This window comes from Phasianus colchicus, chromosome 2 (assembly GCF_987193195.1).
Source record: "Phasianus colchicus chromosome 2, bPhaCol1.hap1.1, whole genome shotgun sequence".
Lineage (NCBI taxonomy): Eukaryota > Metazoa > Chordata > Aves > Galliformes > Phasianidae > Phasianus > Phasianus colchicus.
The window spans coordinates 80984091-81047186 of record NC_143437.1 but is presented as its reverse complement, the minus strand read 5'-3'; the positions used below and the strand labels follow the sequence as shown (position 1 = coordinate 81047186).

The following is a 63096-nucleotide window of genomic DNA, read 5'->3' as shown; positions in this document are numbered from 1 at the left end:
CATGAACTAATAGCTCACAGAAAGAAGTGATTATGGCTGGCAGGTCAAACCTAAATCAATATTCCTTGTTTTTTCAGTGAGACTGGTACAAATCTTTGAAGAGACTTCAAGGATGATCTATGCAAGAACGACAGCTGTTAAGTCCATACAACTTTGAAAAAAAATCATTGCTTAAAAACATTGCTAAAATCCTTAATGCTCCACTATCCATGAGAAAACTGTGAAATGAAGTCCTCTGAATTCTGACATTAAGACTTTTGTAGCAGAGATTTTGAAGATGTAAGTAGGGATAATGTATAGACAACACAACTTCACTGTAAAGTCATACAGAGGGATATCTTCACCAAGAAAAATGAGCTGCTCACAGTCTTCACTGGGCAAAACACGGAAGACATTGATTTTCAGTGGATTTGAACTCCAATTAAAAAATTTCTGAGATTGTTTCTGTGACAGATTGTTCTCCTGTCTAAGACTGCTCAATGACAAGTTGCAGCTCTGAGCAACTGTCAGGTATTCAACTGCTGTGATTTTCAGAATACAAGGCTTGTGATGGTACACGTGATTTATATTTGCATACTTCAACACCTTCTGTAGAATTGTACATACATACATGGTGTGTGGATATTGTCAATAGCTGGGCTTAGTTACTGGGCTGTATGCTGTCTTGGAGATGGGGCTGGGTGTTATTCATCTATTACTGATCTTCTGCACTCCTTCCCATGTCCATGGAGCTTTTTATCAAAGAAGCTGACACATGTAGTGCAGAATTAAAAATTATCAGCATCAGAATACTAAGGAGCAGTGGCACAAACACACATTTGAAGAAATTGATAGAAATCCAAAGACAATATCTGCTGTAATATATTTAATAGTCAATCTTGAGCAAGTGTTAAATGCTAACTGGTAGCAGATAAGCCATGAGGGTAGTGTTCCTCTTCAAGATGAAATAAAAGTGCCCAACAAGATCTACTTGTTTTCATCTTAGCAAACCCAATGTTTTCTTTGGTTTTCAGCTGAGAAATTATGTAGTTCTGAATGTCCATTTGTCTGTCATCTTGCATCACAACACTTTGGTTTATAAGGCGCTTCAGATTTCAGACATTCTGAGTTGGAAATTCTCATAAAACAAAATAAATTGTAAACCTTTACACAGGCATCGTACAAAAAAATTGAAGTTCAGCAAAATTACACCTGCAGATTTTATCTCCTTGTTTCCTATTCTGAATGCTGCAGATGTAATAAGAAATAATACTCATAATAATAACAATGGTAATAACCTAGTATGTAGTATATGATGAAATAGCCATAGTCAGGCAGAATGGTGGCTTCCCAAATGCTTTTCCAGCAGGGATGAATCCTTGGATAATGCTTGGCAGTGCTTTTCACTGCTTCCCACATAGAGATTTGCTGTTTCCCATGGAGATGAAGAGTTATTTAGAGATGTGAAAATAAAAGGAATTCAATTAAACTTCACAGAATTTTTCACTTACATCCAACAGATGCAATGTGAAAGTTCAATGCATGCAACTGACGTTTGCTAATTCTGAAAAAGATGACTTTCCAGGACCTCCATGCTTTTGGGCTCAGGAATACATTCATAAGCAATGGAAGGTCACAGCTGACACCGAGCAGCTGGACCTGTTTTGAAAACTTTTGGTCACGGAGCAGTAAGATGAACAGCAGCTCAGCAGAGTCCTATGAAAAAATAAATAGAGCATATTATCCCCAACTTTTAAACAATTAGGAAAAGTTTTCGCATTTAGCATGGGCTTTATAGTTCTTAAAAAAGTATCCAGAAGGGCCCTGATTTGTGGGAATTTGCTTGTATTCTGGAGGAGAAAAATAATATAGAATAATGCTGCAGCAGATAGTTCAAGTACCCCTGTGATCTTTGTGAAAATATGAGACCGCTTTTCACTTTAATCAGTAATACCCAAAGCCCTTTGCCAGTCTGTGTCAGCTGTCCTGGCTGTGTCCCCATCCAGCTCCTTGTGCAACCCTGTCTCCTTGCTGGCAGGACAGCATGAGTAGAAAAATCCTTGGCTCTGTGTAAGCACTCCTCTGCAACAACTAAATATCAATGTATTATCTGTGCTATTTTCATTAACAATCCAAAAAACAGCAACATACAAGCCTCCATCGCCTCTATTCCATCTGACACCATGACACAGTCTAAGCTAGCATGGCTGCCGAAAGGCAACATTAGAGAATGAGTTCAAAGGTGGGTGAAGAAAGAGGGGGCTCTACTCGTTCCATTGGTAGCAGGATTTTGGATGTTCTTAAACCAACTGTGGAACCACCCCCTGACAGCACCAGAGCATATAGGAAAGGGTGTAGGGAGTCCAATGTTTAAAATCCAATTGCAGAACGGGTTGCTATTAATGTAGACAGAACATCATCTTCAGACTAGGAATATTTTGTGTAAGTATTGTAATTTCCATCTCTCTTCTTGCATTTCAACCTACTAGAAATTATTAGATTGATTCCAGACAGTTGGGAGTTAGAACTGATTTACAACTCTGTTGTACAATATATTGAGTGGAAGAGTTACATGAAGTTAATTCAAAGCTGTAGTCATTTTTCATTTGTCTTTGTAAGTTTTGGTTTGTTTTACTTTCAATATGTTTAATGATATATATTTGCTCAATATATTGCGAATATGATTGACGAGATATTTCTGATATGGAATAGCTTCTGGAAAAGTAACCTTGTTATTTTCCATAATATTTTTTATTGTACTGTTCTCTTGCGGTATTCTTGAAGTAGTTCTCAGAAGGGAAACCATCACTTAAGTTATTTGTCCAATCTGGCTATAAATCAGTGGAGGAAATATTCCTTCATTGGCAGGCACTTGGATGGGATGACCTAATCACTTTTTCCATCTCTAGAATGGAGGTGTCTAAGATTTATTGCAATCTTAATATAAATTCAAGACTATGGATCGTTTTTTTATGGCTTATTGTCAAGACAATGACAAAAAAAGGCCAACATCAGTGCAAGATAACTTTATAGTGTCAGGATATTAAAATATGTCAGTCCAAGTTTTGGGTAAAGTATAAGTAGATTTAGAAGCATCTAAGTATGAGGTATTTTCTCATCTCTGTTCTTTTCTAGTATTATAAACTAATTAATTCTATTACAGAGAAACAATACTTTTCCAATCAATATAAAACATGACTTACTGAGAAAACTGCAATTTCAAAATGATGTCAAAACAATGTAATTGCTGATCTTTCTGGATCATATTGCAGATAACCATGGCCTCTTTGTGACAAAGGATTAGAGAAGGAGCCAGAAAAAGGACAGAACAAAATAAAAATATACAGGTGGACTTCTGTTGCCTTGTTCAAAGATGTAGTCTGACTGTTCTTAATTTAATGGCTTTCTCATCCCAAGGTTTTTAAACCTCAGTAATAGCTACTTTTTCAACCTGAAAACTCCCAACTTTACTTTAATGACTAGACATCTACTTTTCACCTAAATCTCCCTGGAATTCAAAAATAAGGCAGGTACAAATTTAATATCCTGAAAGACTTTTCTGATATTACTAGGCAAAGTAAACGACATTCTTAGTTGAACAGTACAGCACTGTTAAAGGCATAAACAAAAGTGAGGGAAGCACATATACAGATACACACAACTCTGAAAAGACTTTCTGAAATGCAGGTGCTAGGGTAGCAGGAAATATTACTGATAGGTTATTAAGATGCTTAGTGAACACCTATGGAATAATAAAGGAACAGTAAAGGAGTAAGGGGAACCTCTCAGGGCAAGAATGGTCAAAAGAATGTTCTGTAGGAGTGAGAAAGAATATTGGGAAGGACTGCAGACAAGTGTTATACCAGACAATGAAGAAAAAAAAAAAAAAGGAATCTGGAAGCTGGCCAGCCAAAACAGGATTAGCAACATAATCTGTATTCTACAGATTCATCTAAAGATGTAGAAAGGGAAACAGCACCAGAGAAACACAGTTGCTATTTATGGACCCAGCTGTAGGTTCTCAAGGCGGTAGAAGAAGACACAGTCTGTGGGCACAAACAGATGTCTGCTGTGTCCTTGGCTCAACTTAGCTCCTACTGTAAATATAAGCTGTGCACTGTGTATGAGTCAGTACTGATGTGGCCTTTTTGGAATGCAGATCTTTTCAGTGTCTGATGGATGAGACCACTGAAGTTATCCAGGCTGTCTACAGGATGCTCGATCAATTCCTGAGGTCATAACTTGTCACTCTGACTTAATCACATTTCCTGTTGGCTCTGCCCTGCCACAGGGAAATACATTTTATTGTCATTTTGCCTTACTCTTCTGAATAATGAGATCTCAAGAAGCACCTTCTCATTGAAAAGCCAAAGGAGACTGTACCCCCTCTGATAAATGAGGAAGAGGCCGTAAGGCGCTTGCTTCCACTGATTGTGAGTTTTGGACTGCAAGATCGAAGACAACTGGGAATAATACCAGGGAATATCAAACCTTTGGGATGACCTGGCACAGCTGTAGTGTCAACATTGTTGACAAAAAGGATTTGGAGTTAGGAGGAGATGGTTTGTAGGAACGACCTGCGAGGAAGGGTGGTATCAGATATATTCTATCAGAAAGACAGAATTATTGTCCCTGACCAAACTGGGAGAATAGTGGAACTGGAATGTATGCTTTTCCAGATGGCTGGAGTGTCAGAGAGAAATGGGAGCATGAAAAGCAGAAAAGGGTAAGGGAGAAGAATGTAGTTGAAGGAGCTGTGTATGAAGACAAATAGGAAAGATGAAGGAAAAGTAGAATGGAAGCAGTAGGTTATTGAGTTGTGTGGGGAAGGGAGGTGTATGAGTGTGAAAGGAGCTCATGGTGAAGTGTGATCCCTGTAAAGGCAATGATGAAGAAAAGTATATCTCTAAAACTGTTGTATTTTCAAGTTTAAACACAATTATTTCTAATAAATAACATACATTAATAACTTCCAGATAAATATATATAAATAAAGGCCAAACTCATATATCAGTGAAATCAATGGCAAAATTTTAGATCAAATCAGTCAAAAGAGGATACAAACAGACTGTAAAACACTGCTAAAGGAGAAAAAATTCTCATTTTGACTTAATATAAATAGCAAAAAAAAAAAGTAAATTAGCTATAGGATAAGTATTTTTCCAACATTCACCCTTGTACTTTCCACTATTATTCAGATGCCCACATCACTTAAAGACAGAATTGGCTATCCATTGGTGAATGCCTCATTAACTATTCATCACAGTCTTAAGTGTTGACCAAATGTTTTTCTTGAACTACAAGTGTGCAATAGTCTTTTTTTTTTAATGCAGTTGTTGCTTCCATTATGTTATTTCCTCACGGTTGGCTGCTGTTCTAAGATTCAGTCTTTTTGATTGTGATGATTTGTTTGAGGTCACAGTGTCCATCGGCTTTGCTTCTTTGGAAGACCAAGTATTAGGAAGATATACAGATATGTTCACTGGCATGAAAAATGGAAGAGAGAGAACTGCAGAGGAAAATGTTCCACAGATTCATAGCATGGGGAACTGCTTAATGTGGGTATTTTCTGAATGCACTTTCTTGGTGTTTCATAGTGAAAAAGTGAGAATGTGAGCTCCATAAACTGAAAGAAGTCGACTCTCCACTCATAGTTCACAAGTGATTGTTCAATTGAAGCAATTTTTTTTGTTTTCTTTTTTCTCATATATGACGTATGTTACAATTGTAGCAGGATCTCCACTTTTAAGGTAGTGGTAGAAATACTGCTCTGTGCTCATACATCAAAGATTGTATCCATCTTTTCATGCCTTGGTAGTGTTGTTATTGCTATGTTTCAGACCAGGAAAAATTATTTTATTTTCTATAATTTCCTGCTAAGACTTGAAGATATGTATGTTTCTGTGAAGCTATTGCAGAACCTGGGGAGTGCTGAAGTTGGTAGGCTGCAGAGCAGGAGGTACTCACTCTAGTTGCCCTCCAGTCTTTTCTATGAGATTCTGTGGAACTGGTTTACATTCAGGTGAAGAATTCAGCATCTCTATGTCTGCAGTCACATAATGATAGTGATTGAAGGACTCTGGAGTCTCCACAGGCTCAGACTTAAAGTTCCACATCTTCCTTAATTCAATCTGAATCCTCAGAATGAAAGTGACAATGCAAGTTATTTCACTGAGGGATACATCTGTTTCCTCACCCTGATGCACTGGGTATATAGCTAGCAGTGCTGCCAACTCTAACACTATAATTAAATCATTAGTCTTTTTTAATTGTACTTACTATGCCTCACAGGATAAGTGTGTTTTCTTAAAGCATGTTTATAAGCAAAGACTTTTTTAGTGATGATACTGTTAAGGACTGAGCTGATTTAAAAAAAAAAAAATCAACATTATGGAATATTCTTTCTCCTTACAAGAGTTCCTACTTCAGAAAAGGATTCAATCCCTGCTTGGATAACACAGCTCTGAATTCCACCATCACATTCATCTGTAAGACAAAGTCTTTTTGGAAGACATTCTTTTAGGATTTTTAGACTTTTTTTTCCTCTCATCCAGCTTAACTTCCTGTGAGTTGAATCATTCATAAAATCTGTTAAGTATAGTAAGAAGATGGTTTATGAAGTTGAATATAACTTTCAACACTTGCAAATGACTAGTCATCAAAATGGATAGTACTGTATTTTTTCAAAAGCCTCTGTTAATACTCTTTTGATAATGGGTGCTAGAACATAACTAGAGGGATAAAGTACTCATCCAATACCACAAAATGGTAAGTTTGTTTGAACTCTTGAGTAAGAGAAACTATGTGAGTTAAGTAAAAAGATGGTGAGATCTTGTATTTTGAGTGTTGGACATTTCCTCCACAACACAGCAGTTTTTAACTAGGATTGGATGATACTTGTGAAACTAAGAGATGTCACAGACTAACCTGAAGTAACCATGTTTAAAAAGAGGCTAAGTGCAGTACATGAATTAGATTTACATCTGATACCACAGAATGATAGAATGATAAAAGGCCTTAAAAATTGGACTCTTATATGAAATGGCTTGCATATTTATGTAGTGTATGCATAAGGATTAATATAGGTTTACTGTAAAAATCTTTTTAACTCCAGAATTCCAGATGTTGTCTGTCTTTGTTACACCTTATAGGCCTACCAGCTTCCAGAATTTCCATGTAGAACAAATGATGTTCCTCTTACATGTAATTAAGTTGAAACCTTGATGTAAATATGCAACCATTCCAACTTTGTTGTGCGTTCTGTTTATCTTATGGCCAGAGAACTGACATAGAGAAAGACCTACAGCCCCTTAGAACAGCCAGTCTGGCTACATTTTGCAACAAATTGTTTGAAATAAAATAGTTGGAATGTACCTTGGGGAACAGAAGTTCTAATTCTTGCAGATAAATGAAAATATTTTGGGGCTATACTTGAGATTTATGAGCGAACTGTAGCCTTAACAGACTTCTTAATACAATTAGTACTGCAACTATATTCATTTACACATAATTAGTCTTTACTTTGTGGTAAAGATACCTGAGGGCATGAAAGGACAAACAAAGGTTATGAGAATCTTCTGAGGGACCTGTTTCCTATATTTCAAACGTTAAATATTTTAGGTTAGAAAGATGAGGGACAGAGGAAAGGCTAAACTGCTATCCAGAGAGGAATATACAAACCTCTCAGATGTGAAGAAGGCTTTTTTGTTGTTGTTGGATGACAATAATGCCGATTCTGATCTGTTACACCCAAGTAGCTGTGTTTGGGTTCATAGGGGACATGAACAGCCTATGTGAATATCTTAGTTAAATGTTCAGTGCAGCCAACACTTTGTTCAGATAAAATGAAACTGTCAGCTAAATCACTCACTTGGACGGACAGGTAAAAGTTGTGGTGGAATTTTACAGTTTCTGAGACAACAAACAAATCATGTGAATCAATAAGATATCCTGAGCTTTAGCTGGTTGTCGTATAAATGCCATTTCTGTTAGATAAATGGAGAAATTTATTTGAACAAACAGTTTTGTTACTGTAAAGAGGTTGAAGCAGTTGATCACGAAACTCTCTAAGACTCAAGCTGTAGTGTTAGCAAGCAGGCATTCTTTATTATCAGAGAGGGTACAGTTAGGTTAGCTATTAGGAGGAAAGTTTTAAGTCAAAGGGTAGTGAGGCCCTGGAACAGCTGCTCAGGGAACTATGCGTGTCCTATCCCTGGAAGAGTTCCAGGCTGGTTGGATGGGGCCTTGGCCAGCCTGATCTGGTGGGTGGCAGTCTGCCCACAGAAGGAGGGCTGGAACAGGATAGGCTTTAAGGTCTCTTCCAACCAAAGCCATTCTGTGATTCTGTAATTCTGTCTCTTATTTACACTTCATCCTCGGGTTGGAGCTCAATGATCCCTTCCAACGCAAGCCATTCTGTGGTCCTATGGTTCTATGGTTAAGGTGTGAAGGTATTGACCAGTACCTGAACCACATAATAATTCCTCTCAATACATGCTTTTGCTTTGATATTGAATCTTCTGCCTGAATACTGTTTTCAAACAAACTTTGCAACACCCTGTAATGGTTTAATCCAGGCCAAGTTGCCTTATTTCACTTCCAAGACTACTCCCCTAACTCACTTCAGGAAGGAAATCTTGAAAGTCTTACTAAAGCTGGGATATATGATATATATTGCTTTCTCCTATCCCCTGTGTCACTTAGAGAAATGTACTGCCTGACTGAAACACAAAAACCCCATGTTCCTCATACAAATAATATATGAAGACAATCTGCTAGAATGACAGACAGTGATTAATGCTACTTAAAATGATCTCTGTGTGACCTCCTTTGATCATGCTAACACAGTGCTGATTCTGCTTAAATATGGCTGTGAATTTTGGCTCTGGAATGTGCTTTCCTATGAATACTATTTTTGGTTATGCGTTTCTCATGAATTCTTCTTACTAAAGAAAGATATAGAAAAGTATTCCCTGTACAGAGGAAACTTTTACCTCCCACTCATTTTTTGTGACATTCCCATATCCATCTGACTTAGGGAGCTACTTAGAAAATTAATCTTTCTCTCCTGTCAGAAGAACAATGCAAACTACTAAACAATTAGACCACCAGGTTAGTCTCTACTGGCCCTTATTTCTGAAGGATTTGTCTATAAATCGGTGAATGGCAAAGATGTATTGTACTTGGCACATGCAGAGACAATGGGAAAACATTTCCTTAATAGTAGCTTCCCTGCACTTCTGTACAATCTTTGTTTCAGCTGATTTGAAGGGCCATACAGCGACAACTTAAGAAAAAGATAAAGCAAAAACAAACACAACAGTAACGATTGCTGAAATATCCCTGCAAAAAAGCAAGAGTTCATGAAAATAAACTTGAAGAACCTGAAGAGGGAAACTTTGATGTTCACGTTATATGTTGCAATAGTTTTGTTGCCATATAATTTTAGTTTTGTTTGCAAACCATTTTGGGAGACATTTTATGAACATTTCTGAAAAAAATTAAGCTGTTCTGAAGTGCAGTGGAATTGTACATTTATTTTGGGCTTTTGAAAAAGATAATGATCAAATAAATGAACCCTGGGAGTAAAACAGACAGAACTCTTACAACAATTCTTGAAACATCTGGAATTTCTGATTAAGACATGTGGATGTTGGTGGTACGTCTTCGAGAAAAAGCATAGAATATTCCTCCATATACGAAAAAACACAATCTTGGCTGATTTCCTCTTGCAGAACTTACTTGCTTCTTTCCTAGGACTATTGTAATAGTATGACAGGTGGTAGCTATGTTCAAACACTACATAAAAGATATTTTCCTATGTGCTGAGGGACAGTGAGGGCATGCTGCCATGGTAAGCAGAAAGGGTATATGTTTGTAAGTCTGCTGTGAGGTATTAAACCTGCTCTGATTTATTATAACTATATTAGGGTTCCTGAAATTCCATCTACAAGAAAGAGAATCTCCTCCTGAAACCTAATTTCTCCAGTGTTAGTAATTCATAGCTTATATATGTATATATTTATCCATATGAAAAGGATACATAAGTGTATTTGAAAAATATTCTGTCTGAAGTGAGACAGAGGAAGAAACATTGGATTTGATCGTGTCTGAATGTAAGGTTGTTTGTCCTGTTTTTCAAAGCACAGTCCTTTCCTCTGTGATAATTTGTCTAAATTCCTTCTACAACACATCACACATGGACACTTCTCTGTTAGGAAAGTTGCCTGCAAAGTGTGGTGTAGACTAATTGCAATTTCTTTGTTTCCTGACAAAAATCCAGCATTTCTATTAAAATGGTCTTGCTGTATAGGTTAACCACTGATAACATTCAAGAAGGATTGGCTAAACCTATGCTAGTAAGCTAGCAGTAGCCAAGGACAGTCCTCTGCCACAGTCTGGCCAAGTCCCTCCTCTTTAACTTTCTTACCCTATGAAACAGGTGGCTGTGTCCAGGTGTTTGCTGAGCAAGAACTGTACCCAAGCCAGCTCCCAGTCTGTGCCCAACACTCATGTGGGAGAGCTGTGGGTTGTCTGGCCAAAACCTGCCTGGAACCATGCAGGAGATCAAGTTCTTATGTTTGGAAGCGTTCCCTGGCACTGCACTTTTCACTTGTGTAAACCTAGCCATAGTGTCTAACTTGAGAACACTGGTAAATGAGGCCACCAGAACAGCAAAATTATGTTGTTTAAACTAGATTCTTTTAAAAATTATTTTTAGAGGATAGTGATTTATAAACATATAAAAATTGTGATTCAATTTATTTGAATCAACTCTCTGAAAGGGTAGAGAACTGCAGGGGAAATGGTTTTAAGTTGAGGGAGGGAAGATTTAGGTTGAATGTCAGGGGAAGATTCTTTACAGAGAGAGTGGTGAGGTGCTGGAACAGGCTGCCCAGAGAGGTTGAGGATGCCCCTCCCTGAGGGTGTTCAAGGCCAGGTTGAATGGGGCCCTGGGCAGCCTGGTCTAGTATTAAATGTGGAGGTTTGTGGCCCTGCTTGTGGCAGGGGGGTTGGAGATTCATGATCCTTGAGGTCCCTTCCAACCCTGGCCATGCTGTAATTCTGTGATTCTGTGAATACAAGATTAAAATGTGTAGATGGCTACAACTGCTATATATATGCATCCTTTGTAACAGAGCACATGTAGTTGCTGCAGACAGGATAAAATATGTTGACTTACAAAGTGCTGTGAATTGTGAAATCATAGTTCCTTCCTGGACTCACATCTTTCTCCAGACCTCACTACTGGAGAAACTGGAGTACTCAGTGTTGGAAAGCATCCAGAGGAAGGACACACAAATGATCCATGAGATGGAACACCTCCTCTATGAGGACAGGCTGAAAGATCTGGGGCTGTTCAGCCTGGATGAGAAAAGGCTCTGGGGAGTCCTGAGAGTGGCCTTTCACTATCTAAAGAGGGACAATGAGAAAGAAGGGGAGAAGGGGACAGATTCTTTAGCAGGGTCTGTTGTGATAGAACGAGGGAAAAAGGTTTCAAACTAAAAGAGAGGAGATTTAGATTGAATATAAGGAAAAAGTCTTTTACAATAACGGTGGTGAAATACTGGAAGAGTTAACGTGATCTAGCTGTAGTTGTTCCTATTCACTGCAGGGGAGTTGGACCAGATGGCCTTTAAAGGTCTCTTCCAGCTCAAATGGTTCTATGATTCCATGACTTTGCTGAGGTTGCAAGCTACAGTGAGAAACAAGACATAGAGGCGGACTTGCTAGAATAGTTGTGCTTTATCTTCTTTATCTTACTTGCCCCTGATCCAGGACCCCACATCAGCCATGAAGCAGTCAACACCTGCCATGGTGATGCCACAACAAGGATGGATCCAACTCCCCACAGCCAGCTCTGCCTGGCCCACTCATCTCATAGGTGCACATCCCCACCTGGGGATGCCTGGTGCTCAGGGTAGGCTGTGGCCACTCCTATGTCATCAGAGGTCTGATGCTGGGATTGATGTTCTTTAGAATCTTCATCAGTGACATCGATAGTGGGGTCAAGTGCACCCTCAGCAAATTTTCAGATGGCAAGAAGCTGTGGGGTGCAGCCTACACATCAGTGGGATGGGACGCCATACAGAAAGATCTAGACAGGCTAGAGCAGTGGACCCAGAAGAATCTCATGAGGTTCAACAAATCCAAGTGCAAGGTCTTGCACTTGGATCCAGGCAACATTCACTGTCAATACAAGCTGGGGGGTGAAAGGATTGAGCACAGCCCTTCTGAAAAGGACTTGGGGATACTGGTGGATGGCAAGCTGGACATGAGCCAGCAACATGCCCTTGAAGCCCAGAAAGCCACCCTGTCATGGACTGCATCTAAAGAAGTGGCTAGCAGAGTGAGGGAGCTGATCCTGCTCTTCTACTCTTCACAGGTGAGCCCTCACCTGGAGTACTGTGTCCAGATGTGGAGTCCTCAGTGCAGGAGAGACATGGACCTGCTGGAGTGTTTCCAGAGGAGGGCCACAAAAATGATCCAAGGGATGAAACATCTCCTAGTGAGGGTGGGCTGAGAGAGCTGAGGCTGTTCAGCTTGGAGAAGAGAAAATTCTGAAGTGACCTGATAGTGGTCTTTCAGTATCTATAAGGGAGCTACAGGAAAGAAGGGGACAGACTCTTAAGCAGGGTCTGTAGTGATAGGACAAGGGCAAATGGTTTCAAGCTTAAAGAGGGTAGATTTAAGCTAGATATAAGAAAAAGTCGTTTACAGTGAGGGTGGTGAGGCACTGGAACAGTTGTCCAGAGATGCCCGTCCCTGGAGACTTTCAAGGTAGGGCTGGAGCTGGCTTTGGACAAACAGATCTAGCTGTGGATATCCCTGTTCACTGAAGGGGAGTTGGACTGGATGACCTTTAAAGGTCCCTTCCAACTATAACGATTCTATGATTCAATGATTCTATTATCAGCTGCCCAGCTCCTGGCTGTTGGACCCTCATAGCAGTTCCTCTATGTTCTCCACATCCTGCTCAAAAAACATATATTCCACCTGGAATGAGTACAACATTTATCTTCCAAGGAAAGGATTAAAGAAAAGCAATCTGAACCATTACCTTGAGTATTTTAAATGTCTGGAATTCTAGATGAGGATGCTCCATCAGCACTGCCCTAGTAATAAGGGAAAACAACCTCGAGATACATCTTGCAGAGTGCCCCTTCTTGACTTACTGTAAATTGCTCAGCCAGTAGGATTAGTTTAAGGTCTTTCCAAAGGTTTCAACTTCTCATCAAAAACACATACTCCATCTAAATATTGTTCCACTTACATCACATGGAAGGACATGTATAAGCTTTTACATTGAAGGTGTGGAATGCCATTATAATGACTTAAGTAATCCTATTGAACAAATACATATAACAATTCTTGGAAAAGAACATCCTGAACAGTTTAGTTTTCAGAAGCAATGGAAATGCCAAATTCATCTAATGTTCTTTCTGTATTTAAAACTGCAGTTCTTGTCTTGTGATTAAGTACATAGGAAAAATGAACAACCCCCAGCTGGAATTTTAAAAACATAAAAGAATTGCAGAGTTGATGCAGAATGTCCATAAAAAGAATGCATAATAAACCTCCCCCAATAATACATAGAATTGGATTTTGAAATTATCATCAGTTAGACTTTATTTTTAATTGGTTCAAATACATCCCTAAGCCAAGAAAATACAGCACACAATTTCAAAATAAAGAAGTTTTATGGACATTGGTAAGCTCATTAGCATGTTGTGTAGTGCAATACATTGTGCATGTAAAACCAGATATTGTTTCTGAATTCCTAGAACTCATAAAATCTAAACTTATTAGAATTATTCAAAGCAATAGCAAAACAAACACTTTACATTCTCTTATATAATGGAATTGGGGTTACTTCACATTTTTTAATTAATTAGCTTGAGTTCATGAATTTCTTATTTTTTGTATTAATACATATAAAGAAGTACCATTTCTATGGTATAAATTCAAGTGGAACAAATCACAAAGGGAATGGATATTGTTTTTGAAGCAATAAACATTCTAGCCCTGCTTATGGTGTGTAAAAACAGGAGATATTGAGAAAATTAAGCATGGCTAGACATGCACAATCATTGGATAGTTTGAGGATGACAGAATTAGTTAAGGGGCCATAAGAAAATTGTTTAGTTCAGGAGTCTCCATAGAGGGATTCTGAATGCACATACAGCAAACTTGCTAAAAATCTCCAAATGCTTTCTAAAGTAGACTAGTAGCCTCCTTTATTTTTTCACCAACTTGCTGGCTGTAGGTTTTGCTTTATATTCAACACCAGATCTTCTTCATTGGAAATTATACCAATTTATTCTCCATAGTTGCTGAATCTGAGTAAGAACAGTCTAATTGCTGCAGAAAACAGCTGGTTATATTCCTATTTATAGCATGTTTGATGCACTGGAAAAAAAGTGATCCTGTTTTGTCTTTTTAGAGTAATCAATCCTAATTTCTTCATTAATCATGTTCTCTAAATCTCTGAGCATTCTGGATTGTCCCAAACTATACACCTTTTCCTTTGAGGATTCTCTGGACTGGACCTGTCGGAGGCCTTCCTTCTTCTGCATGCACTCAAATACTTGCCTTCTGTGCCCTGCGTTGGATTCTCTGTCAAGACAACCTAGGAAACACTTTATTTTGTTGAATTTTACTGGTCTTGTTGAAAAGCTTCTGTGGTGGATCTCGGCTGGCTTCCAGGAGCCCCCCACATTGCTTTCTCAGTCCTGCTCCTCAGTAAGGCAGAGGGAGTAAAAACAGCTTGTGGGTCCAGAAAAACCAATTACCATTACACCAGTAACCAAAACAGACTTCATTTGGAAGATTAATTTATAGCCAGTTAATAACAGTAGAATAGTGAGAAATAGACTAAAACAAACTACCCCTTTTCTTTCTGCACCCAGTTCGGGAATCCCCAACCAAGAAGGACATGGAGTTGTTGGAGCAGGTCCAGAGGACAGCCACAAAGTTGTGAGAGGGCCAGAGCACCTCTCCTGCAAGGACTGGCTGAGAGAGCTGGGGTTGTTCAGCCTGCAAAAGAGAAGGCTCTGGGGGGATCTTACAGTGGCCTTGCAGTACCTGAAGGGGACTCACAGGAAAGCTGGGGAGAGACTTTTTAGAAGGGCATGTATAGACAAGATGAGGAAAAATGGCTTTAAACTGGAAGAAGGCAGATTAAGACTAGATATTAGGGAGAAATTCCTTACCGAGGAATTCCTTACTGAGGGTGGTGAGACAGTGGAACAGGTTGCTCAGTGAGGCTGTGGATGTCCCTCCCTGAAAGCATTCAAGGCCAGGCTGGATGGGGCTTTGAGTAACCTGGTCTAGAGGGAGGTGTCCCTGCCTACAGCACGGGGTTGGAAGTAGATGATCTTAAGGGTCTCTTCCAATCCAAACCATTCTATGATTCTATAATTCTGCCACTCAGCTTTACTCCTGATTCGTTTACCTCTTCCCAGGAGTGGTGCAGGCAGATGGGGAATTTTAATCTTGTTGCAAATCTTCCTAGTCTACTATCAAGCACTCATTTTATCACCATCATTTCTACTTCAAGGATAATTACTGAAATACTAGGTTAAGTAAGTTAAAATGTAACCGAGTTAAATAAATCTAAGATAATTAAAATACTGATTGCATTGGGTGACAACAAATCTTTGACTAGTCTTACAACAAATGTTTTTCCAATTTAGGTATTACTTTTGAGAGAATTTTTCCACCATTCTATACTCATTTCTAGGTCATTCTGGGTAGATCATATTTCCTTTGCCTTCTTATGAGGATGATATATAAGGCAGTGTCAAAAGTCTGATGAAATATACTGAAATGTACTATACTGAAATGTTCTGTACTGAAAAGTCTTACGAAATGTACTTGAAATATACTGCTTTCCTTATTCACCTAGTCATCTACCCTGCCAAAGAACTTAGTAAGATGTCTTCTAGAGTAATTAATTCTATTTTTTTATTTCCCTTTTATTTCTGAGGTTACAAGTAATTCTTTTTTTGGGGGGGGAACGGAGGAGAACGGTCACTGCCAAAACCAGTGATAAATTGAAGACTAGTTTAAAGTAAAAGCATGTAGATGTTTTGTTTGCATTTGCAATCCCAAGCTTCTTGGCCTTTTTATACACTGATTCTCTAACTGGACAACGTTATCACACTTGATTTCCCTTTACTGTTGTACAGCTGAAAACAAGCTTCATTTCTCTCATTTTCAATTAGTTCATTCGTGAACATTTTTTTTCCAAAGTAATAATTGTGGTTTTAGTTATTTATTTTTATTCTTTTGTGTATTTGTGTTTGTTTATGTGGATTCCACTGAGCTGCATTAATCCTGACTGACACCCTCTGTTTACTAGATATGGAGAAGTTCTGAGAAAGTATACAAGAAATCTAAGCAAACTATATATGCTCTTGAGACTTAATCTATGCTGTTCGACTTTGGCTGAGAATGTGGCTCTGAGCCACTGTGCAGCTTTCGAGTTGTGCTACAATTCTATTTTAGATCTCTAGGAAACATGTAGCATTTAAAAAGCATATTACCCATTTGCAAGCTTACTGTTTGCCTTGAGCTGGTAGTTTTGTGTGTCTGATGTGAAGATCTTTAATCTTACAACATCAGTGAAAATGTGAGAACTATGTTCCTTCTTTCCTATTGTGTACTTGAGAAGTTACCATCTGGAACAGAAAGAAACTGCTGTTAACAGACAAGTCCTTTACCAGACACGATGAGGGGAGGAGGTGAGAAAAGTGGCTTGAAATTAGTGTTCTGCTTCCAGAGCTGAAAGCCAAACCTACTCCTGGCATGTCTTAGAGCAGCCTGGGGGATACACTAAATAGTTCTGGCTTTATGCCTGCTAATGATTCATGTAAGCACTCTTATCACAAAGGGACTTCAGCAGAAGCCAAGGATCAGACCTTATTTGTGTATCTGTGTGAATGACAGCAGAATGGAATGAAGCAATTCTTCATCTTCTTTTTTCTATAGGTAAATGCTTATCTTGTTCCTCTTTAATGAAATGTTTTGTATAGGAAACAACTAGGTATCAGCTATTCTTGAATTAGCTTTGGAGTAATAAACAACTCATACATGTGAGTATTCTACAAATCAATCTGTGTGAGTGGAGAATGTCATTTTGGAAAGAATGTGGACTTTTTCTAAATGGGAATTATTAAACTTTAAGCCATAAACTCTTAAAACTCCACTTTAGAATGTGTTGAATATTACCATTCCCTAAGGAATGAGACTTAAAAAAACTGAGCAACTCTGCTAGACATATGTAATACTTTGTGTCATCACAGTAAGCATGAAAGATCTGGCACATCACTTGGAACTAAGAAAAACTAGCAGTATATACAGAACAATGTAGCCTGTTCTCAGAACAGTATTTCTGAAGCAAGGCAGGACAGTATTGCCTAAAGCATGGCTTTCAAAACTGAAAGGTAGGTTCAAGATCATACTTATGGTGAATAAATATATCTTGACTGTGGTGACATTTGTGGTACAATTTCTCATGTGAAGTTCAGAACTAGAGTCCAACAGTTTGTTTCCATATTATTTTTTTTTAATAGCTAACTCTATTCCAAACAGTAGAAGCATAGCTTTTAAAAATTATTTTTGGAAATGCAGACACCAGATTTAGTTTAAAATTTGTTTATCAGGCTGTTTTAATCAAGGTGAGCAGTGAAGTCTCATTTTCTTCCTATTATAATGAAGATTTTAGTGTCAGAACAATTTTCATTAAATTCTCAAAATTTAAAATCTCAAAATTTTATTTGAAGGAAAAGGAAAAGAGAATGCTGAGAGGAAATACATATAAATGCTTCTTAATTTTAGTGGCAAATAAGTGTTAAGTAAGTGGTTGCTTGTTGTATAGATTTTTTTCCAATGAAGTACTTTTATACCAATTCTTATCACTCCCAGTCTTTCAGAAGGGATGTTATAAAATCTGAAGTTTTTTGTATTTTTTTTTGAAGATGATCAATTTCTATTTCATACAAAATGTAGGCTATTTTTTTAATTGCTAACAAAAGCAAATTATTTCCATTTTATAGCTGTCCAGTAAAGACCTCTGACAGATAAGTTGAATGGCAGCAATTGTTGAGCCTTCTATTTCCAAGATTTTGAGGAAGATTTTTTGGGGCAGAGTTACTGCAAAACTCAAGCAGTTTTAAGAAGAAATAGAGGGAAGACAGTGCTGTCCCATCTCTTGACTCAGAAAGATGCATGAGATGAGGACATCACGGAAGCCAAGACTTAGTGAAAGTCATTCTAGTCCATGAATGCTTCAGTGAACCTCTGGGAAGCTAGTGAAGGTGAATTTATTTGCCAACAGACCATTACATCCTAGCCTAAGGTTGTAGTTCTGCCTCTATCTTATTTTCTACTTCCATAGTCTGCCAGTGTGAATTCTCTAATCTCTTCCTCCTCCTTTTTTTTTTTTTTTTTCAAATCTTACAAGTTTTCTTGAGTGTGAACATGAATATATGGCTATAAGCATATGTATAAGCATATACATCCATGGAGAACTGTCCTCAGTTTGGAACAATCCTGTAGATTGTACTATTAAGAGAATACAAGTTCATATTAATCCTTAAGAGATCTAGAGAACTGAAGATTGCCAAATGTAATTTTCCACAAATAAAAATTGTCAAATCTTCACTTATTAGGTGTTTTGATCAATATTACTATGTATTCTGAGGAGGTAAATGATGATCCCAATTCCATATCCTATAAGACATACAGAGAAGAACTTGGACCTAAGATCACAGTGTAAAAATTTGCTTTTAGGATTTTAGCACACAAATACCTTCAAATGTCACTTAAAGAGAGGGTTAAAGTCTATCTTCGCTATTGATTTCCAGAAACTTATTTAGACATTATAGATTTTTGAACTGATATTTTAAGTTTCTGTTTCACTTTGAGCCTGTTGTTATTCACACTGTGATCTCATTTTAATCAGATGTCTTACTGCATTCTCAGTTTAGTTTCATGTTATGATAATATGTTTTATGTTTATGAAATTAGGCTATAAAGAGTTTGTAATGTGAATGAGGGAATCGGCAAAACATTTTTTCAAAGGTAAAAGAAGGAAAATCCTCCCTGACACGAAATAAATGAATATTTTTGTTTGTTAAGGTATTTATCCAGAGAGAATGCCAAAGTCAAAAGTTGAAATGTGTGAAAATTATAGATGTTTGTAATCCCTATAGTTACTTTACTAGCAAAGTAAAATATCACAAGATTATTTAATTCCTCTCCTAGTAAAAAGCACATTATCGCTAATAGACATTTCAGAAAGATACGTAAGTGTGCAGAGTCCCATTTGGAATGCTTGTAGAGATTCAGAGGCAATGACTTAATAGCAAGTTTAAATAGGATAATTAAGATTTCATTTTACTTAAAAACTCTTAGTTTAACTGAGAGAGTGAAAATTCAGAGGAAATTAAATAAAATATGCATACAAGCCTTCACACACGCGAAAGTTCCTAGCATTATGACATGTCTGCAAATAAAGAGAGAAAATACTGAACAATGATGTAACACTTGTAGGAAGGATAAACAGCTTATGAATAGCAGGACAGTTGTTTAAAACTAACATAAAATATTAACTGAAAATAAATCTGTGTGCCAATGCCAGCTGAAAAATATTCTTAGAGAATTGACCAAGCAAACAAAAAATATTCGGTTGAGGCAATAGAGTAGATTTGTCCAAATTTTGTCCAAATGAGGGAAATAGAAGAGCAAAAAGCAGAGATGTGCAGCAAATCGCTATAGCATGCAGACAAATAATATGGTGCTGGTGGATTTTTAAAACACTGGAACAGGAACATTGGCAGAAGCATGAGGTATAAAAAAGATATTAAGGTCAGCTGTGATAGACTAATGAAATTTGTTCTTTGTGTTCATGATAGAGAATCTGAGGGAATCTACCTTCCCCTCTGAGGTCTTTAAAAAAAAAAAAAAAAAGAGAATTAAATTAAACTCAGATGTGAGTGGAAGGGAAATTAATTTATTGATTTATAATTTAGGAAACAAAAGAAGTAGCATTCACTATGGGATAGCATTGAAGTTGTTAAACTGGCATAAACCCCTAGCTACTTCTCAACTGTCTGAAGCTGAGAGAATGCTGCTATCTGAAGGATTACTTTTAATGGTCTTTGCTTTTTACACTCTTCTTCAAGATGTACAACTCAGTCAGATATGAAACAGGGACAGATGAAACTGCAGTCTTAATCAATATGTTTGCTATGTTTTGCATTTGCCTCAGAAAACAGAGGGGATGATTATAGCTACTTTGCTCAACTTTTTCACATTAGTTCTATTATTTTTATTAGAATAAAAAAACCCACAAATTTTTCCTTGTTTGTTCTAAAACTCATACACAAAGCATTTGGCTTGTCAGTTGCAACACCACTTGTGTTTGCAGTATTTAATTTGTGTAAGTAGAGCTCATGCAGCAGTGTACAGGTATTTGGAAGCTACCTTTGTGAGTTTTCTAGTCGTGCAGGATCAAGTACAGAACATACTAATTAATAAAAAGATAGACGTTTGGAACGTATATCTGTGATAACCTTAATTTTCTGTTTCCATTATATGAAATCCAAAGGTTCTGTATTATGAAAAGAGAGAAATGGCTCCGACTCATAAATTAGGAGAACATAAGTTTGCTGAAGACAGAAGTTCACTATATACTTTGAATGTTAATTTATTAGATGTTTCAAGTTGTTCTATGGTTTTTGTTTTTTTTCCACTAAGTCTGTGGTAGCTCAATCTGCCTGTATAAACATACTGAAACTCTTGTTTCTGCTTAAAAATTTTAAATGAGAGAGCACTCTCCTTGTTTTATGCATGCTTTGAACCCTTTTCCTGTTTCCGCTGTCATTGTGGTTATTAGTTAAGATTGCAGTTTGAATACGATAAACTGATCAGTTATGAGCTTTGGCTATCAAAGTCAACCTCCTCCACATACACACACAAGAGTGACAGTGTACAAACTGAGAAGTGCTCCAGATAATTAATAAGTATTTGATGACTTGCGTTCATTGGAAATCTGAAAATGCTTTATTTGAATGTTAGCAAATTATATCTCACTGTATAAAGTGAGCCCAAGGGATTAAACAACTTTTTTCGACAGGAAAGCCACCCAGACATTGCCAATAATAGTTGGATATAATATAAAAAAATGCTAATTAGTAGCTTCAAATCTGAATCAAGTGAAGTTACGGTATTCTTTGAAAAATTTGTCTGAACATTTATTTCAGGCCTATGCCAGGAGTTTTAGAGATGATGATACAGAGGATGTGAAGCCTGCTACACTCCAATTGAGAAAGGGATATTGACAATGTATGAAGGGGTCCAAGCTTCTTTGGAAGTGGTTGGTACTGAAACACATTTCCTTTTGGAACCCTGACTGCCTGTGCTGGGCTGGATGTTCAGAGGCATGGTTTCCCTCCACACATCATACAGCTGATGCTACATGGAGTACGTGGGTCTCACCAATCACACACTGGAGTCACATAGGGAATTCCAGTTGTCCAAGAATCTTAGAAATGATTATGGCCTGGCCCAAAGGCAGAAATTTTGGAATATTGCCAGAAGAGGCTCCACTATATAATAAACTGCCAGAAAATATGCCTTGGTCATGGATGGGTCCTGTCACATTGTGAGAAATCATCGGATGTGAAAGGCTATGGTATGGAGTCCTACACAATGAGCTGCAGAAACTGCTGAAGGAGAAGGTAAATTGAGATGATTGGCAGAAGTGAAAGCCATCCAGCTGGCTTTACATGTTATTGAACAAGAAAAGTGGCCAGTGCTCTGCCTATACTGACTCATGGATGATGGCAAATGGAAGAAAAACAACTGGCAATGCAGGGGCAAAACCATTACTTTTCTTCAAGTAGCTTGGTGCATGTGGTGGGTAATGTGGCAGGCTGAGGATGTCCAGAGTGTACCTCAAGGAGATTTAATACTGGGAGAGAATAACCAATGATTTGAATTGTATGACATTAATTACTATGTAATCGTAGAATCATAGAATAGCTTAGTTTGGAGGAGTAAAGATCATCAAGTTCCAACCCCCTGCTGTGGGCAGGATTGCCAACCACTAGATCATGCTGCCCCGGATCCCATCCAAGATGGCCTTGAATGTCTCCAGGAATGGGGCACCCACAACCTCTCCAGACAACTTGTTCCAGCACCTCACCACTCTCTGAGTAAAAAATGTATTCCTAACATCTTACCTAAATCTACTCTTTTAGTTTAAAGTGATCACACCTTGTCCTGTCACTGTCAGAGCATGTAAAAAGTTCTCCTCCTGCTTGTAAGATCCCTTAGAGTACTGGAAGACAGCAATGAGAGCTTCCTGAAGCCTTCTCCAAAATAAACAAGTCCAACTCCCTCAACCTTTCTCCACAGCAGAGATACTCCAGCCTTTTGATCATCTTTGTGGTCCTCCTCTGGAGTTCCTCCTCAGCTCCGTGTCCTTCCTATACCAAGGGCCCCAGCCCTGGACACAATACTCCCTAGGGCCCTCCAAGGGCAGAGTGGATGGGGACAATCACCTCCCTTGCCTTGCTGACACTCTCTTTTGATGGAGCTCAAGACACTGCTGGCCTTCTGGGCTGCAAGAGCACGCTGCTGGCTCTTCTTTTTTTTTTTTTTTTTTTTTTTTCCTGATTCTCTCCCCCATCCAGCTGAGAGAGGAATGAATGAGTGTCTGTGTGATGCTCAGCTGCCTACCAGGTTAAACCACAACAGTGTGGATGCGCTAGCTGTGCTTCATAGGTGCTGACACCTTCTGAAAAACAATAAGAATCTATTCTTGGTTTTAGAAAGATTGCATGTCCATGGTTAAGGATTCATTCTCTTCAGAGGACTGGTTCCAAGCTGAGTTCCTTCGAATGTCTCTGTTTAGAATTTTTTGAAGATCTTAAGAGTCAAAATCCCAAGTAACACGTTATGAATTCAGTGCTGATCTGTCTTTGAGAAGGAGTTTGGAGACATCTCTAAAAACATCTTCCAACCTGAATAAGGCTCTGGTATGTAAAAGAGGACATTGTGCTGTGGGTCGTGAGAGACTGACAGATAATTTCTGGGGAGAGATAAGATGCAAGATACGTGCCTGTTTATACAGCTGTATTTACTTTATCACACTGCTCCTACTTCAGCCTCAAAGATTTTATGCATTTGAAACTTGAATTCATAAATCATCTTTTAACATAATGAACTAATGTTGTTTATGACAAAAAAATAACTAAAACAGACTACAAAAATTTTCACTTGAGTATGGCAACTGTTGAATCACAGTCTGAACCACTGATTGAGTACCTGGGGAAAAAATCCATTCAGCCCTTGGAGCACAGGTGAAGGCAATTCAGCTGTGTGACCCGAAGGGGTGGAGCCTGGCTGCACCTCTCTTAGAGCTCATCTAAGGGCTGACTGCCCCTAGAGCAGGATCTCTGGTTGGAGATCCCTCCCTTGTGGAGTTTTCCTTGTGAACCTGGATCTTCATAGCTGGGTGAGCCCTTTTTCTTTGTAACAGCATTCTATTTGTACTGGTCCCTTTGATGTTACTCCTGTATTGCCCTTCCATTGCATTGATTTTTCTGATTGTTAATGTAGTGAAACCTGAACATTGAGGGTTTGTTTGCATCAGCTCTATGGCTAATTACTGCTAGAATTTTTATGACTGCTTTATGGTAAAGATGGTATCAATGAGACTTATTTTGAATGAATCATTCAGGTGAGGTGGGCCAACATTTGCTTTCCTTGTTATTCATTTAATGGGTATTTTATCTGTCTTATTTACCTCTGGATATTTATATAGTATCTTGGTACCTCACCTTTGTTTAGAGAATTTATATTTCTGTCAAAAGATTGAAAGAGTTGTCAGAAAAGAATGGGAGCTGAACAATGTGGGTAGATTGCATGGCCATAGTCTCACTTGATGATCAAATAGAAAAGGTACTTTATTTTCTGCAAATCCACTTAAACTAAGGAGCTGTCATAATGAGTGAGAGCTGACTCATAGTCTGCTTATCTAACATCCTATTTCTCTTGATTATTGGTCATATCAGTGCCTTAAAATGAATGCATGGAAAACTGATTTATAGGAGTGGAAAAGTTTCACCCTAATCTCTAGTGATTATAGCTTTGCTTAGCCTTCTAAAATATGATTTGGACACTGATTATTACAGTAACACCAAATCTATAAAAATACCTGCTCATTCTTCCCTTCAGGGAACAAGAATGTGAAATACTTATGAGGAAATCCTGAAGACAAGAAGATCTTGACTTCCCTAGTCTTATGGAAAATGACAGTTGTATTCCTTATAACATGTAAACATGCACAACAACTTTTGCAGTACACACTAATTTCAAGATGCAGTTAATATAACTGTAAGCAATTTAAAAAATAAAACTTCTCACAACTTTACCTGTTTTGTTTTATGCATTTATATCCTTTCTAAATACTTAGACTGAGGTGATACAGAGAGATGTACAGACCTGCATGCATACACTTATACACCTTTCCCTGAAGACTATATTTGCTGATCTTCCCATAAGAACAGACAAGCATCTGTTAAATATTTTCTAACCCTTGCTTTCTACAATCATTATGTGACTTTTATTCAGAACATCATTAGAACATGAAATTATGCTCTACTGCATGACTTTTACATTAATTACTTCAAAATCTGATATAAGTTCTACACTGATTAGTCACAATGCTCAAGTTGTTTCTCTTACCGCATTGAATTCTATGAGGGAAAGACTGTGGTAAGCTAATCTAACTGTAGGGTGAACTATTTAAAAAACAATTTGGAGAGGCAGACTTCTGGGAAAATTTGAGCTGTTCAGACTTGCGAAGCTTGCTACATAATACCTTCAGTTGAATGATTTTTCCATTTACATCTTCTTTTTCAAAGGAGATTGTGACATGTCTAGCTTTGGGCAACAGCTTCTTGGAAAGGAGAATCTGACACAATTATACTCATGATGGGTGCCTGCTATTTCCTGATAAGTTACCAGGATACATCTGTGCTAATAGGCAGAGCCTGGCATGCATTATCCACTATTTTTTTTTTCTTCCCCTTAGGGCTTTCTTCTATCATGTTGAACAGTTCTGACAAGTGCAGACTGAGATAGCAGGCATCTTGCAAGTAATATTCAATAGAAATCTCCCTGATGTGGAAGATGCACATCTAAACTGTGCAGAATACAGCAAAATATCACTTTTTCAGATGAGCAATTTCAGTGTCTTATTGGTATATACAAAATAGCACAAGAAAAGTCTTAATGCAGGCAGGTCTATGATAGAAATGACAGTTTTTCTACTGAAAAATTAAGGAACACTCTGAAAGCACATTTTATATGAGAAACATGCCTCACTTATCTATCTCTTACTCTAGATTTCCTGAGTTGTGATGGAATCTGGCCTGTAGTCCTGACTCATGTTTTCTGAAAGACAGAGGGTTGCTTGTTTAAATACATAGCTAAAGCATGTTCCTCGGATATCTCTGAATTCCTGAGAAGCCCTGAAGTTTTTACTTTTGGTTTCTTTCTGTCTCAAGCAAAATGTCTTGTGAAGCTCTCTATACTGAGGGAAATAACTTAAACCTTCCCATTTATGATGATGTACTGCACCAACTGTACCATTTTGCTGTAAAAAAAGACGGAATCCTGTGACAGGGAATGAGCAGATGTCAGGTAAGACATGTTTCTCAGAAAGAGGCTGAAATTAAATAGGTCTGTGGTAAGCTGAGTTCATCATGAATGGCTTTAATGGTGCTCACCTTGAAACAGAAATGGAGTCCAATAAAAAAGAAAGACCGATGATCAGTCTTCAACCTAAGCAAAGCATCCCTTCCTAATGGGGACATAAGTGAGAAGAAAAGAAACCAGTAAAAGTATTATGATAGAGACTTGGGCCAATGAAGAAAAAAATACATGACATGTGAGGCAAGAATGAAGCTTAAACATATTTTTAAAGTAGATTAAGAGGGATTGGCATATTGTGTAAAAGGAACTAGAAGATGTAGTTTATGTAAGGCTACTTGGAAAGGGTTCACAAATAGTAGAAGTATTAAATATTAAATAAAACATTCAGAGTGACAAGATTCCAAATGTTAAAAATGCTTCAAAAAACGAACCAAAATGGTATTCAGGCAATTTAAAAAATTTCTGTTAAGTGATTTCTTTTGGTAAAAGCTCTGTTCTTTATTTCTGTTAAGCTCTTCTAACTGTCCTACAGTTACAACTTTCTCAATTTAATGATGTATGGCATATATAAATTAAATAATAGGTAGAATATGAATATCAAAAATTTCAAGTATTGATAATGTATGTTCTTAAAGACTACTTATTTGGTGCTTTCATGGGCTGCAAGCTCTAGGAAAATAGAACTGCTGACTTTCTTTCAAAACTGCAAGGTGAAGGTAGTATAGTACAATGCCACTATTAAAAAAAAAAAAAAAGTGTTCTATTAAAGTAAGACTTGAAAAACTGGGAAGAAATTAAGGGCTCAGTTTTTGACATCAGTGGGGTAGTTCATAGCATGATGTATCACTTTTCTGCACTGGGCTGTGAAGCTCAGCAGCCAGCATCCTGAAGTACCTGCAAAGGACACCATATCGTATACATAATTCAAAAACTGATTTTAACTTACTTTTCCTTACTGAAAGTGGAGTTCTATTAACTTTTGTGCTGTATCTTCATTAGTTTCATCTTCTCTTTTTCAACTTTTTACCTGCAATTGATAGTAAGAGAAGCAGAAGGAGAAAGTACTGTTCTGAGTGGTTTCTCTGAACATCCAGTACAAGACAGTGGCAGCAAAACTGTTCAGCTTGTGAACTAAATGCATTTTTCCTGCTTATTCTGTATATTGCACAGTAGGCCAGCGGGAGTTCCTGGTGCTGTGCAAGCATCAAGTTCCCATTACTAGTTCCCATGTGTCATGCATACCAATACCAGCTGCTTCCCAAGCTCAAATGTATCCCCTAGTGATCTCCATTCACCTTCATTACTCCAGCATTCATCCAGATGATGGGTCTGGAGCACACTTATCTCCCAGTTTTCTCATAGATTTGTACTGAAGATCTCAAGCATCATCCTTCCTTTGGTGGTGTCCAGACCTGGAAAACTACTTGGCCAACCAGGTATTAGTGGTCCTGGTTTAGTGTCTAGCTCTACACCCATTCCCCTTCCATTGCCAAAAGTGCTTCTTGAGTCCTGCCAAATTGGTACCTCTCTCCTGCCAATTTCAGCTTCACCCTGATTGAGTTTTGTGCTGTACACCTGAAGGATGAGAAAATGGTGACATTTAGAACAGGGCAAGTCACTCTATTGTTACTGAGTTAGCACTGACCATGGACATCCTAAATGTGAAACCCAAAGAGCTTCTTGCAATTACAACTATAACTTTTTTGTTTCTCTCTGATTTCATCCAGTGATAAATAGGTGAAGTCTGCAAAACTTCATTCACTTGTGTTACTGATCAAGATGAAGTCTTTTGTCCTAATTGATTTTTAAATCAGGTCTTTAAAGCAAATAAGTAGTTCGTTAATTTGCAGAATGTTCTAATTTTTAAGTGGAGCTCACGTAGTGTACTGATAGACTTTATCAACTGTTATGGTGCTGTGAATTAAATGTTCTGGTAAGGAACTGAAGATGTACACTTCTAAAAGTCTTGCATGGTCCACAGTTTTTCATTTTTTTTCCAAGAAAATGACTTCACTTGTATAACTGTTAAAGTTTTAAAATATGAGTTGTAAAAATGATGCATTTTCCACATCAATTTTTCTAAAGCAGAAATAGTTTTGTCATTATTGCAGTTCCTCATTGTTAGACATATTTCAGCATAAAACCTCAACAGTGTTAATTTCTTTTAAGCTGAGCAAAAGTACAACTACTTTAAAGACCTTCACGTAAAGCACATTATATCTCTGGCTCAGTGAACTGATTTTTACTGTCTTAAATTTAAGTGAATATGCTCAAAGTCCTTTTGGCAAGAAAGAAAATGTATATGTGGAACTCTATAATTCACTGAATTGATTGTTCTTTTCTCAAACATTACAACTATGATTTCAACTATTACTCTAAATCATTGCTGTGTTTTTACAAACAGAGAAGGACAGATATTGGTGAAGACAGGCTGAGGGAGCTGGGTTTGTTCAGCCTGGAGAAAAGAAGGCTACAGAGTGACCTCATTGCAGCCTTTCAGTACCTAAAGGGAGCCTATGAACATGAGGGAGTCAACTCTTTACAAGGCTAGATAACAGCAGGACAAGGGGAAATGGTTTTAAGTTGAAGGATGGAAGATCTAGGTTGGGTGTCAGGGGGAAGTTCTTTACAGAGAGAGTGGTGAGCCTGAAACAGGCTGCTTAGATAGGTTGTGGATGCCGTGTCCCTGGAGGTGTTCAAGTCCAGGTTGGATGGGGCCCTGGGCAGCCTGGTTTAGTATCAAATGGGGAGGTTGGTGGCCCTGCATGTGGGGGGGAGGGAAGGGGGGGGGGGTGGCACGGAGGTTCATGATCCTTGAGGTTCCTTCCCACCCAGGCCATTCTGTGATTCTGAAAGGAGGAAGTTCTCTAAAGATGTGATTGAAATGCTAATGAAGTTATTGAGAGGTTTTCCATTAATTCTAGTGAATTTTAGATCAGACTGCAAGTTAATCTGTTTTTAAAAATAAAATACAGGTAACCTTGGAAGCAAGTACAAACACACAAATATTTAGAAAAGGATATATCCAAAGCATTAACCTTCAGATAGAACTTCAAACAAGAATCTCTAACAACTTTAGCAATAAATTCCAAAGATTATCACCAATCAAACTGACTGTTCTCTATTCTCCAATTATGTCTCTTTTCAGTTTTTATCTTTGCTATATCTGTATGTATACAAATATACTTTGCATAGCATAACATGATACAAGATAGATTACAATTTAAAATTTGTATCTGCTGCTTTCATACAAAGCACAAATATAAACATCCTCCATTGGTTTGGCTGAGTAGTATGGTTAAAAAAAAATTCATCATATCTTAACATTGATCTGGATGTACAATTTCCTTGCAGCCATAGCCACAGTCAGTTTTGGTGCCTACAACTGAGATGGAATGACAGAGCTAAGGGCACTAAATCATTGCCATATAACAGGTCACATCTCCAGTTGAACCCATGGGTGACACAGAAGATAATATGATGTTGAATCAGTGATGCCCAACCTCTCATCTTTTGTGGTTTATGTTACAGCCATTCTATATTGATGTGGCTTCACTCTCCATTGTAGTCTTCCTGAAGAAGGTAGTAGAAATGCTTCAGCCTAATCTAACACTGCATGGTGATCTCTACCTCCAGTGTGAAATACACGAAACAGGAATCTTACCACCCTTTTAGAAGGCTTTTAAAAGCTCAGTACTCAAGTCAAAACTGGTTGTTCTCAGCCCTCTGTATAGGCAATGGAAATGAAATATACATCACCTTTTGTTGGTGCTATTTGTTTTCTAAAATGGATGTCTGAGACAATTATATGAATTGCTTTCTGACAATGCCCGTTTCTCTCTACTGAAGATAAAATTGGGTTTGTGACAAAACTTGGAACTGGACAAAAAAATTTTGACTGTTGTGTCCCAGGTGAATCTATAGTGGTCAATCCACTTCCAGTTTTTTCAGTGTTTTATGGCTGACCCCTGGATGTCTGGGGTGATATTTCAAAAGAATGTGTATGCTTGTGAACATTTTAATTCCCTTATAGCTGTATGCACTGGAGCCTGTGTAACTGAGGTAACAGAGCAAAAACTTACTGGAGGACAGGGGAGTATAGAAAGTGAAACAGCCATTTTAGTAAGAGTACTGTTATCTTTGGCAATACAGGTTGATGTTGGAAGTATAGAATAATTAGAAACTAAGACACTGTCCTCATAAAATAATAAAAATCCAGGTCATTAGATATTTGAGCAGATAGCCTTGATGAAGAGGTAAGCTCTCTCATCATTTGATTTCAGACGTCTACTTTTGCTGTAGCTATCAGCTTTTAATTCTTCATTTTTTCCTTCTTTATGGTAACACTGCCCTTATAGCCAGGCTGTTTTGGCTATTAGCAAAAAATAGTTCTGTAATAAAAAGTGTCTTATGACCTCTTTGAAAAGTTATTTTTACTAATATTGCAAAACTTTTACAAAGAGTGTATAAATTCATTACAGTCTTGACTCAGACTGATATTTTATGGGCAGGAAAAAGTTACTCCTTTCATTTAAGAATAGAATCACAACACCAGAAAAAGCATTATTTTACTTACAGAGCAATTCGCATATGAATAGAGAAAATACTGCAAGTATCCAGTTTATGAAGTCATAAAAAACATGACTTCATTATTAAAAAGAAGTTAATGGAAAATAAATGTTGAAGTTTTTTAGTCTTTGTCCAGCATAGAAGAACCAATATGTGTAAAATTATTATAAAAAATGGATTTAAGGATGAAAATTAGACCTGAATTTTAAAGAGAAAGTCTGGTTTTGAATTAATAGGGATCCAGGGCCAATTTCAGATATGATAGAAGAGAATTCAGCTTTCATAAAAGTTTAGGTTGGAAGGGACCCTAAGAATCATCTGATTCCAACAGTTTTGTTGAAGTCAGCAATTGTAAAGAGGCATGAACAATTCATCCTTGTCTCAGATTAGTATTTATATTTATTTTTTATATTAACAATTATTAACATTTTCTGTTTTGGAGAAAGAGTATTTTAATTCATAGCTTTATTTATTCCAAACTACCCTTATTTGAATTAAAGACCTACAGAGTTAACATGGGAAAATGATGCAGTATAAGCTTGTATAAAATACACTTAGCCAAATAACTTATTCAGCTGCATTGAAATCAATGTAGTATTTTGGCAACAATTAGTTGTTGCTCTACAAACAAACTTGCATTTTCAGAGGACCTTTACCCTCTTGCTGGAGAGCAGTTATACTACTGGCACTTTTCCTCCTTTACATGTTTGTTTGATGATATGCAGCAGAGGGGTTATACTGCTGACTCAGAAAATGTGGCAAGAGGTTCCTGAGAAAAGGCACATGTCAAATGGCAGGAGAAGACACCATTGACATTGCTGTGGCAGGCCAGAACAGTCTGTCACTCTGAGGCTACTGCTAGCTCTTTCCTTTGGTGCTAGAAGTTTGCTCGTGAGCTTTTTTTCCTACTATTTCCCATGTTATGTTTGGATTTCCCTCTTTCCCACCTACTACTCCTGCACTTTCACTGAAAACAGTTTAATATCTTAAACTTATTGAGATGTGGATTCAGAATCCAACATTTTCTCCTCCCATGTCCATGGACTCTAATGACAGAAGGATTCATCATCAAATTAAATTAAGAATTAATAATAATTTGGGTGTAGGATACAAGTAGCATTTTCTTGCATTTGATTGACTCGCACTTCTATGTTTAATCTGAGGAATTAAGTGGAAAGGTACCAAGTGGTGACGGACTTTTGCTGCCCTGTTTGGAAAATTAAAATAATCAGCTTGGCCACAATTTTTTTTATGCTACTTTGCCAGATTTCAGATGGCTCTGAGTTATTGTTAAAATCATTTTTTTTTTGACAAAATAAGTTATGTTTCCCACTGGCTTTTGCTATTGAGTTGTTTTCTTTGATATAATACCCAGCAGCGTCGCTATAAATTGTTAAAATAATATCATTTTCTTGGTCAGAATATAGATTATGTTGATTTCAGTTTTTAATAATGTTTTTAATGTCTTTTTTATGGTATACCAAATACACTGCCATAAAAATGTGACTTAGAGTATTGACAAGAAAGCCTATCATGATGACAACAAATATCTTGATTCATTATGAGGGTAATGTACTCTGAAATGCTTGATTTTTCAACTTGAAATTATTTAGTATGTTGTCAAAAGTTTTAGTGCTTTTTGAGAAGAAAATCTACACATGGAAGTTTCAGTCTCAAAAACATTCTTCCAAAAGTTGTAAAAATGAAGCTGAATGAGAAATAAATTACTCAAGCCCATCTAGGAGCTTGAGTTATACTGTCTGTTTCTTGGCATTATGTGTCTGTTCATGCTGGAGTGTGTCATTCTTTCTGTAAGAAAGTGTAAAAAACCTGACAGGGTGATGTCAGCATAGACAAGGTGGCTCCTGGCAGCAGATATTAAATAATGGCTGGGCGTAAAAGCTGTGAAATGCATTTGGCTAACTGATGGAAATCTGTACTGTGTGACCTCTCGTTCTAGGTGCATTAGCCTCAGCCAACAGATTCCCTGGCACAGGGATGTGAGCACGAGCTTGGAAACATGTACTTACTTCAGGCAGAAGCACAGAGACGGCTCCTCACCTACTGCTGGCTCTCTGTTGTTCTCTGGCAGGAAACACCCCCTTAATCAGTGAACTTTTTCCTCTGGAAGAAACAAAGTGTATTAAAGTAGGGGTTCCCAAGGTTTTGTTTCTTGAGGGCTATTTGATAGCTGGGAAGATCATAATAGAAGTCAGTAGCTGTTCAATACCTGCAGGTTTCCCTATTCTCTCTCTCCTCTGTTCCAAACCCCATGGGGCTGTACATTAAGCCAGATAACTGGTCCTTTTATTTTCCCGTTGTTGAAGCAAAGGCAATAGTTACCATGTTGGATGGACTGGCAGTGCCCATGGAGCAGACCTTACTGAGGACTCTTTAGATTAATGTAAAGGCATAGAATAAGTTGGGACTTGGAATAGGAATTCAGTATTCCAGAATCTGTCAGGAGTGTCACCGTCACCCATTCACCCAGGCCCTTCCATTGGGATTGTAGACCTCTTCCTGGAATCTCTGAGCCAGAAGTGATCAACCTTACACACTCAGCCAGGACTACCATGCTGTCACTTTGTTAAAAAAAATATTGTTAAAAAATACACCTCTGTGCTTGTGCAACAAATACAGCAGGGTGCTGTAATACCAGGAAACAAAAACCCACCTGTAAAACAACAGACGAAATATCCAGACTGCTGTTCCAGCATCTGGATCTGCCTTATGAATTTTCTGTTCATAAGTCCTTCCATGTATAGTTTAAACTTTTCCCTTGACAGACTTGCTGCTTCTATAAGAACTGGCTCAATTTCCCTTGGTTGCTGAAGCAGGAATTCCAGACTCGTTTGTTTCTCCTGTAGAGGAAAACCAACTGTTGATGCACATTTCAGGTGAATGCATTACCCTAATTGCATTTGTTACACCTTGACCTCTCTCTTATTCAAAGATGTTTTCACTTATTTGAGAAAAGATCTAGTTAAAATCTTTCCCCTTGTTTGGGATCATGTAGTATCTTTTATAATGTGTGTGCTCTTCTGAAAAGCTCCTATTTGTACTGGTGATGTTAACTGACTATCCTGTAACACAAGATGATCCCTCAAACCAAAGCAACCACTTCACAAAATTGGACTAGTCCTTATGGAACAGGAGATGTTTTTAATGCAGAAGGCTGCATCTCAAATGAGCTCGGAGACTGCTAATGTCTTCTACTTCCCAACACTCATCCAAACAACTCCTGCTGCTGTTCCAAATGAATTCATTCTCTCTAACGTCTTCCCTTTCCCCTTTCTCTGGCTAGGTTGGCGTGTGAGACAGTGTGTGATGTCCTGCCCAGGAGGGATAAATATGGGAGAAGAAGCAGAGCGAAGCAGCCAACAAGAGGATGCAAGTATCCTGGCAGGACCAGTATGTGCAGAAGTTACTTAAAAGCCAGCCAGTGGTTAGTAGATAAAAATATTCAGACTGGCACCAACTGGGAAGCACATACATAAAGGCACATGTTGTCTAGTCCCTGGTGGGCAGTGGGGGCTGTTCTTTGGGCCAGACCTGGCCTGCAGGCTGGCTGAAATGCAGGCCTCACAACCTAAGCTGGAGAATTAATTTTACTTTTTGTAGAATAATGAAAAAATTGCCCTTAATTTATTGAGATATTTTGGAATATGAGATACTATTGCTCACTTAGTTACTTGGATTGGTAATGTTCCCTTGTGTGATTTTTTTTTTTTTTTTTTTCGGAGAGTGACATTCATCACATCAGCAAGCCATGCCTTTCCAGCCTCTTTCCCCTCTCTTCATTCAGCTCTACAGTGCTATTTATTCAATTAGCACTTTGCTGTTCCTGTGATCTCACCTGGAATTACAGCCTCTGACCTATGGGTTTCATTTTGTGCTCCAATGACTTGACTTAAACCAAGGGTGGCATTCTAGAAAAGGGTAGTGGCGAATTTTTCCAATTAAAAGACGTACATTGTTTTCCCATATAAAGAATGCCTTTAGACTTCCTCAGAAAGTGAATTCCAACCAGTGCTTCTATGTTACAATCTGTCCCAACCCCCAGCTCCATTACTTAAGGTTGTCAATCATATGATAGTTACCTATCATTAATATTCTTCAGTGACACTGGCATGACAAGATTTTCTACAATTCTCCTCTAGAACAGAGAAGTATTTTCCAGCTGTTCAGCCAGTAAAAACTATGTTCCTGAAAATTAACTCAGATCTCATCCTGCAGCCCTCAGTCATAACTAACACTGGTGCTATTTAATGGAGAGAGTGTATCGAAGGACACTGGAGTTAGTGGTTTGTGGTCCTATTTCTGCACTGATCTTTTTCAACAGAAGTGGGCAGTCCCTTTTAAAATACCAAAACCTCTATTTTTTTTTTTAATATTTCTGTTGAAATAAATTCCGATGTTATGTATAAGTTACCTCTGATTTTATGCTTTCTATTTTGGTTGGCTTCTGTAAGTTACTACTTAGCCTTACTGTTTTCTGTTTGATCACATACAGGGCTCCCTGTGGGCTCAGCTTCCTCTGTGCTGATCTGATATTCTCCAGCCAGTGTACCGGTGTGCCTTCTTTTGCTGTCTGGTCTGATTGCTGGATGTTACATGTTTGTGATTCTTTTTAGTATTGCAAAAACTCTTTGACCCATGCTAGCAATGAGATAATTTTGTTCCAGGCTAGCCTGTGCTATCACGTCCCACACTCAGAGATTTCTGTGGCTGGATGCCTGAGATGACTTTATACATCTCTACAGGCTTTTCCAACTTTTCATTTCTCCATGGGTATTTTGGTACAAGAGAAAACACAGAGGGAAATTCTACGTAGCTTCATTCTATTCTCAGGTTGTCACGTCTAGCACTTAATGACCATTCTTTCCTAAACAGAGCATTTTCCCTGGACATTATGATTAAGGAAATGAAAATAAATACTTGATGGTTAATCCCGCAGCCTTTTGAGACTACCTACAATTGCACTGTTCACACAGTGCAAGGAAACACAGTCATTATGCTGTGAGATTTAAGAGTTACCAAGCTCATTAATTGGTAGAGTAGTGAAAGAAAAGTTAGAGGAACTAGTCTTGAACTTCTCCAAAAAGTCAATCTTAAAATAAAAAAGTAAAAAGAACTTAATGAATTTCCTGGGGAGCTGATAAACTCATACTAATAGATATATTTGGACAAAAATACAAATATTAACACACTTCTGACTTCTGGCAACAGAAGTGTGGGGCTGGAGTCAATGTCATTTCACTGTATCTGTGCTCAAGAAAATAACACACAAGAATCTGATTTTTTGTTGTTAAGCTGGCAGTACACAAACTCACATTTCCAGAGTTCTGGAAAGCCAGATGTTCTTCTTAGCTGAAGAATATTAAAACAAGACAGCTTGAACTCTGCTTTAGACCCAGGAGTGTAAATCTGGAATAAGTTCACTGATTTTGATGAGGATACTTTGGATTTACACTGATGACTGAGAATAGAACTTGGCTCTGTACCTTATCCTTCTGCTGGTAGTAAAAAACGTGATCCTAATATAGATGTGGAAGTGATCACAGGAGTATTTTCATACTGCTTCTACACTTAATTTTAAATGTAGATTTTAAGACTATGGGTTAACATCCATCTTGCAGAAGAGCATCTTTAAGTGACACAATAAAGAAGATCTGTAAGCAGAGTAGCAATCTAATGCTTTCTTGGCTCAGAGAGCTTTCCCATGTGGTCATTCTGTGTGAGAGAAAATTCAGAAAATACTGACTTTTTTTTTTTTAAGTTTAGGAGTATAATGTATAGAATACATTAATAGCAATTAAACCAAAGGCTATATGTAGTTGGAGGAACCGAAAAATCTTGAATAGTTTTTATCTCCTCTTAGCTATCAGGTAGGTCATTACAGATTCTGATGTGATCAACTTTTGAACAGCAGCGTTTCCTTTCTAGCCCAAATTTGTATTATTGCAAGCAACTAGTTTGTTAAATTTATATAAAGTTGCATAAACCTCATGTGTTGTTTTGACAAGATCTCTTTTAATGTGCCTTGGAGTTCTTTCAGTCATTAAGCTAGAACCAGTTCTAGCCTCCAAAGTTTTTTAATTTGTTTCAAGCAATATCTTGTCATGATTGTCCAGTTGTTTACTTCCTACAGGGTAACGAGTTCTTCAGAAACCCTTATTGGCATGACAGTTCCACAGACAGTGTGTTTTAAAGTGGTACACAAATGGGAAGATTCTAACAAGCATCAAAGCCACTAGATTTGTATTGTGTTCCTATTGTTTGGGAATCATTGAGAGGGAGTAGATCAGTAGATCCTTCTGTGATCTCTCTAATTTAAATGAAAAACACAGTATTAAAAACAAATGGGAAGATGGAAAAGAAAGCAGCAGTGGAACTTTCAAAGGAGTTTTCAATGTCATGGGCATTCACTGGTGTTTGAGTGCCCAGCTGCCTCAGGCTGCATTGGAAGTCTCATGAGAGCTGGAAAAACCAAAAACTCAGCATCTCCAAACTGAAAAAAAGCTGAGAGTCAGAGACTAAATAGATCATGATTTTGGGCCATACTTCTGCCTCTGACTTTAGCTGGGAAAACATGTTTGTATGCTTTGATTTTTTTTTTTTTCTTTTTTTTTTCCTAGAGACCGAGAAGAATCAATAGAAGGGTCATAAAAGAACATATTTTACTTCTTACACACTTACATCCCTATCCTTAGCTGTAAGCTGATGCTAGTGTACTTAAAACATCTTAATTTCTTAATTAAACAATTCCTTAAATGCTATGAGATAATATTTTTTTAGGGTTTAAAGAATTGATATGAAAAAAAAACAAAGCAGTTTTGCTGATGAATGTTCATGAATCACAGATTCTCTCTGGCTTTTCTCCAACTCTGAATACTTAACCGTTTGAAACCAAATTATTATGTTCCAGTCTATTAATGCACTTACTGTTTATGTAATAATTTAGGGATATGAATGGCTTTGTGAAATCAATGAAATCACTTACAAAATTAAAATAACTAGGAAGCGCCTGGGATACGCTTCAGTCCACTTACTCTGCATCAACAAGATCATCAGTTCTTTGTTTGTTGTTTCTTTCAACTTTTATTTTCCATTGCTCTTCCAGTGCACAAGAAATTAGGTTAACCCAGCACAAAGAGGCTAACTTCAGTAACGTGAGCTTCTTTTAAAGCAGAAAACCATGCCTGGATTACATAAAAGCAGTTCCTCAGAACTGAATGAACAGGGAAGGAACAGCAGAATGAACAGGGCTTTTATTGATGTAATTTGAAGCTTTTTTTTTTAAGGATGTCTACTTTCTAATCAAGAGTATGTTCAGTCACACAGATGGCACATCTGGTTTATATGATATTTCTTGAAAGTTATTTACGTGAAAGTCCATTAGTATTCTGGATTCTGTTTATATTATAAGGGCTTTCCCACATGTGATTGTTGGACAGGCTTAATGCCTACACAACCATCAGCACAGCACAATTACATTAAAATACATACAACTTTCTGCATGATCAAAGTGTGACATGGATGAAAACATAAACACAAGCAAGGTCAGCATACCTGTGTAATCTCTTTGCCTTTCATTTGCTCTCTTTGTAGCTGAAAAAGATCCACAGAGTATATCCAAGTATTGTCCAGATATCGCCACTTTGTTTTTATTTTCTCTGCATTTTTGTGGAGGATATTAAGATCTTTTACCAGTTTTGCTAGTGTTAGAGCGTATTGCTGTAGTTGGCAAAGCTCTTGTTAAACTTCCTTGATACTTCTGTAATAACAAAAAAGTGATTTAGTAACCACATGCCTTTGTTGAAGATATGATTTTATCACTGCTGTGCTTATTGACAACTGTATGACTGCATCTTAATAAATTGAGATAATGCAATGATAAGAGTGTCTTAGGTCAAAAATAGAAAATGAATTTCAGTTTTCCTCAGTAGTCTTCAAGCCCAATTACTGTTCCTTGTGTTCAGACTGCTCAAGTAATACCACTGTCTTTTTGCTTTTGGATGTGCATTTAGTTAATGTTTTCCTATTGGTATATATAATAAACACTATCTAGGAATGTAGTTGGTGGGGCAATTAGCAGTGCTTCTTAAAATACAAGTCATAATATGCCAATGTTCAGTTAAAGACTAATAGAATCAGAATATAGTCACCAGAAAAAATTATCATGATTATTAACTGATCATTCATCAGAGTGAGGAACAAAAGAAAGGACATAATTTTCTTGCACCTAGACTAATGGGTCTTCTCCAAAATACTTCAGATAAATTCTTCAGTCTCATCAGCCAGAGTTTGCATTTAACTACAAAAGCAGCTATTACTCCATATTCTGAAAGCATAAAATAAGATACATTAAGGGTAGGATAAAATACCTTATTTCATTTTCAGAGGCTCTACTGCTACATAATACTATTGGCAATTTAGTCTTAAGGAGAAAAACACAAATCGTACCAAATCCCTTTGCATAGGAAATGACATCCATGAAGAGGAGACTGAGTTTAGACATGGCAGACCCACCTCTTTAGAAGACTATCTTGCCAGCTACTTTTAATTTTAAATGATTTATAACAATTTTAGTGTGAGGCATTTTGGAAATCCAGTACTGAAACAAAAGTAGTGTTAAAATGGCTGCAAAAAGCAAGTAATTTACTTTGAATTTATGTTTTTATTTTTTAGTAATAAAAATGGAATCCACAGGATTATGCAAATGGATGCCCGCTAATAAACCTTTAAGTTCAGACCTGCTGCTGTAGAAAAGGTTATGTCAGTTCTGAGTTGGTGCAATGTTTATGGCATCTCAGGCACACAGCAGGAGAGCTTTTAGTATTTTATTGATGTAAAGAATTCTTCATATGAAAGTCCAAATTTCTTATCTTTTTATAGTGCGTGGTTGATATCAGTCAGAATGCTGACGTCCATAGACTGGCATGTGATGTTCTGAATATCCTGGAAGCATGAAAATAAGCTTTGTGACCAGATCATTGTCCTTTTACAAATAAGTCTTTCAGGCCCAGTTCTATCATTGCATCAACAAAGCTTAGGCTAACACTGTCATAAAAGTCTGGTAGGAAGCTTCTCCTTCTTCCTCTTCTTCTCCTCTTTACTTGTCCATTTGTAGCTCTTTTGTTTCATCTCTGCCTTCCTCTTGTCTGTCCCCTAGACAATCAAGTAGGGTCAAAGAACAGAAAGAAATCTTGCAATGCATTCAACTAAGATTGCATAACCTCTCCACCCTCATTTATTTTTGTTTTTTCTTGGTAAATCTCTCACAGTAGGAGCTGTCTCCTCCCCCGGTTTGTACAAGACACAACCCTGGAGGGGGGTCTTTGGTAATGGCTGCTGTCATTCCTAAAATAACAAGTGCTGAATTTGATTCAGAATGGCAGCTTCACAGATCATGTGCTGTATATTCTAAATTTCCAAACTTAATGTAGTTAAAGTGAAAGGGAAAATCTTTCAATCTTTTCCTTATACAACTGAACAAACATTTCTCAAAAAACTCTTTTCAGTTTAATTTTAGTATGCTGGTACAGAAAAGTTGTTATATTACATAGACAAATAAAACTATCAAAATGTATAACCTCTTTTGCAACTTATATATTCTTTCCTTTCAAGCTTTCTGACTACCTCATTGATTTTATCACTACTGTTCCCACTCATGACAAGCCATGCCACTCCTTAAGCAAGGTAACCTGTAAGAAAAGCTACCCAAGGATTTACCATGATAAATGGTGTGGTGGTATGAGCTACAACCCCTTCCTTGCCAGAGAAGCTGAAGTATCTCCAATAGGTTGCAGGCTACTGAAGGGTGAATTTGCAAGTGTAGCTGCTTATATGGTGTGAGACAATCCTGAATGTCAAAGATGAGAGTTCATAACTTGGTCACTGCCCATGGTGCAGCCTAGGACCTCCTGTGTTCTCCAGTCCTTCCACAAGCCATGCCTGTTTTTTTTTTTTTTCAGCTTGATCTCTTGCCTGTTGTTGTGCTTCCTCTTTGAGTTGCTATTCTGTTGATTTGAATGAAATCAGCAGGGTTTATGACTGTCTCCTATGAGCTCAGAGAGACAGCCTTGCTGGTGTGAATAATTCTCTTTAAGCCTCCTAATTACTGCTAATATTTGCTTTGTTTTGTAACAGCTCCTAGCCAGAGTTTACATGAAGAGACTGCTAATAATGCTGTACACCATGAGGAGTTCTTGTGCATGCTCTCCTGCTGCGTCAAATTTTTACTTCATTCTCAGTAAACAGATCTTGTCTGGGACAAGTGTGGCCTGAAAGATGACACGTAGCGCACTGATGCTTGTCTGGGTTTGAGGAAAATGCATGACCAGTTGAAGTCATTCCCTATCTGTGGCTGCTGATGGTATCAGATTCCCCTCATACAATCTCCTCTGGGTGAGCAGCCAAAGCCAAACTTCTTCAAGGTACAGGCCAGATCACGGCTGTGTTGCTTAATTTCCTATCCAGCATTTAGTTCCCTTCATTTTCCTCATGGATTGTTCCAACCTGCCAGTCCAACCACGTGATCCATTGTGCAGCCAGCTGGCTTGAGTACAGTCAGAACCTGGTCAATATTTGGAAAGAAGTACAGCATGCTGCCTGATTTCAGTTGAAATAATGGAATATCCAGAAATACAACATGAGTTTTGAAGAAGTTGTTCAGCTAGTCTTTTGCCAGATTGGTTAACAATGCCCCTAGCCTGTGTGTCAACATAGTGCTTCTAAAAGAGAAAATTCAAGGTAATGCTCCAATCCTGGTCCTTTTCTCTGCAATGCTGTCTCAGGTACCTTTCCAGAGCTAAGCTAATGGCCTCTCCCTAATCAATTCCTCAACAGAAAAAGAAAAATAATATAAAAAGAAGTTTCTTTCTAAACATCAGAAAGCACTCTACTTTACAAGTGATGGAGAATTAGGACATCCAGAGAGGCTGTGGAACCTCTTCCTTGGAGATCTTCAGAAGCCACCTGGATGTGTTCCTGGGCCCCCTTCTCTGGGTGTCCCTGATGGAGCAGGAGTTGGGCAGGTGGACTCAGGTCCCTACCAACCTCAGCTGTTCTGTCATTCTGTGGAATGCTATAATGAAGTGGTTGCAGGATAATTTGTAATTCTGCAAATATGCCTCTTCATGTATTGTACAAGGCCTAGGTCCTTGATTGCCCTTTGCATTTTCTGCCTGACCTTCTGAGCTCTACTGTAAAGAAACCAGAATGGCAGATTGTATGGATAAATGCCTTTCGTAACTTGAACAACAACAACAGCCAACAGCCTTGTGCTACAAGATGAAACAGAAGGGAAAAAAAGCAAAAGGGGGAAAGGAATTATCTGTCACCTTTTCTTTCTGATTTGCTTAAATTTATTTCAGAATTTTCAGAAGTGCTGTTTTATTTCTATTTTGCCTTGGAGTTTGGTTTTAGTTTGTCTTCTCCTGTAGGAAAGTACAAAATATGCTGCTCTTAGCTTTCATTTGGCAAATCAGAAATCTGTGAGTATGAAGTTTTCAGTTTTTGTTTCCCAGTCATTCATTCAAAAAGTTGTAAGCCAGATGATAATATGAAAATACAATAAAATAGTAAGAAACTCAGAAGAATGTTGAAAGTAACACTAGATTAGCATCATAAGAAAATTCTACTTATTTCTGTAGAAATACTAACATTTATCTACCTCAACCCATAAAACTAGTGATGAACAAAATGTTTATCGTGTATGTTAGACATGCAGTGATTCTACGGTGTGAATAATAATGAAAATTACTCTGAGGACTTTAAGTATTCTGGACAACATGTAATAAAGTATGTGCAATCTGCCAACTGTATCTGGCATGAATACGCATCTCACATGTTGTCCCACTGATATTTATGAACATGTTCCTGTGCTGCACTGCGCTTTGGAGGTTAAGGGTTTAGGATTTTCTTATGTAGCACACCATGCTAACTTAACAGGAGTGGATTTGCAGTACAAAACCATAGGTAGTTACATCTCAACGTCCACAGAATGTGCATTTCAGAAAGATTTTACTTCCAAGAAAGTCTGCCTTTATGGCTGTTGTACCATAAAGAACATATTTCTTTAATCTAAAAAGACTCCAGATTGTGTCTTTATACCACCTCACAATGTAAGTCCAAGCATTTGGACATGACCAAAGGTCAGCACAGCAGCAAGCTGCTGTAAGTTCATGGGACTGTTCAGAAATGTTGTACTCCACCACAGGATATGCCAGGTTGATTCCTGGGAAAGCTTTTCTGCCAGGATATCATGACAACCATTAATATATTAAAAAAAAGAAAAAAAAAAAGTAGTTTGCATGGCTTTACATGATAGACAACAGGATATGACAGATGTTTTTGTGCAGCTATCTTGGGACTGAGAAAATACCTGGGCTAGATTACAGCAACATTAATTCTATGTTAGAATTTACATTTGTAGTTAAATTTAAGTTCTGCTACACTTGCAAACTCAAAACTCTGACTCTCTTATCTTTATAGACAGAAGCCTGTCAAAAGACTGGAATAGTGCAAAGAAAGAGAAACTTCCAAATAACATTGAGGGTGGAATGGGCCACTGTTCTAGCATGAGTACTTCTTGACCTGAACTTATGAACTAAAAATAACAGAAAAAACTGAGGATACAGATGCTGTATAGGAGCACCAAAGAGCATATTCAGCAGTTACTCTCATTTTCTTGTCATGATGTTTTCTGCTTTCCATGCCAAAGTCACTTCTCTTACCCTCTAACTAGCTTCTGACAAATCAGTATTAATCAGCCCACTTATGAAGTATGAAATTTGTTGATGATTTTTTAAATAATTGAATGAGATCCTTGCTCAGTTCTTGTTGACTTCAATGCAAGGATTTTATCCCTTGAATCTTGAAAAATACAGTGACTTAGGTATTACTTGCTTCTCTAAAGGCAAACAGGTTGTGTTATTAAATTACCTCATTGCTTTTTTTTTAATTCACTGATAAGAATTAATACACTCAATAATGCTGTCACAGCTGAGAAGCATAGTGAAAAATCAAAGCGGGATGAATGTCTTTCAGAAAAAACATTTACAGTAATTCATGAGTCAGGCCTAATTCTTGCCAGGATGTCTTTATAATCAATACTAAAAAAAATAAGATTACAATGATAAAAAACATCTCTGACCAGTGAGTATCTAGCACACAGATGCGAGTAGTTAGGTTATCTGACTATTTTGCTAGCTGTAACCCACTTCAGCTTAATCATTCACTAGAATATCCAAAACCATCTTTGAAGTTTGTTCTGAAACATATCATCCCTTGCACAGTGTCTCATATTTTCCTGCCCCCTCCAAATTCAATTAATAGAAAACCAAATAATTCTATCATTCCCATGGTTAATGCTCACTTTTGTCTGAAATCTATGTATAAGAAATCTGTCATCAATTCTTTGTTGATATGCATCTGAGTTGCTTGAAGTAATATTTTTCTCAATTACAGCAACAAAGAAATATTAAAAATGAAAAGTTTTTGATTAAGAGACATCAAGTCATTGAAAGCATATTGTTCCTCAGGACTGAACTTGAAATGAAATGACATGAAAAGAAATGAAAGCAACAGAATTTTATGTTTTATTTCTTTATTTAGGAAATATTTATTTTGCAGTATGAAATGGACCTCAGTTGTTTACTATACTTCTAGTGACCATTGGCTGAGAAATATCTTTGTATACATAAAAAATGCAGAGGTTAGGGGAAAAAAATAAGAGAAGTGAAGGAGAGGGAAGGGAAGGGGAGGGCAGGGATGGGAAAGAAAGAAAAAAAGGATGAAACTATTTGCTGTAATTCCAAAAGTGTCAAAAAAGTTCACAAATAATATATGTGTGTGTCTGTGTGTCCTTCTGCACATTGGTCCTAAATCCTTCTATTCTTGTGAAAAACCATCTCTCCAACCTTCTATTCAAATTTCAGATTTTTAATTTATAGTAATCACTTTCCAGTAGTGACAGTCGAAACAAAGTGGCAGTCATATTTTTATGACGTATCAATGCAATAACTACTCTATATACATGAAAACCTCTGCGATGTTGAAAGACAGGAAAGCTGTGGTTTTAATTGTTTTGACTTTTAGTGAAAGAATCTGTGATTCTTTGATTCTGTAATGTGACCTCATTATTTCCCATCAACAGAGGAACTCAAGACATATTAACTCACTTCTTTAAAAACTGCTTGAATGTAGCTGCCTGAGAAAGTAGCAGATGAATGCATAAATTAAGAAAACTTGATAAGTTAATGGAGTGGCATCACTTAGAAAATGAGTGGAAATGAATAGAAAACGCATATTAGAAGGCTACTGACACTAGGAAAGTGTAAGGTAATTGTCAGTGCTCACAAGTGAGTGAGGTCACAGACTATGTTCTTTGAATTACAAATGGTAAATGTTTCTACTGCTCTGTGTTGCAGTTTTTTCAGAAATATAACCGTATTCTGTTTTCCATGTTGTCTAAATAAGGGCTCTGAACTTTTGTCTAGCATCAGGTATCCTACGTATTGAATGAATAGAAAATGCATCTTTGAAGGTGTAACTCCTCTGAAATACATGTACTCCAGAATAAGCATCATTTTTTTTCTATTAACTATGTAGAATTTAGAAGTCATTTTATAGGTTGAGATGTACATTTGGTAGGATGGATCCTGAGGTCTGAATCTTCTGCCAGGTGTCATTTATATCTTTGGAATTAATAAGGAAAATAGACTTCAGGAGCACTTGTTTGGAATGAGGAACTACACTGATCTGTAATGCCTTTGGGTGCTGCAACAAGAATAGGGCAGATGATTCCAAGAGAAACATCCACCATGGAGAAAAAAAGTGGTCATTTTCCTAACTTAGATACTACACTTGATTGAGAGGAATCCAGATCTTAGTATGCAAAGAGCCTCCTATCATTAAAATACTGAGAATTATTCAGAAGATGCCTCCATCTGCAGATGAACTATTTTGAAATTAGAATTTTCTGACTCTTTTATTATTGATATGCCTAGACCAACACCCTGGAAAGAAAAAATATTTTATATAATTTTCTGGGGAGGTAAGAAATGAAGTATTAATTTCCAGTAGAGGGAAAAAAAAAATCAGACTTTGGAGCCAGGTTCAAGACTTTAAAGAACTAAGTCATAATTTTTGAGTTTCGAGTGTTGCTGAGATTGCGTTAGTTACCTTAATCACATTTCAGGTTTTTTCTGTCTTCTGTGGTAGAATATGTAGGGATGTTTGCAAGTATCCTGGATACTGAAAAACTTAATGAGCAATTTCTTCATATTTCAAAGGGAAACTAGGGAGAAAACCTGATGTTCTCCAGAAACAGCTGAAATAATGTTTCTGTGCTGATATTCTCCTGTTAGTATTATGCTTTTCCTTTATGTGCTTCTTTTTGATGTAGAGAAACAGACTTTTAACGAGTTAGTGCTACTAATGTTTGTATCATTTTTTATAAGTGAAAAAAAGAGCAACAATATAAATTATCCATAAATTCCTCAAGAAGGTTGATCAGGAGACATTAGGCTGTGTTAGGAATCACTTGCCAGAATTTTCTTCTTTTCTTCTTTATATGTTATCAGTATATTTCTATTTGCATACCTGCTGATTACCTATTGACATTTACTGCAGTTTAAATCCTGTTTCTGATGTGCAGTCATATATCTGTATCTGATACTGCTTCAATTGATTCAGCAGAATCTGAAGACTTGTGGAGTTGAGTAAAATGTGCTCTGTTCTCCTTCTAAAGTTAGCGCCTGTCAATTCAAGATGAGTGTGATTGAGAAAGCAGCTGTTTGCATCATCCTGAACAGATACTGAATTATATGGCCCAGCAAAAGACATCACCTGCAGTTCTGGTACTATACGTAAAAAAATACTGTATGAATATTATTTTGGAAAAATCTTTCCTGAAAGCTGAAAGAGTCAAACTTATTGGTGCTTAATTTATTCTGTAGAAACATTAAGCTAGGTTACCAGTAGCAAAGATGTCAATAAATGTCTTACAGAGTGAGTAGAGGGCATAAATAAGAAAATGAGTCTCTACCAATGAAGACAAAATGTTCATTCTTTTGAGTCCAGTGGCAGAAAACTGTATTCATGTAAAGATACCACTAGTAATGAAGGGATCAAAACGATAGACTGATTGAAATAGCAGAATAACTCATTTTTTTCCAACTCCAGAAGGTTTTTCCAAGCTTCCAGAAGGTTAATGATGAAGTGTAGACTTTGTGTATGGAAGACTCAAGTCTAGACGTGTATGTTACTATGGAGAAATAGTTGACTTTTTTTCTGTGAACAATGAAGACTATTTTCTAAGGTGTTTCAGAACTTATCATTGAATGGAGTGAAGCTCTCATCCTTCTTATATTAATTCCTTTTGTGATATTTCCTGAACAGGAAGAGTAAGTCTTTCAACTTCCATCTGGATGAAGTTGTGAAGTACATCAAAGATACTTACAATGTAGATAGGTTTAATGGAAAAGAAGTTTCATAATCATGCAAACATTCTCTGTTACAGTAAAAGATTCACAATCCAATATACTTTATAGTAAAATTTCCATCTGATTTACTGAGGCTTACTCTATGCAGGTATGAAAACACTGACCAATAGGTGAGTAACTGTGGATGCTTACATTCGTGGACATATGTAAATCCCCTGCATTGAAACCTGCATTAGAAGATATTTCTGGGACTGATATTAATGTAAAAATGTATGCTGGAGTCTTTCCATTTCCAATGCCTGTATAGAAAACTAGTATGAAGAAAATAAAAAAGAATTTGTTTTAGATCTTCCTAAAATAAACTTGCTGTGAGTCTTCCCTTCCTCTTTTGGAACTCCTACTAACCTCTCTAAGGTGAAGCTAAAACCACTAATCTCTTTTTGTTATCAGGGCTTGTGATGACATTTGACATGCTGTACACTTACTACAAATTTTTTACCCACCAAAACTGTAAAAAACCCTAAAATTTGCTTTTAAAAATCAGTATGTGTGTCCTCATAGCATTTCTTTATTGTGGTCTAATTATAATTTCAGTACAGGATGCTGCTGCTTCTTGTTAATCACTGAATGTAAACAGATGATGTGGGAAACCCCTCTTTCTCCAATCAGTGTGCTAGAATGAGATGTTTTCAAAGGGAAGGCATGGCTACCAGCATGTCCAGTAAGTCCAGCATGCAATAATGGAAGGATTAGATTGTCTCATATTGCCATCAAAAATATTTTCTTAGCTTGCTTTTTCAGCTGGCTAAGATTCTTTGCCTTAGTTCTGTTGAAAACAAATTCATCTTGACCCTGAAAGCATTGATGAATTCTTGGCCTTTTTGTTATTACAAATGGTTGCTTTTTAGAGGAAAAACAGTGGCAAGAAGAGACATCGCGGAAATGTTATCTTAACTGGTAGACCATGGGACATTGAGGTTTGGGTGGAACTTTTGTTGTCCCTACAAGGTGGGAGGATTTTAATTCTACTGATTTCTGTTACTTTCAAATTTCTTTAAATAGTCTCTGTGATCTGTGTAAACTCTGCCTGGACAATGTGTCTGTGTTTCCTATTATTTCCTGAGGTTCATTATTAACACTGTACGTATTCAAGCAGGCTGTAACAACTGTGGAGACTCATTTTTGTATACTGACATGTTAATTTGTAAACTATTCTTTTTAACTAACCTCAAAAGTGACCTTGGGAAATAAAAGCTTATCAATTCTTTTTTTTTTTTTTTTTTTTTTTTTTTTTTTTCTGAAAGCTTTTAAGATTTTTTCTTCCTTGGCATTCCTGAACCAATGGAAATGTAGTGTGAAATATTATGAGGCAGGAGGTTACAGGAGAATCTTGAAGGGCAGAAACTTTTTAAAGAGATTTAAAAGATTGAAAACCAGAGCCATAGTAGTTTCCTTCATACCAGAGATTTCCAGGGAAGTTGAAGCAGACATAGGGGCCAGCTAGACAGTCAGGGGCTTGGAATATCTAGCATGTAAGGAGAGATGGTTTTTTCAGTCCATAAGAGAAAAGATGACCAGTGGGAGTGAGATCATCTGTTCCTAAAGGAGGTCCTAAGGAAGGCAGGAGCAGACTCTCCTCAGAGGGATGCAGTGAAGAGGCAAGTGGCAGTGGTCACAAGCTGAAGCAAGGAATATTCTTTAGATATAAAGGGGGAAAAGAAAGAGAAAAATATGATGGTCTAAAAGATTTCACAGTGTATTTTTAACAGTCAAAATCTTTCTGAATTAAGAAGGTATTTAAGTTCCCTTTGGATTTCTGTGGTTTCTAATTATTTCTTCTTGAAGTAATAACTGAGAGTTGGATATGAATATTTTCCCAAAGATATCTTATCTTGTCTTATACCTATTTGACAAAGGCTGAGCGTGTTTCCTTATTGGTCCTTATTAGTTGTCCTTATTAGTGACATCAGTTTGTCACAAATATTTCAACCTCATAATGAAAAAAACAAAAACAAACCAACCTGAAAAAAATATTAAAGACAGGAAAATGCTTAAAATTGTGCAAACGAGGGACATTTAAAGTGACTTAATTTTCTTTAAAAATCAATGCATTACAGCCTGGGTGTGAATCAGAATGTCAAAGTAAGTTATCTACAAGCATAATTTTAGAAAATGCTGCATGTGAAAGTTGTGAGGCTCTGCTATTAAGTGGGTTGTTTTAAATTCTTCTGTGATTGTTTCCCATACAGTTCATGGGGTCTGAGCCCTTGAATCTATGAGGAACTGAAAGGAAATCTCTTCCTATTAGTCAGCTGAACTGAGCAGTGACCCAAGTTATCTGACCTACTGCTTCATACTCTTAGACCCTTTGCTGAGGTCCTATATTTTTACATTTGTAAGTAGGTTTCATATCATTTCTAGTTGGCTCAGACATCATGCCCCATTCTTGCAAGTGATGATCTGGCCTTTATTATTGTATAGGAAATATTAGGTCAAGACCTGAGCCAGTGATTGAACACCTGGTGAAGGGGTGTGGCCAATCCTGGGAGCATGGGTGCAAGCAATTCATCATCTCTGAGACCAGAAGGGATGAACCCTGAGTCCACCCCTCCCTAACACTTTTTAAGGGCTGGCAGCCAAAGGGGAAGCATTTCTACTTGGAGAATGTTTCCTCTGGAGTTTTCTAGAAGGATCTGATCATTAGAAGGGGGTAAGCTATTCCCTTATTACCAAGTTGTGATCAATACTTTTCTTGAGTTATGTAAAATCCGGTCAGTGGCAGCTATATCCTCTGCCTCATGCAGTACAATCATTTATGCCTTCATTACTTTTTTTTGCTAGCGTATAGCCTGGTGATAGACCTGGGTGTGCTGCCTGCAGCACCAGGGCAACTCTATCTAATAGAGAAGGCTGGAACACGTCTCTGTAGGCACATGGGTTACCACATTTCTGTCAAGTCTTCCATGAATTTCCTCTGGAACTGCTGTTTGAGTTCAAGTTCAGTTTCTACTACTGGGGAAAAAAAAATACAACAGAAAAACCAAAAACCTGATTTCAACTATTGGCTGAAGATTGTTCTCTAGGAGCAAAAATACATCACCAGTATCTCTTCCTTAACTCTAAACTTCTCTTCCACTTTGCATTCTTCAATATAAACACACAATAGCTTTCCTAATCCTAAAGCTTAAACCCTACACGTACAGTGTTCCTTCTGGTGAGGACAAGGAAACAGAAATCATGTGAGAGATGCAGTCCTGTTGCTTTTCTGCAAGTCACGGAATGAGCGAGGACTGCAGCTGGGAGGGCCCATGTGGTGGATCAGAAAGATTCGGCTGAGCAAAAAGCAGGGGCAGAGTCAAAGCTGTGGCTTTGTTTGGAACAGAGGCTGTTAAATGACCTAGTGGCTGAATTCAGTGATGGAAACTATTTTCTGAGTTCACTGAGAAAATTCGTCTTGCTACCACTAGAAACAACCGATAACATCAGAAATAGCTTAAGGCTTTAAATCATCAGACTATTTACCAAAACATCCAACTCCATTCCTATTCAGTGAAGTGTGTGAGTATTTTAGCATTTTGCATATATTATTCCTCTATTCATCTTAGCCGTGTGAGAAGTAGGCCTGGATGTTGATACAAGAGGGAAGCACACTTCAGAATTTTTTGTGCAGACATTGTGGAAGCAGAATACGTGACATCTTTGTGCAGATACAAAGATGAATGAAGTAAGTGCATCTGGTGAGACTCCCTTGCCAGTAAGAAGCTACTCCTGAGAGCAGAGCTGAAGATCTCTGTAATTTGTGTAACTTGGACTCCTAATAGAGAAGAGATGACAGACATATGCATGGTTGATATAGCAGTGCAATTCCTATGTCTACTTCAGGTATAATAATTTTAAAACTTGTTGTTAGGCAGCACTTCCACTATGCCTCCTGGAATATAATCTCTGGAAGTAAAAAACAGCAAACAAAAATAACTTTTTAAATATTTCAGCAGGAACTCTCTGAGTAACTAACTGCAGCTTGTCTTGTGGAACTCTGAAATTCTCCTCTGTAGTGTTATCCTTATTACATTTTTCTGTACATGTGATTTTCCTTCTGTGTATCACAGCCGACCTACTGCACCATTTCAGTTTGAGAGAACACAACAAAAGTAAGTAAAGAATGGGCTGATGAGTACTGTCATTGAAGGAGGCTGCCATGAAGCTTGTAGCACTTTTTAAGCTTGTTTGCACACAATGTCAGCTGAACTAGGAAAGCAGAGAACTACAGTTGGAAATTAAAGGCAGCTTTCAAAACTAAGAATTATTGATATTATAAGGGAATACCCATTATAAATACTCCCAGATGCTTCTGTACAACAGGTATGAGGCCCTGGATGCGGAAGGCCTGTCTGGGGGCGGTAACAGCTCGCTCAGTCTAAACATGCTAACAAACCCAAACCAGGAAAAGCCTTTCCCCAACACCAAGTCCACTTCATTGAAGAAGAAAAAGAAGAGATGTTTATTGGTTGTGGGTGACTCCTCCGTACAGGGAATTGAATGTCCAAAATGCTGAGCAGACCCTCTTCTTAGAGAAGTCTGCTGTCTTCCTGGGGCTCAGGTGAGGGATGTACAGCTGACAGACCACAACCCCTTACTGTTTTTCTGTACAGGGAGAGATGATGCAGTACATGTGGGTCAGGGGCTAACAAAAGGGTCTTCAGGGCCTTGGGACAATGACTAAAGAAATTGAATGCACAGACCATCTTTTCTTCTCTGCCTTCCGCATTGGGTAAGAACACAGAAACAAACCAAAGCATCATACCTTTAAATACCTGGCTTTCTGGCTGATGCCATCATCAGAACTTTGATTTTTTTTTTTTTTTTTTTTTTTGACAATTAGCCTACATGGTACTGGGTTTGTGGACACCAGATGGGGTTTGCCTTTCTCAAAGAGGGAGAAGAATCCTTGGGGAAAAGCTATTGGGGCTTGATGGGAGAACTTCCCCTAGGTGTGGAGGGGGACGGGGGGGAGCCTTTCCATTATGAGGTGTAGGAGGGCCGATAACTGTATTATAAAAATCTACTATATTAATATATTATACACTGTGCTTTTTTTCATTGTCCACTTTTAAGGTCTTCCAGCTAGCTAAAATTAGTCTGTTTGCTCCACAGATATTTTGTTTGTTTTTGTATATAACTTTATAATCATTGTATGAATAGGGATCTCCATTCATGGTTAATGAGGATTATTTTGTCACATTCTTTTGTGTTATCTGAGAAGGCAATTCTTATTGTATCACACAGATCAACTGAACTGTTCAGATTTAAATTTCACTTTCTCACATGCCAGTGCAAAAACCACAATCAGTGAGATCAAGCCATCTACAGAAACTTTGCAGGTTGCTATGTGAAAGACTCTTAATTGGCATAAGTTAAATACATTATGCAGACCTCACTGATTTAGATATTCAATAGTTTGGGCACTGATTACTCCACACATTTAAATGAAACAAAGGATGAAGGTGGAGTAATAAGGAAATTAACACAATAATTGTAAAGAATTGTTGGGAACCTTTCTAGGATTGATGGGAACTTTCCTAGTCATCCCATGGTGTGTTTGAGATATGTTATTGAAACAGCTTCTGTTACACAAAGAAAATACAAACAGAAGGAAGAGGGGAAAAAATGATTTTATTATGTTATTTTTAGTCAAGTGTGTAGTAGATCCCATAGAGACGTCTCACTTCTTCACTCAGAACAGAACATTTGTGTATCATCAGTTACTTGCTGGATACCACAGAACCATAGAATGGTTTAGACTGAAAGGGACCTTAAAGATTATCAAGCTTCAATCCCCTACTATGGTCAGGGCTACTGCTCACCAGATCAGGCTGTCCAGGGCTCCATTCAAGCTGGTCTTGAATGCTTCCAGGGATGGTGCATCCACAACCTCTCTGCTCTAGTGCTTTACAACCCTCTGAGTAAAGAATTTATTTTTTACATCTAACCTAAATCTTCCCTCTCTTAGTTTGAAGCCAATCACACTTGTCCTATCACAATTAGTCTGTAAAAATTTGGTTGTCCTCCTGCTTGTAAGCTCCCTTCAAGTACCAAAAGAGATCTCCCTGGAGCCTTATATATCAGTAATAATTTAATAATTTGTTTTGCTATATCATGTTAAGTAGCCAATGCATTTTATTCCCATTAAAAAAAAAAAATACCACTAGGATGATTTACACTGAATGAAAAGATATAGCTGAAGATGTGAAATGAGATTGTTAATGCAAATATACATTAGGTAAATGCTGATACTTTCACTGACATTATGCTCTTCAGAGCCTTTGCTCAGGATGCTTTCACTCTTTCTTAGAAAAGCAATTTGTCACTCAGTAACAAATCAAGATCCAAGCGGTCGGCCTATTTTTTCTTCACTGTGTTTTATTTATTACTTGATGCATAAACTAAGCATTTTCTTCATAAAGAAGGACGAGCTATTGCTTCATATCCTTGAGCATCTAAAATAACAGATATTTGGAAATGTTCCCTTTATACCAAATCCCAGATGACAGCATTAGATCATTTCTATTGCTATATCCTTTGTTTGTGTTCCGAACTATAAACAATGCTAAGCAGTATGATTACAAAGAGTATCACAATGTGTTTGCTAGTTCACTGTTGTCATAAAGAATTGTAGGACAGCCTTACTGAGATTACGTCCATACTTTTCCCATTGGATACATTCCATTTGCTGACATATGAGGTCTGTATCTGTTCTGACAGGCCCTCAGCACAGCATCCAGTACCTCTAGCAGATGCCCTCAGGACTATCAGGAAAGATATGTTATGAGCAGGTTTGCTAAAGTAGCTCCTGCAGTGTTCTAACAAAACATTTCTCTGTGAGATGTTCAAAAGACTCTAAAAAGAAAATACTACAAATTGTCTCTAAAACATAAAGAATGCTCCCAGGTGAAGGAGTACACAAGAAAATAAAAAAAGAGGGGAAAAATACAAGGATAACATGTTGGAGAAGAGATAGAGAAGTAACAATAGCAGAACACGGGGTACTCATCAGGAGAGAAAGAGGAAAACCATGAAGATGAAGTTGAGCAAACAAAAATCAACAAAACACCCCAAAACTGCAATGCAAAAAAGGAAGAAAGAGAAAATGCAGCTAGGAGTACAATGCTCAATGGAAAATATATGAAACATCATAAGAACAGCAGTGGGCAAAAAGACAAATATGTGTAATTTCTCTTCCATAGTTCTGTGGGTCCACATTTGTATGGTGATAAAAGTAATAATTTTAGCATGCTATTTGGGATTAAAATTTTATCATAATTGTATCATAATTTATATCATAAATACCAATGACTTCACAGCTTTTCTGGTGCTAAAAAATGTAAAACATAATAGGCATGAGACTTTTCTGAGCATCGGTCTCCTTCTGTCAATGAAAGTGAAACAAAAAATTAAAGTTCCTAGAAAATCTCAATTTTTTTTTTAAAAAAGTACAGTTTTCTAAGAAATTTTATAGTAAAATAATTTAAAAAGACTTAGTATTGCAGGAAAAAAATACTAGAGATTTTTTTTTTCTCCAGATAGCCACTCATTTAGAAATAGAGTATTAATTTGAAATTCAGAGAGGAATTTCAAGGATAATCATCACGTCTAAATCCACCTGAAACTTCATTTCACATCATATAAATTTTTCTTGTAATGTCTGGTGTAACATTTTTGTTAGGAAGACTTAAAGACTCCTATAAACAATATTCTTAGTAAACAACATCCTGATTTATAAATTACAGCCATCCAAGGAGCCTTTCAAATTCTTAAGAGTGCATTTTTTAAAGATAATAAGCTACAGGGAGACAGCCCTGCTTACCATCAATTTTTTTTTTTTTTTTTGCTTTTTCTACCAATCATGCTGTTGTAATTTCATGTCAGATATATTTTGCAGTGTATATATATAGTGTGTGTATTTAGGGGCAGGGCAGAGGGAACGAGGACAGAAGAAACAAAGTGAACTTGATGTTCTTTCCACTGAAAGACGACTAATTACTTACCTAGATGTTAGACTATTCTTTCTAATTTTGCTGTACAGGTCTACTGACGTCAGTGGAAATTCCAGATGCACAATGAATACAGAACATAGCCTGTTGTCATTTTGGAGAGTAACAAAATATAATATGGGCATTTGTGAAATGTTTCTAGATGCAATGGTTGCAAAACACATCATACTTGGTAAGTGTTCACAAGAGCTAGAAGTTTCTGAAACTGGTAAACAGAATTCAAGGCAAAATACTTTGTGTATTTCTAAGATTTTAAAAGCATCAGCTATATATCTCTTCCTTGTAAATGGCAGCCAAGAATTGTGAGATGAAAGATGCATGTTATCCCTGTTGCTGACGTCACCGGTTTACTTTTTTTATGAGGGTATATTAATCATTTTGTTTATAAAGTGATTTAAAAAGAAAAAAGAGAAGATAAATGGGCACAGCAGATTTTAAATGATTATTAAAATTATTACGTTATTTTTAAAATGATGTTACCGATTGTATTTATCTGATTGCTATGCCAGTTAATATGTCTATGTCTGGAACACTTATAAGATGAAAAAACTGGAATGGGAGAGGGAAATCATTTATATGTGTCTCTTTCCAGACAAACTTAATCCAAAATCCAGAATGGAGGCAAATTTTGTTCTTACTGTGACCCTGACTTTAAATGCATGTATGCTAATTTCTTGGAAATTTGTTGCAGTTGTCTGCTACGTAGTAGAGGGCTGCTTTATGAAAAATTAACCAACACTGAACTACAGTTTTTTGACTTGTTTCCCTTACTGTAACTAAGCTTCACTGTTTTATGGTTGACTGGCTTTCAGGAACTTTGTAACCTTCCAGTGATTTTTCTGTGAAAAATTGAGGAAAATAACTGTGTCCTGACTTCCAGCTGGACTGGCAATTCAGTTACATAAAATGGCTTTTGGATGTAGCTAACAGTGGAACATGGGACATTGAAGGACTTTATAGATCATGTCTTTTGGTTTGCAGCTGCAAGCATCTATAGAATTTCATGTAGGTGAACATGTAGGATGATAAGGACTACTGAGTGAAGAAATTACAAAAGGGACTCAAAGGTTTAAAAGCATTTACAGTGTATTTGGATGAAGGGAGGCTGATCTTGAGCTGAAAGAAAAAACATCTCAAGTGCTGTTGGGATGATGTGCTCTGTTCAGAATTGTAATACCAGTAGCAAATACTACAGCTGCAAGAAAGAAAGCCACACAGTCCTGTGACACCACAGCACAGATGCTATCCTGTTGCGTAGGTGAAAAGTAGCAGAGAATCTTGGTGATTTTTTTTTTTTTCAAAAACATTATCTGGTTATGGTGATTATCCCTGAATAGACAATGTCCTGAGCAACTGTACTCTGCTGTATGAGACCCTGCTGTATGAGACCCTGTGTGAAAAAGTTGGATGAGCTAGAGAGGTCTATCCCAAATTCAGTGGTTCTATGATGCTGTGAATCTGCCCTTTTGATTGTGATAAATTATGATTACATAAGTTGACTAATTATGATTAACAAGGCGTATGCAATAATTCAGTGCTTGCAGACATGTTTAACAAGGGGTGTATATATATAGGTTTGTTGGGCACAGAACCCTGAAGAGATACCAGTCTCCATGATCTTCCAGCAGATCAGCATAATACTGGCATCCCTAGAAATGTAAAGAGGGACACATCCACAAATGGGTGGGCTGCCAAAAGGGCTAGTGAGGCTGGTGAACTGTAATTGGAGGGGAATTCTTCAAGGCTATGGGATCGTATGGTCTATAGAGTCATGGGTGGAACATTTCCCTACGGTTTGGACACCAGATGAGTTTGAGTACTTTGTTGCTGAGAGTCTCCTGTGTGTGAGCCACTAGGCTGGCTTCCTTATTAACTTGGAGTGAATCCCTCTTTTCACCCCCAGATGTGATGGTGATGGGAATGAGGCAATATGTAAATGCCAAAACAATTTTGTTCACATCCAAATCAAAATTAGCTTAATCTACCTGCTCACTGACTGTGTCTAATTAAAAGTAAGATGTAGTGAGCACTCAGAAATGTCAGAATTTGTCAAAATTGTCAATGAGCATTGTCAAAATTTGGAAATGAAACTTATATATGTACGTTGCACAATTTTCAGCATGTCAGCCATGGTATGAAAAGGACTGAGAAACCTTGGTATTTACTGTGGAAAGAGAAATGCATTACCAAATGGAAAATAAAATCTATATTAACCATGTGCAAAGGTACAGCGTTAAGTAGACAGAAAATGCTGGAAGACATAATTATCCTGAACTTATGTTTCTAACCACATGGATGAATTTCCTCCAAAACATTGCAGTATCTCTAAGATCTCTAAGCCTCAACATTTCTTTGTTTTGTAAATCACTGCAAAGTCTATTTCATAATGTGCTCTACATCCATCTCTGGTGGTTTTTTTTCCCCAAAGGGAGTATCTTCCTCATGGTTCCAGCTGAGCTTAAATGCCATCTGTAACCTGAAACTTGAGAAAGTATAAAATATTAACCCTCTGAAAAAAGTAAAGTTCTCATGTCAATGAATAAGAATGTTCAACCTGTCTAAGACAGAGAACCACAAATTAATAGACATCTAAGTGTTTTGGTTTGACACATTTTAATAATTTATGCCAGATTTTTGTGTTCCAGACCCCTAGTTAATTTTAAAATACTCCTTACTTTTCCACAGATGACTCTTTTGTCTTCAGAGTATCCACTGTCAGAGAGCTGTTGCCTCAGCTAAATTTAGGGAGTTCTGCAGCTGCACTCAGATAAGTCACTTTGTTGTCCTCTTAAACTCTTTGTCAGATAAGAAATTATCTTTCTATTTCACTTTTCTTTTAGTCGGAAAGGAATTCTTCCACTAGATTTACTGGGTAATCTCAAATAAATTAGCCAAAAGTAGTCATTGGTCTGTATTTAAGTAAAAGGTAAAGCAGATGTGTTTTTAGAAGGTCTTGAGATTATAGTAGGCATACACATCACATCTGCATTCCAAGAGAAGTATATGATTTTGAAACCTACATCATACAGTAGCATAAGATTTTAAAATCTGGAAAAAATCTTCCTGTTTGTGAAGTCCTCTTATGAGGACTTAGAATTAATAAGAAAAAAAAAGTCTGATAATTTTTAAAATGATCTCAGAAGTTTTCCAATCTGGAACATTGTGGTCTATTTGCAAATATAGCAAATTCAGTCTCCAGTATTGGTGTGTGTTTTCCTGCTTTTCAAGAATCATATCATCACCTTTTTAAAATTTCTTCCACTTTTCTGTATGTTCTAATCATTGAGCAATTAGGAACTGAAATGTTCCTTTGCAAACACAGCTCACTATCTATCAGGCATGATTATGGCAACTTCTCACACAGGGACAATGCTGCTGTTGTGATCATATGAACTACCATCAGATCTCGGTCTTGAGAACCGGACTCTCAGGGGATGTTTCAGTTCTACTATTGTTCTTTAAAGATTTTGCTATTCTGCTTCTGCTGATGATACAGTTAGATGTTCACAACGTTATGTCATTTCCTCGGAGAACATTAAAACGGGTATAATACAAAGCAAATTGTGAGCTGTCTTCCTAAATTATTCTATAACTGATACAGAGTACTATTTTACATCTGCAGTTCACATGCAGAGAAAGTTGCAAATGTAGATGTGCTAAAGTTACTACAAATACTAGAAAAATATTGCTTTCAGCTCAAGGATTAAATGAAGAAATAACTTCCTGTTAAAGGATTCATTTTACTGTCTGGTTGTGTAAATAAGTATCTAGATGAGTATAATGCTTTCATTATGGAAGCATTTTTTCAGAACAAAATGAATTAGAAAGATATAGAATTATGCAATACATGCTTACACCAAGCACAATGTTCTTTGATTGCAGGTAGTGAAAATAATTATTTTCAATTTTTTTTAATGTGTGTCTAAAATGCACTTCTCAGATTTTTCTTAGCTCCTTGAACACAGTTTCCTTGAGCCTTAGCCAAGTCACAGTAGCATACATACACAGTTACATGTTTTGCCTTGAAGTAGACATTATAAAGTATTCCTCTAAATCTGCTAAACTTCTATAGCTAAAATTTGTTTGAAACTAGAAAGGAATCCTTTACAAAGTTGCTGAAATGAAAAGGCCTGGATCCAATCTTTCCTAACACAAATGCAGACTTCCATTGCATCTCTGAACTTTACATCCTATCCTTGGGACTACAGCCAGTAACAAGCTGAAGAAAATCTTTGCCTCCTAGTAGAGTTTCATTAATATCTCCATGGCTTCTTAAGGTTAAAAATGTGGTTGCTGATTTGTTGGATTAGAGTCTCCAACCATCAGAATTTTGTGTTAAGAAAAGCATACTATATCAATGCTTTGAAATACCACACCATACCCTGGCATTGCATGAATCTTAAAAAATTATCAAAACTGGGACACTCTGAAAGTTGGATAACAATTTGATATTGCAAGACAAAGAACACACTTTTTCAATTTTATGATAAGCTGTTAAGTGTAAGTGATTTAACAGAGGTCGTGTAATGTCATCCCAGGTCACATAGGCCATATGAAGCCTCTTGCCAAAATGTTCCACAGGTCTACCTGTGCAACTCTTGTGATATTGTTCAGTACAGCTGCCTACATCTGTGTTTCTTGGATACAGCTGAAGTCTCAGAATTAATGAAAACATTGCAGATTGTGATTGAAGTTCCCTTCATGGCCCTCTTTTCCCTATTTCTATGGCAAAAGCAAAGAGAACACAAATTTTAAGTTATCTTGAAGCATCCCATACCCGTTTTAAAGGATGATTACTTTTTTTCTGATAGCATTATATATTAAAGCACTACACACATTATTCAAATCACATTATAAAAGTAAACACATAAGAAAACTTGCTAGTACTATCTTAGTCCTAAAAATAAAGCAAGGAGGCAGCCATGACAATGTGACTATGAGTCAATGGTTCCTAATTTAATCAAAGGCAAACATAGAAGTGTATTAAAGAAACCAGATGCAAGAATTTATTTTCCTTGCTAGGAAACTATTACAGTTTTATAGTTCCTACAGAGAGACTCAAATGTTAGCAATCATATTGTAGAAATGCCTAACACAGAAAAGGGAAAATTTTAATGATATCAAACATTCAGTTTACCTCTTGTTATCTTAGTCAATTTTACTAATTTGATTTTCACTAGTGGAAAACTGAAATTCTACATTGCATTACAATGTTATTTGCGAAAAAGAGGCTGAGCAAAGTATGAAGAACTTAAATCTGAATGAAATACACCATTCTAAACTATAAAGTAGAATATCACTGGGATTTGTCCTCTGATCTGCTAATGACTGTGGGTCCACTTTCTGTTGCTTACTAGTGTCTAAATATTACTCTTCCAGAAGTCAGATATAGATCCACAATTCTCTCAGTCATGATCTAAGCAGGTGTCAGAAGCCTCTTCCGAGTCAGCTCAAAATTAAAAAAAAAAAAAAGAAGAAAAATGGGAAAAACAAAAGATGTACCTAAGCATGCCTTCCTTACTTTTTTGGATAGTTTTTCTTTTGTTGATAGAAGAAGGAGTATTAGGGAAGAGAAGGGAAATGTAGTATGTTTTAGACTTGGGAACACAGAATTGCTTGCTTTTCAGGCCTGACCTAGTGGAAATCATGTTATCTTTTCCTTTTTTCTTTTTTTCTTTTTTAAGCTATCTGTTGTTGCCCATGCTTCTACTGTTTGTCCTCATGGCATGCTGTTTTTTAAAGTGCTTTGAACTGGACAAAGTCTACAGAATAGTATTTAAACAGCTATGATGCTTTTAAAATAATAATATTAAACAGGATAATAAGTATACTGTAGAGAACTAAGTTTAACATTTGACATCTCTTTTATATCTCTTCTATAAAAAAAACAATTTGGGAAACTTTTGCATGTAGTAGAAGAGATGTCAACTAGAAGTTACTTAAGTACTGCATGGTGAATTTAAAGTTAAAATGTCTTTACTTGCCTGAAGAAGAAAATGCCTTTTAATAGAAAATGAGAAATCTGATAATGATCTGGGGACATGATTTCAAGTAGAACTTCATGTGATGATGAGGAGACATTTAATCAAATCTGTAAGTGAGATAGTGTCTTGCTTAAGAATGGCATGGAACACTAAAATTTTCTGAAGAGATATCTGAACAACTCCTGGATCAGCTGTAATACAGAAAATATTTTGGTTAGAGATCATTGCACAAAATATACCTTATCTAGTCAGGAAATTAAACTAAGTTACACAAGACATCTTTTTATTTTCTGACAGTTGCAAAAGTTCTGACTCATGTTGAGTGTAGCAACTTACAAACATATGGCCCATTCACCTGCCTAGATCCAGGGATGTTTTTAGAACATTAATATTCTTTGGTATAGTGGAAAATCCAGCACTGTTACTTCAAACAGCTCTGAGAAGCAAGAAGATACTCTTGCCAAAGCAACACCAACAGTTTATAAGCACCACTGAAGAATTACCACTGACCAATATAGAAGTTGCACTGGTTATTTGTGTCTTGGTGAGCTACCTCATTCATTTCCAAAATAAGCAGCATTTACTATCATGTAGACAAAAGGAGCCTAATTCTACAGCTCTGGTCTATTGAAGCTTTGCTCCATCTTTAAGCTTTGAATCAGCATATGCCTTTCTTGGGCCATCCTTCCTAGCTCAGCCAGCTCCCCAGTCCTTAAATCCTCATAAAACATTTACGTATGTCGTAGAAATGCTCTATATGAAAGAAACCCAGAATAAAATCCCTGCAAACCACTGCCAAGATTCCACAAGGAGTTAAGAGCTGACTGTGAAGGCTTGTCTGCTTCCAGAGCCAGGAGCAAAATTTTTGCCACAGGAAATAAGATAATGCATCAACAACTTAATTTATCTTGCAATAGAAGTACCTTGCCCTGGGGAGGTGCGCTGTATGCCAGATGCTGTCACATGAAATCTGAAGTTATTTCATTATTAGTCTTTCAAATAAGGAATAATTGTTTATTGAACTTATTGTTCAAAGTTTCCGCACTGAGAAGTTTTACTCATTTTAGCAGCATTAGGAACACACGTAGTTGAATTAAAGTAAATGTCAGCTTTTAGTTCTCAGAAGTTAACATATGTTTGCTCTACTGGTGTATGTGCGCTTGTAAAAAGAATGGTTGTGTATTTCTGAGATTTTATTTTCAATTTCCTTTGGGAAAAATGCTTAAATAACCTGCCTTTATTCAGAATGAGAGTCCTTGGCTATAATCAGTGGCAAACCATTGAGGTTAAACATGGAAAGACAGTTGGAAATTTTGATAGCATTATGATTTTCATTGGAAATTTCTAGTTCATCACAACCTGAAGATTTCATGTTCAGAAAAAACTCTACGAGTTACAAGATTTCCGTATGAGCTATGATGTGTTGTCAGTCTGACTGCTTCAGCTCTTAACAGAGACCTTAGGGACCTCTCAGGTTCCTCCTGAAGTGTGTCTGCAGCTTACGGGTCTCTCAGATATTAGGATCATGAAGTCTGCTCAGTGGACTGAAAAGGATTTGAGAGCCAGTCTACCAACCCTGATAGTGTCTCGCTAGACAAATTGTATGACAGATGTTTCCTGGATGCCTAGCTCCATGTCTACAGAAAACTGTCCAGTGACTTCTGTGGGTTCTTATGTCATGCTCATACCATGCTATTAAATAGAGGCTTGATTATCTGCTGAGTTGCTGTAGAATATACCTTAGATATCTGAGTTTCCAGGCTTCTGAAGTGCCTATCCTAGAGACCACCCATCTCCTTCACTGGCACCATCAAAGCTGTCAGAGCCTATTTGCTGCACTGACTTTTTCTGCCATGACATGTTTCAGAATTCAATTCTAGGATTTATCTATAAGTCTTCTTAAGGACTTATGGAAGAAGATATGGAATCCAAAGTAATAATAGAATTACAGAATCTTTTGAGGTGGAAGGGACTCTTGAAGACCATCTAGTCCTACCCCCCTACAATGAAAAGGGATGCCTACAGCTAGATCAGGTTGCTCAGAGCCTGGTCCAGCCTGAACTTGAATATCTCCATGGACAGGGCTTTCACTGTCTGTCTGGTAATCTGTTCCAGTGCCTCACCACTCTTACAAGAAACTTCTTCCTCATGTCCAATCTAAATCTTTTCTTCTTTGGTTTGAAACCATTTCCCCTTGTCATAGAATCACACCTAGCACCAGTGTTGCCCACTAAACCATGTAACCATGTTTCTTAGTACCACATCTACATGTTTCTTAAACCCCCCAGGGACAATGACCCTACTACCTCCCTGGGCCTGTATCAGTTCCTG

The 63096-nt window shown here is 37.3% G+C and overlaps 1 long non-coding RNA gene across 1 annotated transcript; it reads left to right on the top strand.

Annotated features, from left to right (window-relative positions):
* The first annotated feature begins 22726 nt into the window (after positions 1–22726).
* LOC116240690 (uncharacterized) lies at positions 22727–34687 on the top strand. The gene is made up of 4 exons (XR_004169371.2): positions 22727–23506; positions 33066–33176; positions 33584–33724; positions 34023–34687. It is a non-coding gene; the product is annotated as an uncharacterized LOC116240690 (long non-coding RNA).
* Positions 34688–63096: the final 28409 nt, after the last annotated feature.